The sequence below is a fragment of the Hemitrygon akajei genome, unplaced genomic scaffold, assembly GCF_048418815.1.
Source record: "Hemitrygon akajei unplaced genomic scaffold, sHemAka1.3 Scf000048, whole genome shotgun sequence".
Taxonomy (NCBI): domain Eukaryota; kingdom Metazoa; phylum Chordata; class Chondrichthyes; order Myliobatiformes; family Dasyatidae; genus Hemitrygon; species Hemitrygon akajei.
The window spans coordinates 5,756,389-5,828,477 of NW_027331934.1; the positions used below are offsets into that span (position 1 = coordinate 5,756,389).

The window sequence follows — 72,089 nt, forward strand, 5'->3', positions numbered from 1 at the left end:
GTGATGATGGAGAGGTAGTAATGGGCTGGGGGTGCAAGCTGATGGCAGATGAACTGAATATCTCTCGAAGACCCCGGCAGGAATATGGAAGTACCAGATGTCAGTGGACTGAATGTGTGAAGTTACGTTACTCGGGAGAAGGTTCTTGGGAAACAGAGATGGTCTGAAGGTAAATAGGTTCCCTGGATCAGATGGTATACACCACAGAGATCTGAAAGAGGTGGCTGAAGAGATGTGGAGGCGTTAGCAATGATTTTTCGAGTATCGTTAAGGAAATAAAATCCTAATTTAGTTTTCCCTTCACTACTCCCCCTCTCGCAGTTTCACCTATCACCGACCACTTCTTCTACCCTTTTCACCCCCACACTTCTTCCTCTGACGTCTCATCTTTTCTTCCCCCCAGTCCTGATGAAGGGTCTGGGCCTGAAACGTCGACTGTTTACTATTTCCCATATAAGCTGCCTGGCCTCCTAGGTTCCTCCAGCATTTTGTGTTTGTGTTGCTTGGATTCCCAGCATGCACAGAACGTTGCAGTTGATACAGATAAGAGACAGATAGTTTGGAGTAAAGCTGCAGTCTGCAAAATGACTTCGATAGGTTTGGTGAACGGACAACGAAGTCGTGGATGAAATGTATGGAAATGTACAGTGTATGCAAATGTACGGTCATGTACAATTGTGGAAGGAATAGGGGGTAGAGAAAAAATAAATAAATGGGAGAAAATACAAAAAATCAGAGGTGCATTAGTACTTGGGAATCCTTAAGCAGGAGTCCCTAAAGGTTTGCTTGCAGATTGTGTTGATGAAGGATGACAACTGTAATGTTAGCATATAAGAACAAGGATGTGACACTGTGGCTTTAAAACGCATTGGTCAGATCGCTCTTCGTGTATTGTGAACAGTTTACAACCTGTAAAAACAGATGTGCTCATACTGGAGCGGGTCCGGAGAACATTTACGGGAATGATTCCAGCAACGAAAGGGCTAACGAATGAGGAGTGTTAGATAGCTTTGACCCTGCACTCGCTGGTATAGAAGAAAGAGAGGGGATCTCATTGAAACCTATTAAATATTGAAAGGCCTCGACAGCGTGGCTCTGAAGAAGATGCACACTATACTGTGTGAGTCTGGGACCACAGGTCACAACCTCAATGTATCGGACATCCACTGAGAGCAGAGATGAGGAGGATTTTCTTTAATCAGGGAGTGGTAAATCTTTAGAATTTATTGCCACGGACGGAGTGGAGGCCAAGTCATTGAGTGTATTTTAAATGGATGTTGAAAGATTATGGGGAGAAGGCAGGAGAATGGGGTTGAGAGATAATCAATTGGACAGGAACGAATGGCGGAGGAGACTCGATTGACTGACCAGCCCCTGTCTGATATCTCATGGCTCATGGTCTGAAGAAGAGGCCGGTGAGGTTGCATTAGGGTTAGGATTTTGTTAGGGTATCCACGTCTGGATTATTGTATTCAGTTATAGGAAAGAGGACGCTAAGCTGGAATAAGTGCAGAAAAGATTTACGAGAATGCTGCCGATACTCGAGGCACTGAGTTCTGGAGAGAGGTTGGGCAGGTTGGGACTTCACACCTTGAAGTGCTGGAGATTGAGGTGACATTATGCAGGTGTTCCACACTATGAGTGTACATAAATGGGGAATGTGCGCAGTTGAGTGATCTCGGCCTTTTCTCCTTGGAGCGACTGAGGATGAGAGGTGACCTGATAGACGTGTATAAGATGATGAGAGACATTGATCGTGTGGATAGTCAGAGGCTTTTTCCCAGGGCTGAAATGGTTGCCACAAGAGGACACAGGTTTAAGGTGCTGGGGAGTAGGTACAGAGGAGATGTCAGGGGTAAGTTTTTTACACAGAGAGTGGTGAGTGCGTGGAATGGGCTGCCGGCAACGATGGTGGAGGCGGCTACAATAGGGTCTTTTAAGAAACTACTGGATAGGTACATGGAGCTTAGAAAAATAGAGGGCTATGGGTAAGCCCAGTAATTTCTAATGTCGGGACATGTTCCTCACAATTTTGTGGGCTGAAGGACCTGTATTGTGCTGTACGTTTTATATGTTTACTTTTCTTTTACCCCATTTTTGTGGAATCAACAACCAGAGGGCACCGGTTTAAGGTGAGAGAGGATTGATTTAATAGTGATCCCGGGGGACAATTATTAATCCACTCTCACTTCCGGTTCATTGTTTAACTAACATGATGAGGGCACTGTCAGGTTGGAGGAGCAACAACTCATATTACATCCGGGTAGTTTACAACCTGATGACATGAACATCGACATCTTTAACTTCTACCTCTACCTTTTTTTTCATCAACCCACAGGCCCGTCTCCTCCATTCTGTCTCCACACTTCTCTCTTCCCCACTGCGGATCGTCTCCCTCTGGTTCCTCTTTTACTTCCTTTTGTCCCATGGCCCGCTCTCTTATCGTATCAGATTCCTTCTTTTCAGTCCTTTGCATTTTCCACCTACCACCTCACAGCCTCTCACTTCATCTCCCACCTCGCCCACCCACTCACCTTCACTCTTATCTAGCTTCACCTATCACCTACCAGCTTGGACTCTTTCCACACCCCGCACCATCTTATTCCGGCTTTTCCCACTTCCAGTCCTGATGAAGGGTCTTGGCAGGAAATCTCTGTTTTGCTTTATCCCCTCTATAGAAGCTACCTGACCTCCTGACTTCCTCCAACATTTTGTGTATGTTACTCTGCATCTCCAACATCTGCAGAATCTCACCGGGACAGAGAGCAGAATGCAGAGAGAACATCGGGTCTCACTAATGTCGAGGAGGCCACACCTGGAAAACTGAAAACAGTAGATGACCCCAACAAGCACGATGTTGAAAAGTTGCCTCATATGGAAGGACTGTTTAGGACCCTGACTAGTGGTGAGGAGAGTGGTTTGGGGCATCTCTGGCACTTCATCCACTTGCAGTTGGCTTCCAGCCCCTACACCCCTTCTTATCGCTGTAAACCTCTCCCTTTTGTGGACAACACTGCCACTTGATGGTGATTTACCACAATAACAGGACCCCCTGATTTGTGGACTCCATTGTCACCAGGTGGCGCTCTGTCGCAATAACGCTGAGAGACAGAAATGTGATGCTGCAGCCTGCTGAAATGTTTCTTCAAGATTCAGGGTTGTTTAATTCCATTTCCAGCAGACACGTGTAAATGAGGTCGACATAATTATTACTCCGGCTCCAATACAGCACAAAAACACAATAGTAACAACATATATCCACAGCTTATATACTGTGCATGGATTGATTGTATGTTCATAAAGTGACGCTCGGCATAGGATGCCTGCATATAAGATGACAGACAGGAAATGATAAAGTAGAGGTGTTTGGTGTTGTGGAAGTATGGGTAAGTGGGCAGAGATATTTATCAGCTTTACTGCTTGGGAAAAGGAGCTGTCCCAGAGGCTGGTAGTCCTGGTGAGGACGCTGCGTATCTACCCCCGATGGGAGTGAGACAAATAGTCCATGAGTGTGATGGGTGAAGGTAGATTGTGAAAATTAGGTTGGTGCTTGATCTCAAGAGAGGGAATTTGGAAAATACCAATGAGATGCCTTTTAGATCATCTTGGAATTGTGTAGCCGGCTGGTGGCGTAGTGGCATCAGTGGCGGGAGGTACTGAGTTTGAATCCAGCCGGCACCCATCTGTGCTGGGTTAAGAGCTGGTGATCTCTTTTAAAAAAATCTCACCCGGCAGAAGGCAAATACAACAATGGCAAGCCTTTGCTGTAACTAGCCTAGCACACGATTTCCCAATACGTCAGAGGAAATCGCCTGCTAAGTTGAAAATTCCGGATGTGACCTACCTTCCCTTTGCAATTGTGCCCACTAGGGAAAAGTTAATTCTGGAATGAACCAAATTTGATTGGGGAGCTTTTGGTAAAGGGAGCATGTGGATACAGTGATAATAACATGACTGAATTCACCCTTCACTTTGAGAGGGGAAAGGTAAAACAAGATGCATCATTATTAGTGGAGTGAGGGGAACTACGGAGGCACTGGAGAAGAGCTTAGCAAAGTTGATTGGAAGGGGACACTAGCAGGGATGATGGCAGAATAGCAATGGCTGGAGTTGCTCCACTTGACAGCCTCAGGGTTGAAGAGAAACAAATCATGTTCCACCTACGTAGCTCCAACCTGAAGGCATGAATATCGATTTCTCCTTCCAGTAAAAAAAATCACAGCCCATTGCCTTTCCTTCTACTTACTCCCGAATAACGTAACTTTACACATTCTGACCACTGACATTTGAGACTTTCATATTCCTGCCAGTGCCTTCCACAGATAAGAGTGAGTACAATACTTATTCAGTTCATCAGCCATCACCTTTCACCCTCACCCCATTATTCCCTCTCCAGCATCATTCTCCAGTGGTTTGATATCCATTTCTGTCTCTCTTTTACACAATATGTACCTGAAATTAAAAATGGTATCCTCTTTAATATTACTGGCTAGCTAATCTATTCCTTCTTAATGGTTTTGGTTGCATTCTGTTCATTTTTAGAACTTTCCAATTCTCTAACTGCCTAGTAATTTTTGTTCTGTGCCCTATTTGGTCTTTATGTTGTCTTTGGTTTCTCTTAGCAGCTACGGTTTTGTCACCTTACCTTTAGAATACTACTTCCTCTTTGTGATGTGTATATCCCGTCACTTCCAGATTGCTTCCAGAAATTCCAGCCATTGCTGCTCTGTTTTCATCCCTGCCCGTGTTCTTTCCAAATCAATTTTGACCAATTTTTCTCTCAGGCCTCTCTAATTCTCTTTTTATTCATATCTGACTTTAGTTTCTCCTTCTCTAATGTCGGGGTGAATTTGATCAGATTAAGATCACTTGTCCCGAAGGGTTCCTTGAACTCATGTGACCTAATTAATTCCGGTTCATTACAACACCCAATCCAGAATAGCTGATCCCCAAGTGGGCTCAACCACGAGCTGCTCTAAAAAAAAGCATCTTGTAGGCATTCTAGGAATTCCTCCTCTTGAGACCAACACCATCCTGATTTTCCTAATCACCTGCATGGCAATCCCCCATGACTATTGTAACATTGCCCGTTTGGCACTCATTTTCTATCTCTCATTGTAATTTGTGGACCATATACTTACTACTGTTTTGGGGTCACTATACAATTCCCATCAAGGATTTTTTTTGTACATTTGCTGTTCCTTAATTCTACCCACAGATTCCACACTGCCCAACCCTATGCCACCTTTTATCTAATGATTTTATTTAATATTTTACCAACAGAGCCACACAACCCCACGGCCGGCTTGTTATTTCACTAAACATATAAAGATCTGGGAAACAGGAAGACCTGCAGATGCAAGAAATCGAGAGAAATTCACACAAAGTGCTGGAGAAGCTCAGCAGGTCAGGCAGCATCTATGGATGGGAATCAACATTTCCGGCCATGACCCTTCACCGGGACTCTTGATAACCACGTATCTGGAAAATCAACAAGCAAAAGCAACAGAAAGTAGTGCAATATTGGGAAAACCTTTGACAAAATTTATTTCAAGGCTTTAAAAAACTGCCAAACAGAGCTCAATAGTTAACAATTACAACAAAGGCAATAAACACTTCCATCAATACCGACATTGACTTTTTATAATGAAAATATCTTAGTCCCATTTCAATCAGTAAAATTTACAAAGATAAGTAAGAACTGAAAGGACAAGATTAGAAAAGACTATTTACACTCAAACCCACTGAGATTAACACTACCTTGGGCAGAAGGAGGAAGAGCACATGAGAAAAAAATCACATAAGACCATAAGACAAAGGAGCAGATTCGGCCATTTGGCCCATCGAGTCTGCTCCACCATTTCATCATGAGTGGATCCAATCTGCCCTTTAGTCCCATTCCCCCACCTTCTCACCATAACCTTTGATGACTTGACTACTCAGATACCTATCAATCTCTGCCTTAAACACACCCAATGACTTGGCCTCCACTGCTGCCCGTGGCAACAAATTCCACAGATTCACCACCCTCTGACTCAAAAATTCTCTTCGCATCTCTGTTCTGAATGGGCGCCCTGTAAACCTTAAGTCATGCCCTCTTGTATTAGACTCCCTCAGTCACTCTTGAAATTGCATTCATCAACGGGGATGGACAAATATCCAGCCTACAGGTTATTGAGACTTTCCCCCCAGTGTGAACCCAGTCGTGTGTTACAAGGTTAGATGACTGAGTGAATGCCTTCCCATATTCACAGCAGGTGAACGGCCTCTCCCCAGGGGAACACAATGATGCAGCCTTGGTGGAGAGGGTTGAGAGAATCTCTTCCCAAAGTTTGAGCGGACGATCGGCCTCTAAGTGGTGTGAACTCCCTGGTGTTTTAATAGATGACATGATCGTGTGAATGCCTTCCCACATTCACAGGTCTACGGCTTCTCCCGAGTAGAACTCACTTGTGTGCCAGCAGATTAGATGACAGAGTGAATCCCTTCTCACAATCTGAGCGGGTGAAATCCCTCTCTGCAGTGTGAACTGACTGGTGAGTCACTAGTTGAGATGATTTGGTGACTCCCTTTCCACAGTCTGAGTAGGTGAACAGCTTCTCCCCAGTGTGAACCCGCTGGTGACTCTGTAGGTTAGATGACTGAGTGAATCTCTTCCCACAGTCTGAGCAGGTGAACAGCTTCTCCCCAGTGTGAACTTGCTGGTGTCTCTGTAGGTTAGATGACTGAGTGAATCTCTTCCCACAGACTGAACAGGTGAAGTCCCTCACTGCAGTGTGAACTGACTGGTGAGTCAGTAGGTGAGATGATGTGGAGAATCTCTTCCCACAGTCTGAGCCACACAACCCCATCAGTTCCAATATCCAGATCACTGACAAACCATGTGAGAAGTAGCGGACCGTATACTGACCCCTGAAGACCACAAGTCACTGCTGGCCAACCAGAAAAGGCCCCTTTTATTCCCACTTGCTGCCTCTTGGCTGTCAGCCTTCCTCTATCCATGCCAGTATTACTTCGGATTTTTATCCTGTTAAGCAGTTTCATGTGTGACACCTTATCAGATGCCTTCTGAAAATCCAAGTAAATGATATCCACCGCCTCTCGTTTGTCCATCCTGCTTATGACTTCCTCGAAGATCTGTAACAGACTTGTCAGGCAAGATTTCCCTGTACAGAACCTATGCTGGCTTTGACTTATTATATCATTAGTCTCCTAGTACCCCAAAACCTCATCTGTTATCAAGTGATTCTTGACGTGTCATGACCAATGCATCTGTTATCTCTCCAGCAACCTCTCTCAGGACTCTGGGATGTAGTCCATCTGGTCCAGGTGACTTATCCACTTTAAGAACCTGAGTTGGCCTAGCACGTTTTCCTTTGTAATAGCAATGGCACTCACTCCTGCTCCCTGACACTCACGGATCTCTGGCACACTGGTAGTGTCTTCCACAGACAAGACGGATGCAAAGTACCTATCAAATTCATCTACCATCTCTTCCCCATTTGTACCCCATGAGCATCATTTTCCAGTGGTCCAATATCAACTCTCGCCTCCCTTTCGTATATTTTATAACTGGTTTATATTATTGTATAGTTTGCTGTCATATTTCACCTTTCCGCTTACAGCTTTTATTTTAAATTTGCCTGTTGTTGGATGTTAAAAGGTACCCAATTATCCAACCTACTACTCACTTTTGCTACCTTATATGCTTTTATACAGTCCTTAACTTCCTTTGTCAGCCACGACAGCCTAGCCCCGCTGTTTGAGAACTACGTCTGTGGGACATATCTATCCTGCACATTATGAACTATTCCCAGAAACGTCAGCCATTTATGCTCTGGCGTCTTCTCCACCTGCATCCTCCAATCCACCTGGTGAATCACCTTTCTCACGCCTCTGTAATTCCCTTTCATTCCTTTGTGATACTACACATGTGACCTGTGCTTCTCCCTCACAAATTGCAGTAGGAATTCAATCATATTATGATCACTGCCTTCTAATGGTTCATTTACATTAACCTCCATAATAAGATCTGGGTTATTACACAACACCCAATGTAAGATAGCAGTTCCCCGAGTAGGCTCAACCATCAGCTGCTCTAAAAAGCCATTTCGTTTGCATTCAATACATCCCCTCTTTTGCGATCTCACGCCAATCTGACTTTCCCAATCCTCCTGCAGATTGAAGTCACCCACTACAGCTGTGTCATTAAATTTATTACATAAATGCCAAACATTCAGCTGTACCTGGGGCAGAAGTGAGGATACATGCTTTTACCAAGGAGAGAAGGTTTTTTTGAAGCTGAAAGGCCTGAAGGTAGATAAGACACCGCAGAGTTCAGAAAGAGGTAGCTGAAGAGATTGTGAAGGCATTAGAGTCATAAAACACTACAACACAGGAAAATGCCATTCGGCCAGTCTAGTCCGTGCTAAAGCATTAATCTTCCGAGTTCCAACAACTTCCACCTGGACCATAGCCCTCCATATGCTTCTCATCCAGTGACCTAAGCAAACTTCTCTTAAAGATGACAATCGTCCCTGCCACTTGCTCTGGCAGCTCGGTGCACACTCTCCCCGCCTCTGAATGAAGAAGTTCCCCCCTTAGTTTTCTCTTCAAGTGATGAGTAATGATCTATCAGAAATCACTAGATTTTGGAACGGTTCTGGTGGACCAGAAATTTGCAAATGTCACTCCACTCTTTAAGAAGAGAGGGGGCACAAGAAAGAAAATTATTGGACAGTTAGTCTGACCTTAGTGGTCAGGAAGATGTTAGAGTGTACTAAGAGTGTGTTTTTTGGGTACTGTAATTGGGGAAACATGATGAAGTAGGCCAAAGTCAGCCGGATTCTTTCGAGGAAATCTTGACTGACAAAGCTCTTGGAATACTTTGCGGAAATAACAGGCAAGATAGATAAAGCAGAGGCAGTGTATGTCGTTTGCTTGGATTTTCAGATGATCTTCAACAAGGTACCCCATGCAAGGCTTATTGAGAAAGTAAGGAGGCCTGGGATCCAAGGGCACATTGCTTTGTGCATCCAGAACTGGCTCGCTCACAGAAGACAAAGAGTGGTTGTAGACTGGTCATATTCTGCATGGAGGTCGGTGACCAGTGGTCTGCCTCAGGGATCGGTTCTGGGACCCCTACCCTTCGTGACTTTTATAAATGACCTGGATGAGGAAGTGGAGGTACGGGTTAGTAAATTTGCTGATGACACAAAGGTTGGGTTAGGTTGCGGGGAGATATTGATAGTCTGCAAACCTGGGCTGAGAAATGGCAAATGAAGTTCAACCCAAAGAAGTGTGATGTGGTTCATTTTCTTCGGTCAAATATGATAGAATATAGTATTAATGGTAAGCCTCTTGGCAGTGGAGGAACAGAGGGATCTTGGGGACGGAGTCCATAGGACGCTCAAAGCTGCTATGTAGGTTGGCTCTGTGGTTAAGAAGCCATACTGTGCATTGGCCTTAATCAACTGCAGGCTTGAGTTTAAAAGCCGAGGTGTAATGTTGCAGCTATATAGGACTTTGGTCAGACCCCACTTGGAGTACTCTGCTCAGTTCTGGTCGCCAAACTACAGGAAGGATGTGGAAGCCATAGAAAGGGTGCTGAGGAGATTTACGAGGATGTTGTTTGGATAGGGGAGCATGCCTTTTGAGAATAGGTTGAGTGAACTTAGTCTTTTCTCCTTGGAGTGATGGAGGATGAGAGGGGACCTGATAGAGGTGTACAAGAAAATGAGACATTGATCGTGTGGATAGTCAGAGGCTTTCCCACCTATCGTGGTGGAGGCGGACACGATAGGGTCTTTTAAGAGACTCCTGGATAGGTACACGGAGCTGAGAAAAATAGAGAACTGTAGGTAACCCTTGGCATTTCTAGAGCAAGGACATGTTCGGCATCGCTTTGTGAGCCAAAGGGCCTGTAACGTGCTGCAGGGTTTCTATGTTTCTAAGGTGCTGCACGTGAGGCTGCTGAACAGGATCACAGCTCATGGAATTACAGGAAAGAAACCTGTACTGACAAGGGAGAAAGAGTCATAATAATGTGGGCAATTCTGTTTTGCTGTCGGTAACTAATGCTGTTCTGCAGGGGTCAGTATTGAGACCGCATCGTTTCACGTTAAATCTGAATGATATGTATGACGGAATTGATACCTTGGTGACGAACATTGCAGTTGATACAAAGATAGGTAGGGGACAGGTAGTTTAGAGCAAAGCGGGAGTCTGCAGAAGGACTTCGATAGGTCTGGAGAATGCCAGCAAAGTAGCAGTTGAAATGCAGTGTATGCAAGTCATGTACATTTGGTAGAAGTAATTGGGCGTAGAAAAAAAATAAATGGGAGAAACTTGAAAAAATTAGAGGTGCATAAGTGCTTGTGAGTCCTTGAGCAAGAGGCCCTAAAGGTTTGCTTGCAGATTGAGTTGATTAAGGATGACAACTGTAATGTTAGCAATATAAGAGCAAGGATGTGATACTATAGCTTTATAACGCATTGGGCAGATCACTGTTGGTGTATGGTGAGCAGATTCCGACCTGTACTTCCGACTTATTATCTGAGCAAAAGATGTGCTCGTATTGGAGTGGGTCCAGAGAAGTTTCAAAGAATGATTCCAGGAAGACCAAGAGTGGATGACCTGGATGAGGAAGTACGCGGGAAGGGATTCACTCAGTCATCCAACCTACAGAAATTTATCAATATCTACTGCTGCTGATTTCCACACACAAATAAATCAAAAGGGATATGCCCAATGAAATAGATAATTAATCGATCAATAGCCCCCAAACAACACGGCCCAGCCCGGCACATAACAGGGGACTTTACATCTCACAACACTGGATTCAGTAATGACACCCGTGATAAATGTTGTTGTCCCTCTGAAATCATAAGAAACGCACATTAAGGTACATTTAAATGCGAGCGCATCCCACAGGTGACATCACACAGACCACCCTCGTGCCTGACGTCACGCATGGGCTTCCCACCCCGGGATCTGCCCTTACCTGCACAGCGTCTTACGTCATCCATGCGCTGCTGAGCTTGGGCTTTATCAGTTTAATAGCTGGGCTAATAATCGCGTGACCAGCCCTCCCCCACCGCTGTCAACAGAGGATTCAGAAGCTGCGCTATTCCCATTGGTGCAAAGCGATGTCAATCACTTGTTACCACCAGTCGCAGAGGTGGACAAGTCCAGAGGGCGTTATCCCCGCTGAGTTCGCCTCCGGCTCCGGCCTCAAACTCCACATCACAGCGGAGTAAATGTCCGTTTTTTGATTTATTTCCATTTCCCTCCAAGGGAAGTTGGGGCTTTTGTGAAGCGTCTTCTGCGGCCGGAGTCTGATGTGTCGCCGAGAGGTTGGAGGAGACCGCTCGGCCCGTCGGTATGATGCTAGTTCCCTGGGGAGGGAGCGGAGGGATTTTATTGAAAGGAAAACGATGGTGTGAGAGGGGGCGGTCAGGATGTTTGTCCCGGTGGAAATCTGTGGAAATGTCTGAGCCCACGATGGTGGTGAGCAGAGGGATTCACATTGGGGGGGGGGGGGGGGAAACACCGGCAGACAGTTGACCTGCAAGTGGGGCCAATGACAGGGGTAGGAGGTGAGTGGTTGGGGCAACACGGGGCTGCGGAAGATGGACATTTTTTGCACAGAGGTTTAACAAAGTGGTTAGAGAGTATTTGTTATAGAGAGTGCAATGAAGTTTCAATAGACTGATCCCTGAAATGGTTGGGTCATCATATAAAGAAAAATCAAATGTGATAACCCTTTCATTTAGAGAATCGAGGACGGAGAGGTGAACACATTGAAATGCACATCATTACCGGTTGAAACAGGGATCCCAGTCTCTGAAAAAGGGGGTGGATGCCTGTATTTTATAATAAAACCCCTATTGGTTTAACTTTACCTCCTCTCCCAGTTTTATGCTTGCCCTGGTCCTTCACACCCCCTTACCTGCTTAAGATTCAGCCCAGTAGCAACAGTCAGCAATTCATTCTATTTGGCTTTTTCTGATGCCTCAGAGGTTGGCGCTTCCAGAAATTTATAAATGTCCATTGCTGCTGATTTCCACACACAAATAAATCAAAAGGGATTTCCCCAATCAAATCGATAATTCATCGATCAATAGCCCCCAAATTTGTTCATATCCCAGACGCACGCCCCAAATTTTTTATGAACCATCATGCTTTAGAAACAAACCAGCAGCAATAGACTACACCTGGAGTCTGGTTTTGATGTTAAATCTATCTTTATTAGAATCTACTTGTAATCTTGCAACTTAAACAAGATAAACAGAAGTTAACAGTGTTAAGTTTATAAATGTGTGTAAATGTAACTCCCAAACTATTGAGCTTGGGGGAAACAAGGCTTGGAGTCTTGAGATGGTAAAGTATGAAAGTTCAGTTCAACCACAGAATAGGTGATGAGAGAGAGATTTGTAATCCAGGGTAAATGGCGAGAGCATGCAAATATGTAGAATTCCACAGGTTCTACGGTGGTAAAACGAGAGAACAGTCGCTGTAGATTTTATCCATCATTGTTCCAAATCCACATACAAATTCTCACCGAAAGTGACTTGTCATAAGGTGTATCGTCTTCAAGTGAACTACCACACCACAACCAGGCAAGGGTTAACACATAAGGGGTCTCCACAGGATACACCAAATCAGATCCACTCCTATGGATCAAACAAGGTGACAACCACACATTCGATGTACGGTGAATCGATAATTAACCCACCCTTGTGGGCAAAGGAAAGTTCCAAACAGTGACCCTTGGCCACTAGTTCCCTGGTTTCAATCCTTCCATTTTTCCTCCTTCATCTCTATCTGTCTCTGAGTGTCTGTGTCCTCGGTTAAATCTAAACAAGCTGCGAGCGATGTAAACAAGCTGCAAGTCAGACTGATTCACCTTCTTAATCTCTCTCTCTTAAAATGACAGTCCACAGCAAACGAAACCCAAGGATTCATAACAACGGCCAGTCCCCACTGTGAACTGACTCATATGCCAGTAGTTGTGATGACTGAGTGAATCCTATCCCACAGTCTAAGCAGGTGAATGGCTTCTCCCCAGTGTGAACTCGCTGATGATTCTGTAGGTTGGATGACTGAGTGAATCCCTTCCCACAGACTGAGCAGGTGAATGGCCTCTCCCCAGTGTGAACTCGCTGATGATTCTGTAGGTTGGATGACTGAGTGAATCCCTTCCCACAGACTGAGCAGGTGAATGGCCTCTCCCCAGTGTGAACTCGCTGGTGTCTCTGTAGGTGGGATGACAGTATGAATCCCTTCCCACAGACTGAGCAGGTGAATGGCTTCTCCCCAGTGTGAACTAGCTGATGTACCAGTAGGTTGGCTGACTGAGTGAAGCCCTTCCCACAATCTGAGCAGGTGAATGGCCTCTCCCCAGTGTGAACTCGCTGATGTACCAGTAGGCTGGATGACTGAGTGAATCCCTTCCCACATTCTGAGCAGGTGAATGGCTTCTCCCCAGTGTGAACTCGCTGATGACTCTGTAGGTGGGATGACAGTATGAATCCCTTCCCACATTCTGAGCATGTGAATGGCTTCTCCCCAGTGTGAACTCGCAGATGTACCAGTAGGTTGGATGACTGAGTGAAGCCCTTCCCACAGTCTGGGCAGGTGAATGGCCTCTCCCCAGTGTGAACTCGCTGATGTACCAGTAGGTTGGATGACCGGGTGAATCCCTTCCCACAGACTGAGCAGGTGAATGGCTTCTCCCCAGTGTGAACTCGCTGATGAATCTGTAGGTTGGATGACTGAGTGAATCCCTTCCCACAGACTGAGCAGGTGAATGGCCTCTCCCCAGTGTGAACTCGCTGATGTTCCAGTAGGGTGGATGACTGAGTGAATCCCTTCCCGTAGACTGTGCAGGTGAATGGCTGCCCCCTGGTGTGAACACGTTGTTGTGCCATTAGGTCAGATGACCGAGAGAATCGCTTCCCCGAAATTCAGCAGATGACCAGCCTCTGCCCAGTGTAGTGTGATCTGACTGGTGTGTCCACAGGTGGGAAGACAGACTGAATCCTTTCTCACACACAGAACAGATGAATGGCCTTGCCCAGTGTGATCTTGCTGATGTACCTTCAGTTGAAATGACCGAGTGAATCCATTCCCACTGTCTGAGCAGGTGAACGGCCTTTCTCCTGTGTAAAATGCCGGGCTTGCTAGTTATTCAAATGAACAAGTGAATCCCTCCCCACAGTCTGAGCAGGAAGGATGGCAATTGAATCCCTCGCTCCACTTCTTAAATATCCAGACAGAGACATCAAAACTGGCGTGCCGTGTTTGAGATTCCTGGAGACGAATTCCTTCTCATTTTTAACCTGTAAAAGATTTACAAAATCCATCAATGGATGTAGGACAACATTTCAGATGAGATTACTTGAGTTGCCAAGGTTTGATTTGGTATCGCACTGTTACAGTGAAGTTAAACCCAAGTTGGAAGAGAAATCATCTCCTGACTGGGCAGAGTGCTGGTATCTGGAATGACCATCAATCCCCATATGTGTTTCAAGTTCCAACTCCTTAAAGTGCAGGGTTACAAGCTGCAGCTGGATGCATTTCTTGTAAGTGAGGGCATCAGGGACACTACAGGTCTCCCCATCTTCCCTCCAATACCCCCTCTAATTTGTAATAACCAGTGTGTACATAAGTCTTGCACTGTGCATTTTTTTTACCAAGTGACAAGATGTGCACAGTGATTTTTTTATAGAGAGGTATTCATTTTCACAGTGAGCAAATCACTGTCAACAGGAACTTTGATCTCCTCTGGGTTCGATCCAGTTCATCTGCACACTCACACAACCTATGTAGCTGGCCTGTAATGAGTAATGAAGGATTTTCTCACCAAGGTTTTTGCATATTGTCCATATGTGGTTTACTTGCTAAGTTACGCTTTAAAAAGTCAGATTTCCAAACATCACTTCACTTCTTCCCACTTGCAAATTCTCCAGCAACTTTTGCAACACCAGAATACACACAAGTATCACCAGTTTCTATATTCCCCTGAAGCCTCCCCCAATGACTGACAGTGGTGAACTCAGTGATGGCAATTCCAATGAATATGAAGGGAAGGGCAGTAGTCTGTCTCACTGGAGTCTGGCACATGTGTAATGTGAAAGCTATTTGCTGCCCAGGGCAAAGGTGTTTGATATCATTATGTACTCAGAGAGAATGGGTCAAAACATGCTCTCACGGGTAGAAAAGTCCAGAACAAGAGGAGGTAGAACAAGCAACAGACACAAAATGCTGGAGAAACTCAGCAGGCCAGGCAGCATCTATGGAAAAGAGTACTAATGCTGAATTTCGCCGGCATTTTGTGAGTGTGTTGCTTGGATTTCCAGCATCTTCAGATTTTCTCTTATTAGTGATTGGAGGTAGAACAAAGGTGATTTTCTCAACTGGTGATGTAAAAGATTTTGTTCCCTTTCTCTCAGTTCCTAATCCTTGCCTTTATTATAGCTGGAGCTCAGCTCTGTCTGAAAGATCCATCGGTTCCCATTCACTCTGCAGCCGGAAGCTCCCCAGGGCCCGTGTACGGATCGTGGTGCTGAGAGACAGGGACGAGAGCAGGACTGTCCCGGGATTGTTGGCCACGGTGTCCGGATTTCACAGGAATTGTTGTGAATTCAGTGTTTAAGATAAAAACACGGAGAATCGTTCTTACCAGCACCCGACATTTTCAAGGCCTTCTGTGTACTGCGCGCATGCGTGATACTTGGGGACGTCCTCAGCCTGACGCCGGCGCATTTCATCGGCACTTCAGCACCAGCAAAATTCTTAACGCATGGCCCTATGGGTAATCACGGTGCCATTAACCATTTCCGCAAGCACCGGTTCAATGTCCATACCTCATTCTTTTCGTGTGTATAGAAAAAAATTTGCAGCCGTTTTAACGCAGAAAGCGGCTCCCATAAGCAATATACTCAATATCAACGTGTATCTAATGCCAAAGTAAAATGCAGATATAAAACACAGGAGATTCTGCAGTTGCTGGAAATACAGACACACACACACAAAACGCTGGAGGAACTCTGCAATTCAGAGAGCAACTAAGAAGCAGTGTATACAGGCTAGGCAGAAGGGGCTCGGCCTAAACATTGTCTTTTTATTCCTCTCCACATTTGCTGCGTGAAATTAACCACCTTTTTTTGGGTCAACCAGTTTACAAATGTTTCTGACCTTTCTTTTGTAGCCACATCCTGCTGGTCTGATTCCTCCTCCTCCTGGTAAACTCTGGACCCCATCTCTCTCTGGAGCCCCAAAGCCCTGACTCAGGCTGGCAACACTTTGGTTTCTGATTCTGCACCATCGAAGTTTCACTCGCTGGTCTGCTGTCAGACTTTAGAGGTGCATTGTGTTACGAGACCGCAGGTTCGCTTACTGTGAGTGTCGCTTTAAGTGCCTGAGTGAGGCGGGGCTGTCACGTCAAAAACAAGGGGGGGGGGGAGAGGAGGGGGGGAGAGAGAGAGAGAGAGAGAGAGAGAGAGAGAGAGAGGAGAGAGAGAGAGAGAGAGAGAGAGAGAGAGAGAGAGAGAGAGAGAGAGAGAACGTCAAAACCACAGTGAGCTCATCGTCTTATTCACCCTGCAGAACATCATGCAGGTGTATAAGATGATGAGAGGCATTGGTCGTGTGGATTGCCAGAGGCTTTTTCTTTTTCCCAGGGCTGAAACGGCTAACACGAGGGGGAATAGGTTTAAGCTGCTTGGAAGTAGGTACAGAGGAGATGTCAGAGCTAACTTTTTTAAGCAAAGAGTGGTGTGTGTGTGGAATGAATTGCCAGCGACGTTGGTAGAGGCGGATACAGTAGGGTCTTTTGAGAGACTCTCAGATAGGTACATGGAGCTTAGGAAAATAGGTGGCTATGTGGTAGAGTAATTCTAAGCAGCTTCTAGAGTAAGATACATGGGCCGCACAGCAAAGTGGGACAAAGCATCTGTAATGTGTTGTGCATTTATATGTTTCCATGAAATTCACAGGAAATCTCCTATCCCACGGAGTGGTGACTAGTTGCAACCTGTCATCTCCGGGAGAGTGAGAGGGGAATGGCAGGGATAGATTTTGATATACGGATATGGAACAGAAACATGGGCAGGAACCAGATGGGCTGAGTGGCCTTTCTAGTGTACATTGTGAGTGTGGTAGAGACAGTAAGTACCTGAGACACGGGATTTGATACAGAACTGATTTATCGTTCACAGATCCACAATATTAAATGCCAGTCTAGTTTAAGACTAACATCAGCAGAACAGACTCCTCCAAGGCTCAGTGACCAGGGTTCAGTCCTGGGTGCGATGAGCAGCCGCAAGAACTGCAGAATCTGACAGTAACAGTCCCTCATGAATCTGCAGCTGCCTTCAGTCACCGTGATGGTTAAACATTTAACACGAAGCTGATTGGAACTTCCTCCCTGATATAGGAGCGCTCAGACTGAAGGTGTAGGGGAGAAGGGAAAAAAAGAGATAATAAAGTTGTTTGCACCATTAGGGATAAACAGAGAGGAAGAGGTGGAAAGTTTCTTGAATGCATCTGTTTTATTGCTAGGAGCATTGTAAGAAAGGTGGATGAGCTTAGAGTATGGATTGATAACTGGAAATATGATGTTGTATCTATTAGTGAAACATGGTTGCAGGAGGGGTGTGATTGGCAACTAAATATTCCTGGATTTCGTTGCTTCTGGTGTGATAGAATCAGAAGGGCAAGAGGGGGAGGTGTTGCAATGCTTGTCTGAGAAAATATTACAGCGGTGCTTTGACAGGATAGATTACAGGGCTAATTTAGAGAGCCCATTTGGGTGGAATTGAGGAATGGGGAAGGTATAGTAACACTTATAGGGGTGTATTATAAACCACCTGATTGGGAGCGAGAAATGGAGAAGGAGATTTGTAAGGAGATAGCAGATATTTGTAGTAAGCACAATGTTGTGATTGTGGGAGATTTTAATTCTCAACACATAGAAACATAGAAAATAGGTGCAGGAGTAGGCCATTCGGCCCTTCAAGCCTGCACCGCCATTCAGTATGATCATGCCTGATCATCCAACTCAGAATCCTGTACCTGCTTTCTCTCCATACCCCCGATCCCTTTAGCCACAAGGGCCATATCTAACTCCCTCTTAAATATAGCCAATGAACCGGCCTCAACTGTTTCCTGTGGCAGAGAATTCCACAGATTCACCACTCTGTGTGTGAAGAAGTTTTTCCTCATCTTGGTCCTAAAAGGCTTCGCCTTTATCCTTAAACTGTGACCCCTCGTTCTGGACTCCCCCAACATCGGAAACAATCTTCCTGCATCTAGCCTGTCCAATCCCTTTAGAATTTTATACGTTTCAATAAGATCCCCCCTCAATCTTCTAAATTCCAGCGAGTATAAGCCTAGTCGATCCAGTCTTTCTTCATATGAAAGTCCTGCCATCCCAGGAATTAATCTGTTGAACCTTCTTTGTACTCCCTCTATGGCAAGAATGTCTTTCCTCAGATTAGGGAACCAAAACTGCAAACAGTACGCCAGCTGTGGCCTCACCACGGCCTTGTACAACAGCAGTAGAACCACCCTGCTCCTGTACTCAAATCCTCTTGCTACGAATGCCAACATACCATTTGCTTTTTTCACTGCCTGCTGTACCTGCATGCCCACTTTCAATGACTGGTATACAATGACAGCCAGGTCTCGTTGCACCTCCCCTTTTCCTAATCGGCCATTCAGATAATAATCTGTTTTCCTGTTCTTGCAACCAAAGTGAATAACCTTACATTTATCCACATTAAATTGCATCTGCCATGAATTTGCCTACTCACCTAACATATCCAAGTCACCCTGCATCCTCTTAGCTTCCTCACAGCTAACACTGCCGCCCAGCTTCGTGTCATCCGCAAACTTGGAGACGCTGCATTTAATTCCCTCGTCTAAATCATTAATATATATTGTAAACAACTGGGTTCCCAGCACTGAGCCTTGCGGTACCCCACTGGTGACTGCCTGCCAATCTGAAAAGGTCCTGTTTACTCCCACTCTTTGCTTCCTGTTTGCGAACCAATTCTCTATCCATATCAATACCATACCCCCAATACCGTGTGCTTTAAGTTTACACACTAATCTCCTGTGTGGGACCTTGTCAAAAGCCTTTTGAAAATCCAAATATACCACATCCACTTGTTCTCCCCTATCCATTCTACTAGTTACATCCTCAAAAAATTCTGTAAGATTCGCCAGACATAATTTTCCTTTCACAAATCCATGCTGATGTTGTCCGATTATTTCACCTCTTTCCAAATGTGCTGTTATCACATCTTTCACAACCAACTCTAGCATTTTCCCCACCACCGATGTCAGGCTAACCAGTCTATAATTCCCCGGTTTCACACTCCCTCCTTTTTTAAAAAAGTGAGGTTACATTAGCCACCCTCCAATCCTCAGGAACTAATCCAGAATCTAAGGAGTTTTGAAAAATTATCACTAATGCATCCACTATTTCTTGGGCTACTCTGGGATGCAGACCATCTGGCCCTGGGGATTTATCTGCCTTTCATCCCTTCAATTTACCTAACACCACTTCCCTACTAACATGTATTACCCTCAGTTCCTCCATCTCACTAGACCCTCGGTCCTCTACTATTTCCAGAAGATTATTTATGTCCTCCTTAGTGAAGACAGAACTAAAGTCGTTATTCAATTGGTCTGCCATGTCCTTGTTCCCTATGATCAATTCACCTGTTTCTAACTGTAAGTGACCTATATTTGTCAACCAATTTTTTTCTTTTCACTTATCTATAAAAGCTTTTACAGTCAGTTTTTATGTTCCCTGCCAGCTTTCTCTCATAATCTTTTTTCCCTTTCCTAATTAATCCCATTGTCCTCCTCTGCTAGACACTGAATTTCCTCCAGTCCTCAGGTGTGCCACTTTTTCTGGCTAATTAATATGTTTCTTCTTTGGACTTGATACTATCCCTAATTTCCCTTGTCAGACACGGGTGCACTACCTTCCCTGGTTTATTCTTTTGCCAAACTGGGGTGAACACTTGTTGTAGTTCATCCATGCAATCTTTAAATGCTTGCCATTGCATAGGAATGCTGAGGGACCAACCAGAGAGCAGGCCATTCTACATTGGGTATTGAGCAATGAGGAAGGGTTAGTTAGCAATCTTGTCGTGCGAGGCCCCTTGGGTAAGAGTGACCATAATAAGGTGGAATTCTTCATTAAGATGGAGAGTGTCATAGTTAATTCAGAAACAAAGGTTCTGAACTTAAAGAAGGGTAACTTTGAAGGTATAAGATGTGAATTAGCTAAGATAGACTGGCAAATGATACTTAAAGGGTTGACGGTGGATATGCAATGGCAAGCACTTAAAGATCACATGGATGAACTACAACAATTGTTCATCCCAGTTTGGAAAAGAATAAACCAGGGAAGGTAGTGCACCCGTGGCTGACAAGGGAAATTAGGGATAGTATCAAGTCCAAAGAAGAAACATATAAATTAGCAAAAAAAAAAAAGCGGCACACCTGAGGACTGGGAGAAATTCAGAGACCAGCAGAGGAGGACAATGGGCTTAATTAGGAAAGGGAAAAAAGATTATGAGAGAAAGCTGGCAGGGAACATTAAAAACTGACTGTAAAAGCTTTTACAGATATGTGAATAGAAAAAGATTTGTCAAGACAAATGTAAGGACCTTTACAGTCAGAAACAGGTGAATTGATCATAGGGAACAAAGACATGGCAGACCAATTGAATAACTGCTTTGGTTCTGTCTTCACTAAGGAGGACATAAATAATCCTCCGGAAATAGTAAGGGACCGAGGGTCTCGTGAGATGGAGGAACTGAGGTATAGGTAAATTGAAGGGATTAAAGGCAGATAAATCCACAGGGCCAGATAGTCTGCATCCCAGAGTAGCCCAAGAAATAGTGGATGCATTAGTGATATTTTTTCAAAACTCCTTAGATTCTGAATTGGTTCCTGAGGATTGGAGGGTGGCTAATGTAACCCCACTTTTTAAAAAAGGAGGGAGAGAGAAACTGGGGAATTATAGTCCGGTTAGTCTGATGTCAGTGGTGGGGAAAATGCTGGAGTCGGTTATCAAAGATGTGATAACAGCACATTTGGAAAGAGGTGAAATCATCGGACAAAGTCAGCATGGATTTGTGAAAGGAAAGTCTTGTCTGACGAATCTGTTACGTACCCTTGTCACGTGACTGGGGTTGAAGTTATACTGGACTTGAGGTAATGGTCTTGTGATGGTGGAGTGATGTCATATTCCCGCCAGTAGAGGTCATTGACAGGTTTTTTTTACAGGGTATAAAAGGAAGACCCACCCTGTCAGGTGGGGCAGTTCGTGGCTAGATTTGCCAAGATGACTTCATGTCACTGCGTGATTTAATGTGATGACGCAGTTTAGTTGAAAAATGAAGTTTTATCTAATGCCTAAAGTTTAAAAGTTCATTGCCAGCGGTTTCTTTGCTGGTGGAGAGTGAAGATAAGAATGTGGAAGATAAAGATCGAGGAGAATCGATTTTTGACGGTGGAAAGATCCACCTTGTGTGATCCTCATTCGGAAGGATTTCGTTGACTGTCCTCGTGTTAATCTCCGCTGGGATAGCGGGAGATTGAGAATAGTGTGGAAGGAAGGTCAGTGCCTTTAAGCCGTTATATTTCATAAAATTCTTCGTGGGAAAGTTCGACGCCGGGGATAGAAGGACAACGACGTGGAAGAGAATTTAAATCGCCTTAAAAAGTCTCTCCTTTTAAATGGACTGTGAGCTTTTGAACTTTCGGCATACCGCTTTAAAGAACTGTTATTTTTCAATACCGCTTTAAGAACTGTTTGAACTGCAACGCTATTAAGAACTGTGAATCTGCCGCACAGCAGCTGAATTCCGGTTAAGCTAATATTTGTTTACTTTTGGGGGGTTTGTTTCAGTGTTTAATAAACGTGTTATTTGTTATAAAAACCCTTGCCTAACTCATATATATTTACTGTTGCTTGAATACGTAACATAAATATGGGGGCTGCGTCCGGGATTGGATCGTTTGAGTTTAAATGCTTGTTAACTTTTGAATCGGTGTTTTGGTAACGGTGAATGCTCGATTCTTTTGTTTGATTGGCTTGTGAGTGGTATTCGGCAAGGATGAATATTGATGAGTTTCTGGATTCGCCAGCCGCGGATTTGTTAGAGAAGGCGAAAAAAACTGAAGTATCTGAGATTGCTAGTAGATTGCAACTTAAAGGTATTTTGAAGACTACATCAAAGGCTGTAATACAGAGAAAAATCGCATCACACTTTGTGGCTTCGGGTGATTTTGATGAATCGATTTTAGAATTGTTTCCAATAAGTAATCTGGAGATACAGTTGCAAATTGAACAAATGAAGGTGGATCAAAGTAAAGCAGAATTGGAGCTTTATAAATTGGAAACTGAACAGAAAGAGAGAGAGTTTGAATATGCAATGGCAAATTTAAGGTCTGGGAATCAGTCTTCTGATTCTAAAAAACCGTTTGTTGCTAGCCAAGAAATTAAATTGGTCCCTCCATTTAGTGAAACAGAAGTGGAAAGATATTTTCAACATTTTGAAACTATTGCTCGGATATCAGACTGGCCGAAAGATAAATGGCCAGTGTTGTTACAGAGTGTAATTAAAGGCAAAGCACAGCAAGTTTACACAGCTTTAACTGCTGCGCAAGCATGAGATTATGATATTGTGAAAACACATATTCTCAAAGCGTACGAATTAGTCCCAGAAGCTTATAGGGAAAGATTCAGGAGTTTGAAAAAGTCTGTGGAAAAGACTTATGTGGAATTTGCCTATGATAAAGCTATGTGTTTTGAGAGATCGGTTTCTTCTAAAAATTTAAATGGGGACTATGATACATTGAGAGAGCTGATTTTAATGGAGGAATTTAAAAGAAGCATTCCTGTTGAAGTAAGGACCTACTTACTTACTTACAGTATCAGAGGGATACTGATAAATTGCAGGACTGTGCGAGTTTAGCTGATGAGTATGTTTTAATCCATAAGAATAAATTTCCTCAGGGTAGAATTTTTAAGAGGAAAAATAATATGGAGTCTCATAGTAAATCAGAAATTAAATCAGAGGTTAATGAGAGAGGTAAGGATGAAGGAAAACCTGTGAAGGAAAGACAGTTTGGTCTTATTTGTAACTATTGTAAGAAGCTTGGCCATGTAATAGCTAACTGTTTCAAATTGAAAAAGAAAGAGAAGTAAGCAGTTCCAGATGCTTGTGTGCAACATACTGAAACACCTGTAAAGTTACATGGTTTGGTAAACACAAATGAGGATTTGTTAGAGTCTGACCAAGTTAGAAAGGGATATGATCATTTTATAACTGAAGGGTTATAAAGAAGGATCTACTCTACTCTGGTGCCAATAAAAATCCTTAGGGATACTGGAGCTTCTCAATCACTGATGTTAGACAATGTGTTGAAGTTTAATGAAGAGAGTGATACTGGTGAGGTGAATTACATCAGAGATGTTGGAAGTGATTTTATGCCTGTACATTTACATAAAGTAAATTTAAAGTCAGGGTTAGTTACAGGATTTGTTAAAGTAGGATTACAGCATAGCTTACCTGTGAAGGGTATTTCTTTCTTGTTAGGTAATGACTTGGCAGGTGGACAAGTTTTTCCTGAAGTACATTTGACAATGGAGTCAGAGGAACCAGAGATGAATTCTAACACAGATTCTTCTTGTGTTGTGACTAGAGCTATGGCTAAAAAAATTGATGTGCAGAATGAGGTTGTTACTCATGACTGTTCAACTCAGGATTCGAGTTTTGAGGATGTGTCAGAGACTTTCTTACCTTCGTTGTTTGAACAAGATTCTGGGAGTAAGTCTGACTATGAAGATTTATCTCTGTCTCGGAAGGAGATGATAGCAGAGCAGAATAGAGATCCTGAGATTTAAAAATTAAGGGAACAAGCTTTACTAGGTAGTGAAATTGAGAAGGTGTCAGTAGGATATTACTTGGAAAAAGGAGGGTTGATGAGGAAGTGGAGGTCGCCTACAATTCCTGCAAGTGAGGAATGGAATGTTGTTTATCAGGTGGTTGTTCCTAAAGTTTATCGGAATGAGATTTTGACTTTAGCTCATAGTGTGCCTTTAGGTGGACATCAAGGGGTAAGGAAAACTGTGGACAAGATTTTAAAACATTTTTACTGGCCTGGTCTAAGAAAAGATGTGGCCATGTTTTGTAAGACGTGCCCTACTTGTCAAATTGTGGGTAAACCAAATCAGGTTACACCAGTAGTTCCATTGCAACCTATTCCAGCATTCGGTGAACCGTTTTCTAAAGTTATTGTAGATTGTGTTGGTCCATTACCAAAGACAAAAACTGGTTATCAGTATTTGTTGACTATCATGTGTACTTCGTCTAGGTTTCCAGAGGCAGTACCACTTAGGAATATAAAAGCTAAAACTGTGACGAAGGCTCTTATAAAATTCTTTACTTATTTTGGATTGCCTAAGGAAATACAAACTGATCAAGGCAGTAATTTTATGTCTGGATTGTTTCAACAGATAGTTTATAAATTGGGAGCTAAGCAAATCACTTCGTCTGCATACCATCCAGAATCGCAAGGTGCCTTGGAGAGTTTTCATTCTACCCTCAAGAATATGATTAGGACATATTGTGTGGAAAATGAAAGTGACTGGGATGAGAGTATAAACTTACTTTTATTTGCAGTAAGGGAATCGGTACAGGAATCTTTAGGTTTTAGTCCATTTGAACTTGTGTTTGGGCATAGAGTTAGAGGACCTTTAGCTTTATTGAAAGAACAGTGGATTAGTAAGGAGGTACACACTAATTTGTTGGACTATGTTTTGAAATTTAAGGACAGGTTACATAAAGCTTGTAGCTTAGCCAAGGAAAATTTAAAGTTGGCTCAGGGGAAAATGAAAACTTGGTATGATAAAGAAGCTAGGATGAGGATGTTTAAGCCTGGAGATAAGGTGTTGGTTCTTTTCCCAGTGCAGACAAATCCTTTACAAGCTAGATTTCATGGTCCTTATGAAATTGTGTCTAGAATCAATGATGTGGATTACGTAATAAAAACTCCAGATCGTAGAAGGTCAACACAACTTTGCCACATAAATATGATTAAACCATATTTTGGGAAACAATCTGATACTGTGACTGTTGTGGTTAGTGAGAATGAGTTTGATTTAACTGGGAACATGATAGATGATTCATCTGACTTTCATTCTAAATCTAACATTGTTTCTGTTAGGTTACCTAATTCGACCATTCTGGAAAATATGGATGAGAAATTAGCACATTTACAGCTAGAGCAGAAACATCAGATGAAGGAATTGATTTTTACGTATAAGGATTTGTTTCCAGATGTTCCGAGAAGGACTACTATAGCTTCACATGATGTAGATGTTGGAGATGCCAAACCTATTAAACAACATCCATATAGGATGAACATGGAAAAATGTGAACTTGCTGAGAAAGAAATTGAATACATGTTAGAGAATGATATTATTAGACTTTCTAACTCAAATTGGAGTTCGCCATGTGTTATGGTGCCAAAACCTGATGGTAGTATTAGGTTTTGTATGGACTATAGGAAGGTGAATGCTGTAACGAAAACAGATACATATCCAATTCCTAGAGTAGATGATTGTGTAGATAAGGTTGGAAAAGCAAAGTTCCTTACAAAGATTGATTTATTGAAAGGGTATTGGTGTGTTCCATTAACGGACAGAGGTAGAGATTTCTGCATTTGTAACTCCATCTGGGTTATATGAGTATAATGTTCTTCCATTTGAGATGAAGAATGCCCCAGGTACTTTCCAGAGGATGATTAATTCTGTGATTCAGGGATTGAAAGATACTGATGCTTATATTGATGATTTAGTGACAGGAAATGATACTTGGGAAACACACATAATTGTGGTGGAGAAATTGTTTGAAAAGCTTTCAAAAGCTAACTTGACTATTAATTTAGCCAAGAGTGAATTTGGACATGCCACTGTGACTTACCTTGGTTATGTTGTAGGTCAAGGTAAGGTAGCTCCTGTTCAGGCAAATGTTCAGGCAATTTTAGAGATTCCCACTCCAACGGGAAAAAAAAACTCTCAGAAGATTTTTGGGAATGGTAGGATATTATCGAAAATTTTGTAAGAATTTTGCTAATGTTGCCCTTCCATTAACTAACCTTCTGCAGAAGAATGTGAAGTTTGTGTGGACAGTGCCTTGTCAGGAAGCATTTGAAAAATTGAAAACAATGATATGTCAACAACCTGTGCTTAAGGCACCTGACTTTGGAAAAACCTTTTCATTAGCTGTAGATGCTAATGATGAGGCTGCGGGAGCAGTATTGATGCAAAGGAATGAGGGTGATGAGGTTGATCATCCAGTAGCATACTTTTCTAAGAAATTTAATAAGCATCAAAGAAACTATTCAACAATAGAGAAAGAATTGTTATCTCTTGTTTTAGCTTTGGAATATTTTGAGGTATATGTTGGTACAACTCAAAAACCACTTATTGTTTACACTGATCATAATCCGTTAGTTTCTCTGAGTAAGATGAAAAACAAAAACAGAAGATTATTAAATTGGGGTTTGATGTTACAAGAGTACAATATTGTGATAACTCACGTTAAAGGTAAAGATAATGTGGTTGCTGATTGTCTATCTCTATGTTGAATGTACAATGTAATTTTTTTTTGAGTGTTTTTTTTAATTGTAACACTCCTACTGTATTGTATATTGTGTATGTTATATAATTTATACATTTGTTTTTCTTGTAAGTAATTGTTAAAATTTTTGTTCTTGTAAGACCAAAAATGTTTTTTTTGGAGGGAGGTGTTACGTACCCATGTCACGTGACTGGGGTTGAAGTTATACTGGACTTGAGGTAATGGTTTTGTGATGGTGGAGTGACGTCATTTTCCCGCCAGTAGAGGTCATGTGACAGGTTTTTTTAACAGGGTATAAAAGGAAGACCCACCCTGTCAGGTGGGGCAGTTCGTGGCTAGATTTGCCAAGATGACTTCATGTCACTGCGTGATTTAATATGATGACGCAGTTTAGTTGAAAAATGAAGTTTTATCTAATGCCTAAAGTTTAAAGGGTCATTGCCAGCGGTTTCTTTGCTGGTGGAGAGTGAAGATAAGAATCTGGAAGATAAAGATCGAGGAGAATCGATTTTCGACGGTGGAAAGTTCGACCTTGTGTGATCCTCATTTGGAAGGATTTCGTTGACTGTTCTCGTGTTAATCTCTGCTGGGATAGCGGGAGATTGAGAATAGTGTGGAAGGAAGGTCAGTGCCTTTAAGCCGTTATATTTCATAAAATTCTTCGTGGGAAAGTTCGATGCTGGGGATAGAAGGACAACGACGTGGAAGAGAATTTAAATCGCCTTAAAAAGTCTCTCCTTTTAAATGGACTGTGAGCTTTTGAACTTTCGGCATACCGCTTTAAAGAACTGTTTTTTTTTCAATACCGCTTTAAGAACTGTTTGAACTGCAATGCTATTAAGAACTGTGAATCTGCCGCACAGCAGCTGAATTCCGGTTAAGCTAATGTTTGTTTACTTTTGGGGGGTTTGTTTTCAGTGTTTAATAAACGTGTTATTTGTTATAAAAACCCTTGCCTAACTCATATATATTTATTGTTGCCTGAATACGTAACAAATCGTATAGAATTTTTTGAAGATGTAACTAGTAGAGTGGATACGGGAGAGCCAGTAGATGTGGTATATTTAGATTTTCAAAAGGCTATTGACAAGGTCCCACACAGGAGATTAGTGTGTAAACATAAAGCACATGGTATTGGGGGTATGGTATTGATGTGGATAGAGAATTGGTTGGCAGACAGGAAGCAAAGAGTGGGAGTAAACGGGACCTTTTCTGAATGGCAGGCAGTGACTAGTAGGGTACCGTAAGGCTCAGTGCTGGCACATCAGTTGTTTACAATATATATTAATGATTAGATGAGGAGATATCTGACAGAAGAAAAATGAAGACAACTTGTTAATAAAAAACTACAATATAATACACTCCAGACATATAGTACAGAAAAAGTAATTATGAGAACTAAACAGAAATATTACAAATTAGGTGAAAGATCACATAAAATTCTTGCTTGGCAGTTGAAAACAGAACAGGCTTCTAAAACAATAAATGCAATTAGAACAAGTGTAAATAAGATTACTTATAAACCTTTAGAAATTAATGAAACTTTAAAAAAAATTTATACTGAACTGTATCAATCAGAATCACAAAATAAGATTGCTGAGATAGATAAATTTTTATCACAAATAACCCTTCCAAAATTAAATTTGGAAGAACAGAAATGATTAGATAGGCCCTTTATATTAAAAGAGGTTGAAGAAGCTTTAGGATCACTTCAGAGTAATAAATCTCCAGGAGAAGATGGTTTTCCTCCTGAATTTTATAAAAAAAAAGATTTATTAATTCCTCCTTTTATGGAATTAATATACCAAGTGGAAAGAATGCATAAACTCCCACAATCTTTTTTAACAGTGATCATAACTGTATTGCCAAAAAAAACAGGGATCCTTTAAAACCAACATCATATAGGCCTATTTCTTTGTTGAATACAGATTATAAAATAATCGCAAAAATTTTATCTAATAGAATATCTAAATATTTACCAAAATTAATACATATGGATCAAACAGGTTTTATTAAAAACAGACAATCAATGGATAATATAACCCGGTTACTTAGTATAATTCATTTGGCACAAAAAAGAGAGGAAATGAGTGTGGCAGTTGCTTTGGGTGCAGAAAAAGCATTTGATAGATTGGAATGGGATTTTTTATTTAAGGTATTGGAAAAATATGAGTTAGAAAAATCTTTTATACAATGGATTAAAACCTTAAATACTAATCCTCAAGCTAAAGTAGCTACAAATGGTCAGATTTCAACACCATTTTGCTTAACGAGGTCAACTAGACGAGGCTGCCCATTATCACCTGCTTTATTTGTATTGGCAATAGAACCATTAGCTGAATTAATTAGAACAGATTCAGACATTGGGGGCTTTAGAGTTAATCAAGAATAATATAAGATTAATTTATTTGCTGATAATGTTTTGATTTATTTAACAAACCCATTGCAATCTTTGCAAAGATTATCTTTTAAATTGGAAGAATATGGGAAAGTATCAGGGTATAAAGTACATAAGAACATAAGAGATAGGAGCAGGAGTAGGCCAATCGGCCCCTCAAGCCTGCTCCGCCATTCAACAAGATCATGGCTGATCCAATCTTAACTCTAGTTTTCACCGAATCCCACAAGGCAACAGTGCCAATCAACAGGGCACCATGCCGCCCATTTTATTTTATTATTCATCCCGCCCAAACCCATGTGATCACCCGGGGAAAAAAAAAACAAGTTGCCAATTGAGGAGAAAAAATCTGGAAAATTCCTCTCCGACCCATCCAGGCTATCGAAAACTGGTCCAAGAGATCACATGGCTGATCTAAACCTAGCCTCATGTCCACTTACCTGCTCGCTCACCATATCCCCTAATGCCATTTTTATCCAGGAAAATGTCTATCTCCGTTTTGAATTTATTGAGTGTAGTAGCTTCCACAGCTCTCTGGGGCAGTAAATTCCACAGCCCCACTACCCTCTGAGTGAAGAAATTTCTCCGCATCTCAGTCCTGGAATGGCATCCCCTTATTTTAAGATTATGCCCCCTAGTCCTAGTTTCACCCATCATTGGGAACATTCTCCCCGCATCCACCCGATCAAGCCCCTTCACAATCTTATATGTTTCAATAAGATCGCCTCTCATTCTTCGGAACTCCAATGAGTAGAGTCCCAATCTACTTAACCTCTAATCATACATCAACCCACCCATCCCCTGAATTAACCTAGTGAACCTTCTCTGCACTGCCTCGAGAGCCAGTATGTCCTTTCTTAAATATGGACACCAGAACTGCACGCAGTACTCCAGGTGTCGTCTCACCAATACCCGGTACAACTGCAGTAAGACCTCCCTGTTCTTATACTCCATCCCCCTAGCAATAAAAGCCAGCATTCCATTGGCCTTCTTGACCACCTGCTGCACTTGCATACTAACTTTTTGTGTTTCCTGCACCAGGACCCCCAGATCCCTTTGCACAGAAGCACTTTCCAGTTTCTCTCCATTTAGATAATAACTTGCTCTATTATTTTTCCTGCCAAAGTGCAAGACCTCACACTTGTCAGTATTATATTTCATCTGCCAAATGTCTGCCCAATCACTCAGCCTATCTATGTCCCCCTGCAGGGTTTCAATGTCCTCCGCACTCATTACACTCCCTCCCATCTTTGTGTCATCAGCAAACTTCGATACGTTGCACTTAGTCCCTTTCTCCAAATCATTAATATAGATTGTAAAGAGTTGGGGTCCCAACACCGACCCCTGCGGAACACCACTAGTCACCAACTGCCAGTCTGAGAATAAACCATTTATCCCAACTCTCTGTTTTCTGTTAGAAAGCCAATCCTCCACCCATGCCAGAGTATTATCCCCAATCCCATGATTTTTTACTTTAAGTAATAATCTTTGGTGTGGCACCTTGTCAAATGCCTTTTGGAAGTCCAAATACACCACATCCACTGGTTCCCCTTTATCTACCATATATGTTATGTCCTCAAAGAACTCCAACAAATTTGTCAAACATGACTTCCCTTTTGTAAAGCCATGCTGACTTTGTCCTATTAAGCTATGTTTATCCAAATGCCTTGTTACTGTTTCCTTAATTATCGATTCCAACATTTTGCCAACCACAGATGTTAGGCTAACTGGCCTATAATTCCCCGCCTTCTGACTATTGCCCTTTTTAAATAAAGGAGTTACATTAGCATTTTTCCAATCTGCCGGGCCACTGCCGAGTCCAGCGAGTTTTGAAAAATTATCACTAATGCATCCACAATCCCGAACGCCACTTCCCTTAAGACCCTAGGATGCAAGCCATCTGGTCCAGGGGATTTATCCACCTTCAGTCCCATTAATTTATCAAGTACCATTTCCTTGGTGATTTGAATCATAGTTAGCTTCTCTCCCCCTCGAGCCCCCTGTTTATCGAGTGTTGGGATAATTTGAGTGTCCTCTACTGTAAAAACTGATACAAAATATTTGTTCAGCGTTTCCGCCATCTCCATGTCCCCTACCATTAATTTCCTGGTCTCATCTTCTAGGGGACCAACATTTACTTTAGCCAGCATTTTTCTTTTTATGTAACTATAAAAACTCTTACTATCTGCTTTTATGTTTATCGCCAATTTACTTTCATAATCTATCTTCCCCTTCTTAATCAATCTTTTTGTTATTTGCTGCTGATCTTTAAAAGCTTCTCGATCTTCAATCTTCCCACTAGATTTAGCTACCTTATATAACTTTCTTTTTAGTCGTATACTTTGCTTTATTTCTTTACTTAGCCATGGATAACTATTTTTTCTTTTACACACTTTTTTCTTCAGTGGAATATATTTTTCTTGATAGTTGTAAAATAACTCCTTAAATATACACCACTGATCAAGTACCGATCTACCCTTTAATCTATTTTCCCAATCCATCTTAAGCAATTCCGCTCTCATACCATCATTGTCTCCTTTATTTAAGCTCAGTACGCTTGTTTGAGATCCAACCCTCTCATCCTCTAATTGAATATGGAATTCGACCTTGCTATGGTCACTCATTCCAAGAGGATCCTTTACTAGGACATTTTTTTATTAGTCCTGTCTCATTACACAGGACCAGATCTAAGACTGCTTGCCCCCTTGTTGGCTCAGTAACGTATTGTTCAAGGAACCCATCCCGAATACACTCAATAAACTCTTCTTCAAGGCTGCTGTGTCCCACTTGATTAGTCCAGTCAATATGAAAGATAAAATCCCCCATAATTATAGCTGTTCCCTTATTACAAGCCCCAACTATTTCCTGATTTATGCTCCGACCAACTGAGTTACAGCTGTTTGGAGGCCTATAGACTACTCCCACCACTGCTCTTTTCCCTTTACTATTTCTTATTTCTACCCAAATTGTTTCGTTATCCTGATCCTTTGAGCCAATATCATTTTGCTTTATTGCAGTGATTTCTTGCTTTATTAACATAGCCACCCCACCTCCTTTTCCTTCTTGCCTGTCTCTCCTAATTGTCGAATACCGTTGTATGTTTAATTCCCAGTCCTGGTCACCCTGCAGCCATGTTTCCGTAATTGCCACAATATCATAACCATACGTAATTATTTGTACCATCAACTCATCAATTTTATTCCTAATACTACGTGCATTCAAATAAAGGACTTTCAAATATGTTTGACACTTATTTCCTACCTTTTCCTTTTGTACAACTTTACGCTTATCTCCGTACATTCTTTCCCCTCCTGACACACTCTGTCTTTTTATTCCTCCACTTTTACCTACATCTATTACCTTCTCCATTGTCTTTTTAATTATTTGCTCTCTAGAATCCTCCCCCCCACTAGTTAGTTTAAAGACCTCTCTGCAGCCCTAGTTATATGATTCACCAGGACACTAATCCCAGCCCGGTTCAGGTGAAGCCCGTCCCTCCGGAACAGTTCTCTCCTGTCCCAGTACTGGTGCCAGTGTCCCAAGAAGCAAACCCCACTTCTCCCACACCAGTCTTTGAGCCACGCGTTTAACTCCCTAATTTTATTTAACCTAGCCAAATTTGCTCGTGGCTCAGGTAATAATCCAGAGATTATTACCCCTGAGGTTCTGTTTTTTAATTTGACCCCTAGCTGCTCATATTCCTGTAACAGAACCTTCTTCCTTGTCCTATCTATGTCATTGGTACCGATGTGTATTAAGACAACTGGATCCTCCCCCTCCCACTGCAAGTTTCTCTCCAGCCCAGAAGAGATGTCCTTAACCCTGGCACCAGGCAGGCAACATAGCCTTCGGGACTCTCGCTCTCGGTTGCAGAGAACCCTATCTATCCCCCTGACGATGCTGTCCCCTATTACTACAACATTTCTATTGACTCCCCCCTCTGGAATGGCCCCCCACTCCATGGTGCTATGGGCAGGTTGCTCATCCTCCCCACAGTCCCCGCTCCTGCCCTCACAGGGAGTTAAAGCCTCGAATCTGTTGGACAAGAGCAAGGCCTGCATCTCTTCCAGCCCTACCTCCTGGATTCCCCTACTTGCCTCACTCATAGCCACACCATCCTGTGCTTGACTGCAATCTACATTAGTTAATCTATTAGGTGTGGCTATCTCCTGGTACACAGAGTCCAGGTAACTCTCCCCCTCCCTGATGTGTCGCAGTGTCTGAAGCTCGGACTGCAGCTCATCAATATGAAGCTGGATTTCCTCGAGCAACAAACACTTGCTGCAAATGTAGTCGCCGTGTCCCTCAATGGGGTCCACCGGTTCCCACATCTCGCAGCAGTAACACATCACCTGCTCCATGCTATATAGTTAATTTAATGTACTAGTATTAGTTATGCAAGAACCCTTTGCCCCAATACAGCTAACTATCACACTATTTAACAATACTTTTAAAGTCATATGTGTAAAAGGAAGCAGGACTACTTACCAATACTTACCAAGCAACTAGCTGTGAGAGCTCTGCAGCTCCGGTCTTCCTCGCCTCGCCCGGTTCCACCAAAGCCCGTTGAGCCAAAGCCCTTAGGCCTCCACTCTACTCCCGGCTCACTCCACTGCCCGCAACGACGCTGCCCGCTGTATCTGGCTGTGTTCCTTTTAAATCTCCCGCACTTCACTGCCCGACGTCACACGCCTGCACAGTCCCGCCTCTCTCAACTCAGATGAAAACCGGTAAAATTCAAAATGGCTTCCGCCTCACTCTTGCTCCGATTCTCAGAAGTCCTTCTCCGAAAATCTGAAAGGAGTGAAATTTTACCCCTTACCAAAGGAAATTATAATCAATGTTGATTAGTAACTCAATTTCGATGGTCAATAAACGGGATAAAATATTTAGGTATTAGAGTTGATAATGATGTAAAAAATTTATATAAACAAAATTATTTGCCATTATTAAAAAAAAGAGGATCTTGATAAATGGATGATGTTACCAATAACATTAATAGGTACAGTTAATGCTGTAAAAATGAATATATTCCCTAGATTGCAATATTTATTTCAAACTTTACCAATACAATTACCTCAGAAGTTTTTTCAAGAACTGAATAAATATGTAAGGAAATTTCTTTGGAAAGGAAAGATGTCAAGAATATCATTGGAAAAATTGACATGTAAATTTGATTTAGGAGGGTTACAACTTCCAAATTTTAAGAATTATTATAAAGCAAATCAACTTAGATTTATTGCGTCTTTTTTTGATGAAGAAAAACCGGCATGGATTAGAATAGAATTAGATAAGATAGGAGAAAATATACCAGAAGATTATATATGTAAATGGATACAGGAAAAAAAGAATCTCCTATATTAAGACACTTGATTGATTTATGGAATAAGGTAACTATGGACGATGAGATAAAGAAATCTTTATTAGCAAAAAGAACTTTAATTCAAAATAGGCTTATTCCTTTTAGAATAGATAATAAACTTTTACATAATTGGTTCCAAAAGGGGATTAAATATATAGGTGATTGTTTTGAAGGAGGTATATTGATGTTGTTTGATCAATTAAAAAATAGATATAAAATATCAAATAACACTCTGTTCTGTTATTTTCAATTAAAGGCTTATTTACGAGAAAAGCTGGGTCAAACAACGTTGATGCCAAAATCTAGTGAACCAGAAATATTAATTCGAAAAGGTAAAATTAAAAAATTTACATCTTGCATGTATAATTTGATTCAAAAACAGACAATTAAATCAGGAATTCATAAATCAAGACAAAATGGGAATTTGATTTGAATGTTAAAATTGATGGAAAAAACTGGTCAAGATTATGTTCTGATAGTATAAGAAATACAATAAATGTTCGACTTAGATTAATACAATATAATTTTTTACATCAATTATATATAACACCACAGAAAATAAATAGGTTAAATTCAAATATGTCTGACCAATGTTTTCGATGTAATCAAGAAATTGGTATTTTTTTACATTCTACTTGGTCTTGTTTTAAAATTCAACCATTTTGGATAAATCTAAAACTTTTATTGGAACAAATTACTGGAGTACAACTCCCACATAGTCCAGTATTATTTTTATTAGGAGACATTGAAGGGACAATACCGAAACTTAAATTGAATAAGTATCAGAAAAAAATTATAAAAATTGCATTGGCAGTAGCCAAAAAAGTTATCGCAGTTACTAGGAAATCTGATTTATATTTAACTATGGATTGTTGAATTAATGAAATACAGAGTTGTATTCCACTTGAAAAAATTACATACAATCTAAGAAATGAATATGATAACATATTTTTGAAAATTTGGCTCCCATACCTACAAAATATAGGATTAAATACATAGGTCCTTTGAAGATAAAATTATAAAGTAATTGGGGAAAGTAAAAATAAATATTAAAATTATTTTGAACTCCATGGAGCATGTGGGGATCCTCCGATATCCAGGCAAACTTTCTCTTTTTTTTCTCTCTTTAGATAAGTTTTAAGGGGGGAGGGGGGAGGGTTAATATTATTTTTCTCACTATTTATCATCACATTTATTCTTTGTAATTTTCTAAAATTTAATAAATAAATAAATATTTTTAAAAAAGAAGCATTTGAAAAATTGAAAACTATGATATGTCGACAACCTGTGCTTAAGGCACCTGACTTTGAAAAACCTTTTTCATTAGCTGTAGATGCTAGTGATGAGGCTGCAGGAGCAGTATTAATGCAAAGTAATGAGGGTGATGAGGTTGATCATCCAGTAGCTTACTTTTCTAAGAAATTTAATAAGCATCAAAGAAACTATTTGACAATAGGGAAGGAATTGTTATCTCGTTTTTTGGTTGAAAGTTTGGTTGAAAGGTGGAGTTTTAATTAATGCCTAAAGTTTAAAAGGTCGTCGACAGCAGTTTCTTTATAATACTGCCATTTAAAAATCAGTGGAGAGTGAAGATAGGAGTTCGGGAGCTAAAAGATCAAGAAAAGTCGACTTCGACGGTGAAACAGGTTCGACCTTGTTTGATCCTCATTCAGAAAGAATTCGTTGGCTGTCCCCATGTTAATCCCTGCGAAATATAGCAGAGAGGATTGGGCACAGTTTTGTAAAGGAAAGGTCAGTGCCTTTAAACCGTTTCATTTTCATCTTCGTAAATTCTCCGGGAAAAGTATAGTTCGACTGGGTACCACAACAACACGACGTGAAAGAGAATTTAAATTGTCTAAAAAGTCTCTCCTTTAATGGACTGTAAGCATTTTGAACTTTTGCAGTACTACTTTGAAGAACTGTTTTTGCAACATCGTTTTAAGAACTGTTTAAGCTTTATTGCTTTAAGAACTGTTTATGCTGCCGCACAGCAGCTGATTTCCGGTTACGTTAGCGGTTTGTCTACTTTTGGGAGTTTGTTTTTCAGTGTTTAATAAATGCTTTATTTGTTATATAAAAAAATGATTTAGACCAGGGAATTAAATGCAGCATCTCCAAGTTTGCGGATGACACGAAGCTGGGCGACGGTGTTAGCTATGAGGAGGATGCTAAGAGGATGCAGGGTGACTTGGATAGGTTAGGTGAGTGGGCAAATTCATGGCAGATGCAATTTAATGTGGATAAATATGAGGTTATCCATTTTGATTGCAAGAACAGGAAAACAGATTATTACCTGAACGGTGGCCGATTAGGAAAAGGGGAGGTGCAACGAGACCTGGGTGTCATTGTACACCAGTCATTGAAGGGAGGCATGCAGGTACAGCAGGTGGTGAAAAAGGCGAAAGATATGCTGGCATTCATAGCAAAAGGGTTTGAGTACAGGAGCAGGGAGGTTCTACTGCAGTTGTACAAGGCCTTGGTGAGACCGCACCTAGAGTATTATGTGCAGTTTTGGTCCCCTAATCTGAGGAAAGTCATTCCTGCCAGAGAGGGAGTACAAAGAAGGTTCACCAGATTGATTCCTGGGATGACAGGACTTTCATATGAAGAAAGACTGGATCGACTAGGCTTATACTCACTGGAATTTTGAAGATTGATGGGGGATCTTATTGAAACGTATACAATTCTAAAGGGATTGGACAGACTAGATGCAGGAAGATTGTTTCTGATGTTGGAGAAGTCCAGAACGAGGGGTCACAGTTTAAGGTTAAAGGGGAAGACTTTTCGGACCGAGATGAGGAAAAACTTCTTCACAAAGAGAGTGGAGAATCTGTGGAATTCTCTGCTACAGGAAACAGTTGAGGCCAGTTCATTGGCTATATTTGGATATGGCCCTTGTGGCTAAAGGGATTTGGGGTATGGAGAGAAAGCAGGTACAGGGTTCTGAGTTGGATGATCAGCCATGATCATACTAAATGGCGGTGCAGGCTCGAAGGGCCGAACGGCCTACTCCTGCACCTATTTTCTATGTTTCTATCCACTGTCAACCCTTTGAATATCATTTGCCAGTCTGTCTTAGCTAATTCACATCTCATATCTTCAAAGTTGCCCTTCTTTAAGTTCAGAACATTTGGTTCTGAATTAACTATGTCACTCTCCATCTTAATGAAGTATTCCACCATATTATGGTCTCTCTTACACAAGGGGCCTCACATGACAAGATTGCTAATTAACCCTTCCTCATTGCTCAATACCCAGTCTAGAATGGCCTGTTCTCTAGTTGGTTCCTCGACATGTTGGTTCAGAAAACCATCCCGCACACATTCTCAGAAATCCTCTTCCTCTGCACCCTTACCAATTTGGTTCACCCAATCTATATGTAGATTGAAGTCACCCATTATAACTGCTGTTCCTTTTTTGCACGCATTTCTAATTTCCTGTTTAATGCCATCCCCAACTTCACTACTACTGTTAGGTGGCCTGTACACAACTCCCACCAGCGTTTTATGCCCCTTAGTGTTACGCAGCTCTACCCATATCGATTCCACATCCTCCAGGCTAATGTCCTTCCTTTCTATTGTGTTAATCTCTTCTCTAACCAGCAACGCTACCCCACCTCCTTTTCTTTCCTGTCTATCCCTCCTGAATATTGAATATCCCTGGATGTTGAGCTCCCATCCTTGGTCACCCTGGAGCCATGTCTCTGTGATCCCAACTATATCATATTCATTAATAACTATCTGCACATTCAATTCATCCACCTTATTACAAATGTTCCTTGCATTGACACACAAAGCCTTCAGGCTTGTTTTTACAACACTCTTAGCCCTTATACAATTACGTTGAAAAGTGGCCCTTTTTGATTTTTGCCCTGGATTTGACTGCCTGCCACTTTTACCTTTCACCTTACTACTTTTTGCTTCTACTCTCATTTTGCACCCCTCTGTCTCTCTGCACTTGTTCCTATCCCCCTGCCACATTAGTTTCAATCCTCCTGAACAACAGTAGCAAACGCTCCCCCTAGGATTAGGAGGAGGGACAGCCCTCAGTGATTCCTGTGTATGCACCCTGGAAGCCTCAAGAAATGATAATGATCATGAATCAGGCCCCAGATAGAAAAGAAAAACCAGCACAGTTTGCTCATTTTGTCCACAGTACTACACAAAAGTTTAATGTGACTCTGCAAGATTTATTTGGTCTCTGCTGCATGATTCTCTCAGCTGATGAGGGGTGGAAATTGAAGGCAGAATTGAGATACCAAACCTATCAGCAGTGACAGGCGGGAAAACATAATGAGAATGAACAGATGGACCAAATCATTCAAGCTTTGGAAAGGGCTCTCCAGCAACCTGTAAACATCACTAAAGTACCTGAATGCAAACATAAGGCTGGGTAATCAGGACCAGACTATTGAGAGCGATTTGTGCCTGCTACGGCACCTTCGCAGGAGACCAAGCGAATCTGTCCCCCCCAGTTTAATGCCCTACTGCTCCAATGCTTACCAACTAAGTTAGCCAACATGATTAAAACAAATAATATGGATTAGACTGACAATGACCGAAATCAAATGTGACGAGCTTTGACATATCATTAGGACCCAACTTTCGAATCTCGATCAACCCCGAAGGGAACTAATATTAAAGCTGAATATGCTCAGCGGGAAGAAGGACGCGAGCGGGCTATATCTGAGGAACAGAAATGGGAGAAAAAACCTAGCACGGGACAGGTAGGGACAACAACCCGTTTAGAAACTGACAAGACGATGCTTCCAACCATGAGTGCCAACCCTCAGGAAGAGCCCAATGTAATATTGCAAGTTGCCTGAAATCCAGTTCCGTTTATGATTGATATGAGGCAACCACAACCACTCTCGATCAGGAAATAGTATTGGAAAAGGGATTCCAGCTATCAGACATTATAATCACTCTGTCAGGGTTCGAAGGCACGGAACGTATGTATTCACGTACCCAGCCACTGCAGGTGGAATTCCAGGGGAGCCAGTGTGAGGTTTCATTTACAGTCACCACCAGACGGGGAGTGTAATCTAGCAGGGAGAGACTTGCTCTGTCTGTTGGAAGTCGAGATTCTTTGCACAGACAATGCTGTCACCCTTGACAGGTGAACAACCGGCAGCTTCCCCAGTTTCCGACCCCCAAGTGGAGGGCACTTAATTTAGATTCCACTCCTTCTGCCAGCAGCCGACCCTCATGTGACTCTGTGCTTTGACCCTACGGGGTGCGCCACTGAGGAAAGCCAATATTATGCACCCCTTGACGGACAGAAGTTCCCAGTCACAGTGATTAGACAGGTTAAAGGAAGAGACGGTATTGCATTACTGGCGGAATTTCCAGATTTCCTTTGGCGACAGACAGAACTGGTAGTTCCCCATACCACCATTAGGGTTTGCACTGGGTTCAAGCCAAAGAGCCCAGGGTTCCTGGCCTACACCCTAACGAAACAAGCCTCCAGCACCGAGGGAGACTGGCAAGACTTGGCCGCGGGTCTAGTCTAATACGGGAAGGAGTCTGAGGTGAAGACGGGATATCTGGTAAGACAACCTTTTAATAGTGTCCAATCCCAAGATGCTGTATCCCATCTCTGTGTAATTTCAGGCCAGGAAATCTGTCGCACCAACTGTCCCCCTGTCTGGATCACCATGAAAGAAGGACAGACTCTCCCATCCATTCTGCAATATCCCCTCAATCCCGAGGCAACGTTTTATGAGGAAGGAAGCTCCTTTGTGGATCCAGCAGGAAAACGATATCCTGACTATGCGATAGTGACGGACAGTGAAGTAATTGAGCAAGCCTCTTTTGAAGCAGCTGTCTCTGTCCAGAAGGCTGAGCTGTTTGCTCTGACTCGTGCCTGTATCCCAGCAACAGACTAAAGTGGGAACGTTTACACAGACTCCCGTTATGCATTTGGAATTGTACATGACTACAGGGCTCGCTGGGAACATGGGGATTCCTGACTTCCTCTGGCCACCCCATTAGTAATGTCACCTTTGGAAAGAACTTACACACCACTCTACACCTACCTCGAGTTTTGTTCTTCTCAGGGGGACGCCTCTGAGGAGGAGTGAAAACTGTGGTCCCAGATGGGGTGCCAGAAAGACCCCAACCTAGGTTTTTGGATCACCCCAGCGGGACAGGTTTGTGTTCCTACAGAGTTTTTACCAATATTGGTCGATTATATACATAATTGTACACACCTGGGAAAGGAGGGAATGGTTGGTAACCTGTACCCTGCACACCGGGTATGACTCCCTTGCCAGGTGGACCTTTTTGTGTCTACAGGATGATTTTATTGAATTGCCTAGAGTACATTGCTATAGATGCTGCTTAGATATTATAGATGTGTTTAGTAGATGGGTTGAAGCTGTTCCAACTACCAATAATACTGCTATGACTGTTGTGAAGGTATTATTACGGGAAATACTTCCCGGGTACGGCCTGGCAGAGATGCTGAGCTCTGACAATGACCCACACTTCGTGATGAAAGTAAACAAAGGCGTACGTAATGAACTAGCTATCCAGCAACAATTCCACTGTGTACACCACCCACGGGCCACTGGCACAGTGGAGAGAGCCAATGGCACTCTGAAGAGTAAACTGGCCAAACTAACAGTGGAGACTGGACTCGGTTGAAGGTCCTTCCGTTACTCAGTTCCATATGAGGGTTACCCCACAGGGGAAAACAGGGTTGTCACCAGCTGAAATCATTTATGGATGGCCCATGATGACACCCTGGGGACTAAGACCTTGTGTACCATTGCTCCCAGAAAGTCTACCAGCAAAATTGGATATTCATACCCAAGGGGAAGACATGGGGACATATATATGCCAACTAACCAAAATTTTTCAAGCATACATTCACAGGTACGACAGGCTTACAAGGAAGAGAACTACTCTGCAGAGAGGGGTGACTATCCCACCATGGAACCTGGGATTTTTTTTCCTGACAAACAACTGGGATTGAGGGAATCTTGGACCTCGGTGGAGAGGACCATATTAGGTGTGCTGACCACTCACATGGGTGTGAAATTGAAGGGGCAATCTCGGTGGATACATCATTAGGTGCCAAACATGTTACTGAAGGAACTGTGTAGAAGGTCTCTCTCGGACTAACGGGAATGTATTGGTTGTTAGTGGTGTTCATGTTTATGTCTTTGAGAGGGCTCACCCCAGCATCCGGGGGCCCCCATGTTAACACATTTCTGTCTTTCTGTCATACTTATGCCAAACAGGCAGAACTCAGGGCCTGCTGGGTTTGTGCTGAAATTCCACAGCATGGTAAAACTATGCTTCCAATGTCAGTAATCCTGCTCAACCAGAGTGAGGAACTCTCAGCCTGGGCTTTCTCAAATAACATCCGGGGAAGTGAGATGAGGACCTGTGGTCCAGTCATAGATGACTGTGGCTGTCAGTGTTTTGAGGAATGGTGTCTCAGGCCCCCACCAAACGGAACTTCCAATACTGGGAAACATGCATCCTGGCCATACTTGCAGGTGCCCAGCAGCCGAGAGGAACAACTGAGACTGATTGATTTTGGATGATTACTTTTCTCTCCTATGGAGTAGCCGGGAATTTATGAGAGATAATCAATTTGGATACAGCACTTGAGGAGCTGGCCACAATACTGCAGGGGCCCTGACAGAAACACAGGCCCAAGTAACAAAAATATCCACTGAAATTATTGCAATATGACAAACAGTCCTACAGAATTGTATGGCTTTAGATTTTATCCTAGCTGAGAAAGGGGGAACCTGTGCTATTATTGACACAGAATGTTGAACCTATATCCCTGATGAATCTGCTAACATTACATCCCTCTCCGAGCACACTGCAAAGGAGATTGACAGCATCAAGAAACTAGGGCAGGATTTACACAAGTTCACCGAAGGATCGAAACGGTGATCTTGAAGGCCTGTTTGGTAATATGTGGGGCATGATACTGCATTATGGCCTAATAGTTGTACATATCTTTGTTATAATTACTGTGGTACACTGTCATTACCCACTGAGAAGTCAAAGCTGTACTCGGTTGCTTTCTCTGTAAAAAGTTACTGCTTTGTTGATCATGTAATGATCTAAAAGATGGAATGATAAAGTATGTAAAAGGGTTAACACTTCATTAAACAATAGCAGCCTGTTTTTCTGAAAGAAACTGCTGATGATCAACAGATGTGCTAAGCCATGCTGAGCCATATTTCTTCTTGAGGGTAGCTAGCTAGGGTTTCAGGATGCTTATCTCCATGTGCACTCATGCGAAGAGATAGGACAGCTTCAGTCTGTTCTGTGTCTGGAAGCCATTATGACTGTTCTGTAACTTGTCTATAGGGGCGGGTCATGCAGTAAATATCTTTGGCTCCAGCCTGTGTTGTGTGGGGAGTATCTGGATGGATATATCTGTGGTGTAAGGGGAATTGTTAGTCAGTTAGTGGATTGGGTGGGGACAGTCATCGACTGTGTCTGTCTGAGTGACTAACATAGTAAGCCTCAGGTGCTTGGAACAAAGCATTTGTACTTATACGGTCTCTGAGTGACTCTCTCCAGATTCGACTTCCACAGAATAGGAGTGGTTTTAAAGGGCTGGAAGCTGGAAGCTCATTACCAGACCTGGAGTGATTGCAACTGGGTCTGACAGAGGCATAAATGGTTCTTCTGGGCACATTCAGTCTCGCTCCAACTATATCCCACCTTCCCTTATACAGGTATGTAATGTCTAAAGGATCAGAGTTTGAGTAAATGAGACTCACCAAACTTTCTCCTGACTGAATAAATGGAATCTCCGAGTCTCTTGAGGCAGAGCTGTTCTCTCCAGTTAATGCTTTCAGTCCTCAGGCTGGTTCACTTGTTGCTGTTCCCTTGTCTTCAGCCGTGGTTTGCTTCTAGTTGGGCTTTTTCTTCCAATAAACCTCTCACCGCAGGTCTAACTTTAACCAGAGAGATAATGAAGCACAATAACAATAAAAAGGAGAACCAAACATTTCTGGTTAATGTTACTAAGAACAAAACGTTGAAGGCTGATATAATGATTTCAGTAAACATTTTTTTATTGTCATTCACACATCACAAAATGATACGGGATAAGGAGGAGCCATCATTCAGTCAGGAACAGAATTAGATGATTCGATCCATCTGGTCTGCCCCACCATTTAACCACAGCTGATTTTCATTCCAACACCATATTCCTGCCTTCCTCCTGTAACCCTGAGCTACTCAGCAATCAGGAATATGTTAATCGCTGTCATAAATATACCCAAATGGCAGCTTCAACCAGCCTCTGTGGCAACAAATTCCACAGATCAGACATCTTCTGGCCAAAAAATTCTTCTCCTCTCAGTTTTAAAGAGAAGCTTCTTTATTCCGAGACTGTGCTGTCAGATCACAGTCTAATGGAAACATCCTCTCCATGTCCACTGTATCCAGGCTTTTCAGCAGTTGGTAGGTTTACTTAACCATACATCCCTCCACCACCCCCACCGTCCCTCTGAACTCCATTGAGCACAGGTCCAGAGCCATCAAATGCTCCTCATACATAACGCCGAAAATTCCTGAGATTATTTTTGTAAACCTTGTTCGCAGCAACTGTACTGAACACATTTCTAGGAATAACAAACTAATTGGTAGCAGGGTAATTTGCAGGGGAAAGTTGTGGTTACTCTACTGTTCTACTGTCACAGAGTGAGCCATTTCCATGTCCATATTAAAACCGGTACATTTCAGGAAACATAAACCAATCCAGAGTGAATGTAATAAAAAGAAATTGGAATTACCAAACTGCTCAGCATGTAAGGAACACCTGTGGGGAGAGGAACAATCTTTACAATTCAGGTTAAAAACATTTTGTCACGATGACTTCATTTTCAGTTTTTAATGCAGATCTCCAGCAACTTGAGATTCTGCCCGATTTCCACCATTTTATCCAGATCTGACTTCCACAAAATGCGAGTGAGTTTAAAGGGCTGGGCTGCTGGAAGCACATTACCAGAACTGTGTCTGACAGAGGCATAAATGGTTCTTCTGGGCACATTCAGTCTCACCAACTATTTCCCACCTTCTATTGTACAGGTATGTAATGTATAAAGGACCAGTGTTTGAGTAAATGAGACTCACCAAACTTCCTCCTCACTGACTCACTGGGAACTCCAAGTCAGCTGATTCAGAGGTGTTCTCTCCAGTTGATGCTCTCAGTCCTCGGGCTAGTTCACTTGTTGCTATTCCCACATCTTCAGCCATGGTTTGCTTGCAGTTGGGGTTTTTCTTCCAATAAACCTCTCACCGCAGGTCTAACATTAACCAGAGAGATAATGAAGCACATTAACAATGAAAAGGAGAACCAAACATTTCTGCTTAATGTTACTAAGAACAAAACTCACTGAAATTTAAACGTTGAAGCCAAATATAATAATCTCAGTGAACAATCTTTTATTGTCCCTCACACATCACAAAACAATATGGGATAAGAAGGAGCCACCATTCTGTCATGGTAATACATAAGACACAGGAACAGGATTTGGTGATTTGATCCATCTGGGCTATAAACGTGCAGGAGCAATATGTGGTTAAGTGCCATGCTCAAGGATACAACACACTGCCTGGCCTGAGGCTCAAACTCATGACCTTCAGATTGCTTAACCACTTGGCCACGTGCACATCACAGAAACCACTCTCCCCCCTAGACTTCCCAGTCCCTCGGTAAAGCAGGCAGTGAAATCAAAGATCCCCACAACCTCGAACGTTCTCCTTTCTCACCCACCCCAGTCTGGGAGAAGACACAACAGCCAGAAAGCTCAAGGACAAATGTGAGCAGCCTCAGGAAACGAGGCGAGTTCAGGGAAGTTAATGAACACAGTGGCGAAAATCACACTATGTGATCTTGCGTCACAAAGCGGAGGGCGGGGCAGATCTGCGGCACACAGCCTCACATGACCTATTGGCGGGACTTCCATTTCAACTCTGCAGAAATAGACAGCCTGGGCTCCTGGTTTGAATCGTTCAATGCAGGTTAAGTGAAGTCCACACATTTTTGACAAGCCCAGATAATCGGAAAATAAATGAGTAATTCGTGATCAGTTCAGGGCTCACGGCCAACAATGGATCTCCCTGCTCGGGACTGGTCTCAATACTCACTGATGGGAACGCGATATCTTCGGCCCGCAGACAGTGATCCAGATCCCTGGCTCCCCCACCCAGAAGATGAGGACCCTTTCCCAATCCCACAGATGAAGTACTTCAGCACTGAGCGGAAATGAAAACACCGCCCAGCCGGAGACAGAGAGCATGCGCGAAGTGAGTGCCTCAGAAACAGATGGGCAGATGCTGCCCATCTGTTGTTAAATGGGAGGGGCAAATGTGATCATGTGACCAGTGGGGTCTCCCACCACTCTGTGGAAAGAAGCAAACCTGCCGCTCAGATCTCCTCTCACCTGAAATGTATCAGACATTTCAAGCCTCAGGAAAAATGTATCATCAGTCCACTCAGAATCACAATCAGGTTTATTATGAATGGCGTGTGTCAGAAAATTTGTTAACTGTGCAGCAGCAGTTCAATGCAATACATAATATAGAACAAAAAAACCCTAATTAAAATAATAAAAATAACTAAATCAATTACAGTATACAAATATCTGGGGCCCTTACTCTTCGTAATTTTTATGAATGACCTGGATGAGGAAGTGGAGGGATGGGTTAGTAAATTTGCTGATGACACAAAGGTTGGGGGAGTTGTGGATAGGGTGGAGAGCTGTCAGAGGTTTCAGCGGGACATCGATAGGATGCAAAAATGTGCTAAGAAGTGGCAAATAGAGTTCAACCAGCATAAGTGTGAAGTGGTTCATTTTGTTAGGTCAAACATGATGGCAGAATATAGTATTAATGGTAAGACTCTTGGCAGTGTGGAGGATCAGAGGGATCTTGGGTTCCCAGTCCATAGGACATTCAAAGCTGCTACGCAGGTTGACTCCGTGGTTAAGAAGGTATATGGTGCATTGACCTCCCTCAATCGCGGGATTAAATTTAGGAGCCGAGAGGTAATGTTGCAGCTATATCTGATGCTGGTCACACCCCAATGTGCTCAATCTGGTTGCCTCACTACATGAAGCATGTGGAAACCATAGAAAGGTTGCAGAGATTTACACAGATGTTACCTGGTTTGGGGAGCATGCCTTTTTAAAATTGTTTGAGTGAACTCGGACTTTTCTACTTGGAGCAACAGAGGATGAGAGGTGACCTGATAGAGGTGTATAAGATGGTGAGAGGCATTGATCGTGTGGATAGTCAGAGACTTTTTCCCAGGTCTGAAATGGTTATGACAAGACAGCACAGGTTTAAGGTGTTCGTGTGTAGTTGCAGAGGAAATGATAGGGATAAGTTTTTTACTCAGAGAGTTGTGAGTGTGTGGAATTGGCTACCAGCAACGGTGGTGGAGGTGGGTATGATAGTGTCTTTTGGATAGGTACCTGGAGACACTGGAGAAAAATAAAGAAAAACTAGCTTAGAAAAATAGAGGGCTATGGGTAACCATAGTAATTCCGAAGGTAGGGACATGTTGGCACAACTTTGTGGGCCGAAGGGCTTGTATTGTGCTGTAGGTTTTCTATGTTTCTGTTGTTAAGAGTGATGAACAGACCTGATGGACAATGGCTGCAGAGTTAACCATTCCCAAACCCCCTCCTGAGAACTACGAACTATTGCTGTTGTTATGCTGCTCATGAAAGAGAGAGATAAAGCCCAGGCAAGAACATCTGCTACAGATAAGAGGGGGAGAGAGACTGTTGATTTACTGTATTATGACTCTTCCTGGATTATTTACCTTCCACTACAAGGACTTCACTTTGCTCCTTAACATTCCTCAGGAGATAGCAGTAGTGGCCTGATTTGATGGACACGGTCATTCAGAGTTGATGGATAGCTGAGACCCCGTGAGTGGGGATAAAAGGCAGGTCTGGAGAGACACCCTTCAGACACCACCTTCGGAGACCGAACCAGGAGATCGGTCAGTAAAGCTCACAGTGTTACAGCAGGGCCGGTGGGGACTTGTGTGTGTGTCCACTCATGCCAGAGTGATGAGTCCACCACAGAAGAATGGTCTAGCTGAAGGAGGGAGGGGTCATAACTGAATGGCCATAACGATATGATGGATTAAGAAAGCCACAAAAGGTTTGCCTGCCGCAGCTGTTGCTGTTACATCTCGCTCGCTCTCACTCCAACGATTTCAATACAACAGCCATAACCACCTCAGCATTTATGAACTGAACTCTATACTTTCCTATGACAATTCATTTACCCCTAGACATCGATAGAGCTTGCTTATTATTTATTATTCCTACACTTTTAGGTTTATTACTGCTAACTTGTTTTATATGTATATTTGCATTTTTGATAGTGTATTGTGTAGTTTACTAATAAACACCTTTAGTTTGGTACCACCAGACTCCAATGTATTCTTCTTTCTCTGCTGGTCAGACACCCAGTTACGGGGTACGTAACACTGTGAATAAATTAAAAATCGTGCAACAAACAGAAATACTATATATTTTAAATGTGAGGTAGTGTTCAAGGGTTCAATATCCATTTAGCAATCGGATGGCAGAGGGGAAGAAACTGTTCCTGAATCACTGAGTGTGAGCCTTCAGACTTCTGTACCTCCTTACCTGCTGGTAACATTGAGAAAACCACATGCCCTGGGTGCTGGAGGTCCTTGATAATGGACGCTGCCTTTCTGAGACATGGCTTCTAATCCTCTGGTAATCTTATAAACGTCTATCCAGTCTCGCCCCAGCCGGCACAGCTCCGGAAAAACAACACAAGTTTGTCCAACCTCCTGTTATAGCTCAGGCCCTCTAATCCAGGCAATATCCTGGTAAACCTTTTCTGCGCCCACTCCAAAGCCCCGATATCCTTCCGAGAATGGGGGCGAACAGAACTGTATGAAACACTCCAGATGTGGTCTAACTAGTTTTATAAAGCTGCAGCACAACTTCCCGACTTTTGAACTCAATGCTTCAACTAATAAAGACAACCTTGCCATTTGCCTTCTTAACCACCCGATCAATCTGTGCAGTCTCTTTCAGGGAGCGATGAACTTGGAGTCTAAGATCCCTCTGATCATTAACACTGTTCAGGGTTTTGCATTTAACAGTGTACTGTCGCATACATTCGACCTACCGAGCTGCCAAGATGATCATCACTAATCAAATCTCACTGAGATTTCTCAGGTCCTGTTGAATTTATTGCCAAGTGCACAAGAACGGGAAGGTACAGGGACAAAGAAACACTGACTTGTGGCAGCATCACAGGCAAGTACATTCAGATAACACACGGAACACAAATTGTACAATTCTTTGTCAGTAACAAGATAGAAACATGTTTTACTTCATCCTGCTAATAGGACCAGAACAACAGGGGCTGAGCGGCGGCTCATCTCAGACGGTTCGGTGTGAAGGTCTCACAACCCGGACCGATCCCGGCAGATTCTGTGAAGGAAGCGAGGCGAGGCCGCCAGTTCGGGAAAGTTCATCCCCTCCCCCTTCAGGTTTCACCGATCACCCTGTGTTTCTCTCTTCCCTCCCCACCCCCATCTTTTATTCTCCAGTCCTGCCGAAGGGTTTCGGCCGGTAATGTCGACTGTATTCTTCCCCTAGATTCTGCCCGGACTGCTGAGTTCCTCCAACATTTTGTGCGCGTTGCTCGAATTTCCAGCAACTGCAGATTTTCTTTTGTTTGAGTTCGGGAAAGTTAAGTCACTGCTCACCGTCAGACCTCCCCGCTCGGGACCGGTTTCAATACTCACCGAAGGGAAATTGTTGGTGTTGCCTCGCAGAGAATAATCCGTCTCCGGCTCGCCGTCCAAGGGGGCGAGGACCCCCTCCGGATCCTGATCCCGAACCCGGACCCAGCGCTGACCCACTTGCACAAAGAACGAAAAAAACATCACTGCCTTGCTCGGGCATGTGAGCATGCGCACTGTGCTTCATGCGGCACAGGCGGTGGGCGGGGCCACGGAAACAACCCCGCAAATGCTGCCTATCTGCAGTAAAACATGATCACGTGACGCTGGAGGGTCTCCCATGTGACCGGTGACTGTTCCTCGCCCTTCACATACTGCCCTACCCACTGCCGCATTTCCCAAATTATTTCATTATTTCCCTATATCATTTCCATACGTATTTAGATTTTCCTTCCATATCTTCCTCGATCACTTTCCCTCCAGCCCCAGGTCACAGAGTTCTCAGAGTTATAGTTTCGATTCACTTCCCATCCCGACACACAATTCAGACCCACACAGAAAATGAGCAGGTTTCGTTTAAATCAGTCAACACACACAACATGCTGGTGGCACGCAGCAGGTCAGGCATCATCTATAGGGAGAAGCACTGTCGACGCTTCGGGCCGAGACCCTTCGACAGTCCTGAAACGTTCCGAAACGTGGACAGCGCTTCTCCCTATAGATGCTGCCTAACCTGCTGCGTTCCACCGGCATTTTGTGTGTGTTGCTTGAATTTCCAGCATCTGCAAATTTCCTCGTGTTTGTCATTTAAATCAGTCTATGTTTATAAACACTCGTTTCTATTCACATACCTCTGGCCTCACTGGACAGGAACACTGAAACATTAAGTGAGAAACAACAGGAGGCCATTCGGCCCCTTTACCCATCAGCAAGATGGAGGCTACTCTCCCATCTCAGCCACATGCTTTTGCCGATCCTCATTTTCTCGATCCCTTGGGTCGCCACAAATCTGCCAGCCTCTGTTTTATGTGAAGACGATCACCGAGTCATCACCGCCCTCGGTGGTGGGGATTTACAGACATTCACCACCCTCGGCGTGGAGACATTTCCCCTCATCTCAGTCCCGACATTTTCACTGCCATCATATTTGACCTACCAAAATAAACCACCACACTTATCTGGGCTGAACTCCATCTGCCACTTCTCAGCCCTATTCTGCATGCTATCAATGTCCCGCTGTAAACTCTGACAGCCATCCACACTATCCACAAAACATCCAACCTTTGTGTCATCAGCAAACTTACCAACCCATCCCTCCACTTCCTCATCCAGGTCATTTATAAAGAACACAAAGAATAAGGGTCCCAGAACAGATCCCTGAGGCACTCCACTGGTCACCGGCCTCCATGCAGAATATGACCCATCTACAACCACTCTTTGCCTTCAGAGGGCAAGCCAGTTCTGGATCCACAAAGCAATGTCCCCTTGGATCCTATGCCTCCTTACTTTCTCAATAAGCCTTACATGGTTTACCTTATCAAATGCCTTGCTGAAATCCATATACACTACATCTACTGCTCTTTCTTCATCAATGTGTTTAGTCACATCATCAAAAAATTCAATCGGGCTCGTAAGGCACGAACTGTCCTTCACAAAGTCATGCTGACTATTACTAATCACATTATACCTCTCCAAATGTTCATATCCATAGTGACTTATCCAAATTGATGCTTTCCAAAAGCTGCAGCACATCCTCTTTCTTAATATCTCCATGCTCAAGCTTTTCAGTCTGCTGCAAGTCATCAGTACAATCACTAAGATCCTTTTCCATAGTGAATACTGAATTAAAGTATTGATTAAGTACCTCTGCTTTTTCCTCCGGTTCAATACACACATTCCCACTGTCACACTTGATATTTCAGGGTGAAAGGTGAAATATTTTTGGGGAATCTGAAGGGGGATTCTTCACTCAGAGGTTGGTGCTAGTGTGGAATGAGCTGCCAGTGGAAGTGGTGGATGTGGGTTCGAGTTAGACACTAAAGAGAAATTTGGGTGAGGACATGGATGGGAAGTGTATGCAGGTTGTTGGCAGTAAAAACAAAAACGGGTCCGTATTGACTAGAAGGGCTGAAAAGCCTGTTCCAGTGCGGCTGGGCTCTGTGACTCTAATAATATTCTGATTTGTAATTTCCACAGTCATGTGCTTTGCTGCTAATTACCGAAACCAGTAATTTACAGAATGGGTGTACAGGCTGCCCAGTGACTGTTCCTGTGATCAAAGTCACTGGAACGTCTCATCATTGAGCAGATAATGTCTTCTCCATTCTCCTTCACTCAGTCCGTCATTCAACACCTTCCATGTTTACAGGAAATCACAGAACTCACAGAGAAGGAAACCGTGACAGAGGATTCCCCGCTTTTCCTCAGACCTGGTGATGGGGAAAGGCTCCCAGTCCCAGAGGGTGATGTGGGAATCAGGAATGAGTTGGCAAAGTTGGACAAAATGCTGAAAGGATTTCTGCAGCTCGATACAGTAAAACAACGCACCGAACTGAAAATAACATTGAAATATTGCTGACGTAACAAAGTACGTCAACAAAGTTCGGCCCATCATGTTGAGCTCAACCAAATAAATTAGCGACCAAATGGCCACTAAACTGATTCCTTGTGCCTGCACAATGTCCATCTCCCTCCATGTTCTTCACATTTATGTGCCTGTCTCAGCGTCTCTTAAAAGTCTCTAATATATCTGCCTCTACCATCAGCCCAGGCATTCCAGACACCCACCAATCTCTGTGTGAATAAACTTGCCTCTCGCATCTTCTTTGAACTTACCCCCTCTCAGATTAACTGAGAAAAAATTACAGTAAACATGCGATTGTACTGGAGTGAGTGTCATGGTCCGGTCCGTGAAATCCGCATTCCGGTTCACGGTCCGGTTCATCGATCCTCATTCCGGGATTTCCTGTTTTCCCTGGGTCCAGTTGCTGCCTTAATTGAGGCACCTGATTCTCGTTTTGGGCTGGCTCCATAAATTGTTTCGGGATTCAGCTTCAATCTGCTGGACCGTTCTCTCCTTTCTTCCTGTTCCCGCACTTCTGAATCATTGGCAGTTAGTTCGGCAGCTTATCTCAACAGTTATTTTAATCCATTTTATAAAAGATACCCCTAATCCATATTTTTCCAATACCTTAAATAAAAAATCCCATTCAATCTATCAAATGCTTTTTCTGCATCTAAAGCAACTGCCGCACTCATTTCCTCCCTCTTTTGAGCCAAATGAATTATACTAAATAACCGAGTTACATTATCTGCCGATTGTCTATTTTTAATAAATCCTGTTTGATCCATATGTATTAATTTTGGTAAGTATTTAGATAGTCTGTTGGATAAGATTTTTGCTATTATTTTATAATCAGTGTTTAACAAAGAAATAGGTCTATATGATGTTGGCTTTAAAATATCTCTATCTTTCTTTGGCAATACTATTAAAATAGCTGTCAAAAAAGATTCTGGAAGTTTATGAGTTCTTTACGCTTGATGTATTAACTCCACAAAAGGAGGAATTAATAAATCTTTAAACTTTTTATAAAATTCAGGTGGAAAACCATCTTCTCCTGGAGATTTATTGCTTTGAAATGATCCCAGAGCTTCTTCAACCTCTTTTAATGTAAAAAGCATATCTAATCCCTTCTGTTCTTCCGTATTTAATTTTGGAAGTGTTATTTGTGATAAAAACCTTTCTATCTTGACATTATCATTTTGTGATTCTGATTGATACAATTCAGAATAAAAATTCTTGAAAGTTTCATTAATTTCTAAAGGGTTATAAGTAATTTTATTTACTCTTGTTCGAATTGCATTTATCGTTTTAGAAGTCTGGTCTGTTTTTAACTGCCATGCAAGGACCTTATGTCATCTTTCACCTAGTTCATAATATCTCTAAAGTAGTGACAAATGGTCAAATTTCAACACCATTTCAGTTAACAAGGGCAAGGTTGTCCATTATCACCGGCTTTATTTGTGTTGGCGATAGAACCATTAGCTGAATTAATTAGAATGGACCCAGATATTAAGGGTTTCAGAGTTAATCAGGAAGAATACAAGATTATCTTATTTGCTGATGATGTTCTGCTTTATTTAACAAACCCATTGCACTCGTTGCGTAAATTATCCTATAGATTTGAAGAATATGGGAAAATATCAGGTTACAAAATAAATTGGGATAAAAGTGAAATTTTACCTCTTACTAAAGGAGATTATAGTCAATGTCGATTAATAACTCAATTTAGATGGCCGGCAAATGGTATAAAATATTTAGGTATAAGAGTTGATAATGATATAAAGAACTTATACAAATTAAATTACTTACCATTATTGAAAAAAATTCAAGAAGATCTTGATAAATGGATGATATTACCAATAACATTAGTAGGTAGAGTAAATACCGTAAAAATGAATATATTCCCTAGACTACAATACTTATTTCAATCACTACCAATACAATTACCCCAGAAATTTTTTCAAGAGTTAAATAAATATGTGAGGAAGTTTCTTTGGAAAGGTAAGATGTCAAGAATATCGTTGGAAAAATTGACATGACAACTTGATCTAGGAGGGTTACAACTTCCAAATTTTAAGAATTATTATAATGCAAATCAACTTAGATTTATTGCATCTTTTTTTGAGAAAGATAGACCGGCATGGATTAGAATAGAACTAGATAAAATAGGAGAAAATACACCAGAAGATTTTATATATAAATGGGAATCTAAATGGATACGGGAAAAGAAATAATCTCCTATTGTGCTGCCTTTATGGCAGTTATTTAGTTTATAATATTTTCGCATAGTAATTTGTTAGCATTTTTTTAGTTAAAGTTAGGATTGTTTAAGTCAATTGATTTGTCTGTAATACATCGCGGCTGCGATGACGTCACATCCGGGTTCGCCGCGTCTTGTGGGGAATTACCGGTTTGAGATTCACGCAAGGGCGGGGGTCACTCACATGTGCGACCATAACGCTGACTAGGGTCTCTCTATGCACCAAAGACACAGTGAAAGCAACGCTGTAAGTCATTAGATAATCGGTATTTTGAGTTAAAATGTTAACGCCGATTCTGTTAAAAGTAACGACGGTCGGTAAGGTTTACCTTTTCGTCAGTTAAAGAGTCGGGATAGTTTGTATTGAAGTGTATCTAAAGCAGCCAAGGGAGCAGCTAGATTCTGACTGTATGCTGCACTTTAATGTAATGTAGTTATTGTAGTTTTACCTTTGCAAGTATTCACAATGTAAATGTGATATTTAGAAGGGAACAAACACTGTACCAATCTTGTATTGTTTTTCAACAGTTTTCACCATGCGTTAATGTGAAGAGTGAACAGTAAATGGTTAATCTTACTGCGGTCTCGTTTGCATTGATTCTGGTTTATCTCGACGTTTACCTCGGCGTTACTTCACACCCGAGCGAGAACGTTACACCTATATTAAAACATTTGATTGACTAATGGAATAAGATAAATGTTGATGATGAGACAAAGAAATCTTTATTAGCAAAGAGATCTTTAATTCAAGATAGACTTATTCCTTTTACAATCGATGATCAACTTTTATATAATTGCTTTCAAAAAGGGATTAGATATATAGGAGATTGTTTTGAAGGAGGTATATTAATGTCATTTGATCAATTAAGGAATAAATATAAAGTATCAAACAACACTCTTTTTTGTTACTTCAAATTAAGGGCTTATTTAAGAGAAAAATTAGGTCAAACAATGTTATTGCCGAAATCTAAATAAAATAGAAACTTTAATTCAAAAAGGAAAAACTAAAAAATTTATTTCTTGTATGTATAGCTTGATTCAAAAACAGGCATTTAAACAAGGAGTCCATAAGTCAAGACAAAAATGGGAAAGTGACTTGAATATTAAAATTGAAGAAACAACTTGGTCAAGACTATGTTTTGATAGTATGACAAATACAATAAATGTCCGGTTAAGATTAGTGCAATATAATTTGTTACATCAATTATATATTACACCACAAAAAATAAATAAATTAAACCCGAATTTATCTGATCAGTGTTTCCAATGTAACCAAGAAATTGGTACTTTTTTACATTCTACTTGGTCTTGTTCTAAAATTCAACCTTTTTGAACAAATTTAAGAGTTTTATTGGACCAAATTATTGGAACACAACTTCCACATAATCCAATATTATTTTTATTAGGCGATATTGAAGGGATAAAATCGAAACCCAAATTGAATAAATATCAGAAAGAATTTATGAAAATGGAATGGCAGTAGCCAAAAAGGCTATTGCATTTACTTGGAAATCGGATGCATACATAAGTATAGATCGTTGGAAGAATGAAATTTCCAGCTGTATTCCACTTGAAAAAATTACTTATAATCTAAGAGATAAATATGAAACATTTTTGAACATTTGGTGCCCTTATTTACAAAAGACCGGATTAAATATATAGGTGCTCTGAAGATAAAATAATTGGCTATTTGGGGAAAGAAAGAAATATATATATACTAAAGTTATTACGAACTCCGTGAAGCATGTGGGGATCTTCCGATATCCAGGCACTCTTTCTTTCTTTCTCTTTCTTCCTTCCTTTCTTTCTTTCTTTCTTACTTTCTTTCTTTTTCTATTGGGATGATAGGGGGGAGGAGCTAAGGGGAGGGGGAAGAGTATTTTTTTTCTTCTTTCTGTAATTATCTGAAAACTCAATAAAAAAAAAGTTTTTAAAGAAACAGTTATTTTGGCACTAACCTTCGTCAGTTTCCTTCGCCTGCTACCTTGCCTGTAACCTCGCCTGTGTCCTTGCCTGTATCGCCGTCAAGTTCAACCGCCGGAGTGAGACTGGAGCCTCGCCATGCCAAGATATGGATGTATCTATTACTGAGTTTGGATCTGTCTCTTTGTGCCCCTGTGTTTAGTGTCCGTCAAGGAAAGAGACCCGGCCTTAGGAGGGGTCCTGACTCTGCATAGATCCCCGGCCCTAAGTCCTGTTCCCAAGGAGGGGTCCTGCTTCTGTGTTCTGTGTAGAACCCCGGCTCTCAGACCTGTTCCCATGGAGGGATAGCGGCTTTGTGACCCTGTATTCCAACACCAAGGCTCTGTGTTCCAAGATCAAGTCAGGGCGCCGTGTTCCAGCCCCGTCCAAGTCTGAGCTTCGTGTCCTCATCCAGTTCTGGTGCCTCACTGAGCCCAGGAGTACCTCGCCCAGCCTGGTGCTTGAGATTCCTCGTCCAGCCCTAGCCACGTCCAAGATCCTGGTCTAGTCCAAGCCACGTCCCTGTGATCCCAGTGTTATCTTGTGTCTAGTCTGTTCCTAGTCCCGAGTCCTCGACTGGATCCGGGTTCCGAGCCCGAGTCAAGACCCATGTTCCGGGTCCCTGTCCAGTCTCTGGTTCGGAGTCCTAGTCCAGACATCTAGTTCCAAGTTACTCATCCAGGTCCTGCTTTCACAGTCTGAGTCCTAGCCCAGGCTCGGTGTGCTTGTCTCGTCCAGGGCCTGTATCCATGTCCAGCATCCTTTCCTCCTGACTTCCCTTGCATTCTGGATAATCTTAGCCCTGCTCCCAGTACTTCAGTGTCTGTGTCTTGCATTTGGATCCACTACTAGCACCCCCCCTCCCTTGCAACATACATAAACCAGCCCGTGGCGATCCCAACAGTGATTTCCTCAATATAACGAACATTACCGAGAATCTGGAATCTGCAGCGTTCGCGATTACAGAGCTACTGACTTGTTAAGTGATCTTTATGAAGGTGGAGGTAGAGGTAGAACGCTACCTCCCTCCATTGCTGAGGAATGGGAGGAGAGTGAGGTGTTGAGGAAGTTGTGTGTGGAAAGTGGAGAAAGGGTAGCTGCAGATGAAAGTGAGTGTGTGGAGAGATGGTGGGGAAAAGAGAGGAGGTGAAAGAGAGACCATAAGACATGGGAGTAGAATGAGGACATCTGGCCTATCGAGTCTGCTCCGCCATTGAAACATGACTAAACCTTTTCCCCTCCTCCTCAATCCCAGTTCCCGCTCTTCTCCCCGTAATGTTCATTGTCATGTCTAATCAAGAACTTGTCAATCTCTGCCTTAAACATACCCAATGATCTGGCCACCACCGCTGCATGTGGCAACGAATTCCACACATTCAACATACTTTGGGTAGGGAAATTTTTCCGGATCTGTTTTGAAAGGGCGCCCCTCTATCCTGAGGCTGTGCTCTCTTGTCCTAGACTGTCCCACGATGGAAAGCATCCTTTCCACACCCACTCTGTCCAAGCCTTTCAACATTCGAACATTCCCCCTCATCCTTCTGAATTCCAGCGAGTACAGACCCAGAGCCATGTAACGCTCCTCGTGTGATAACCCTTTCATTCCTGGAATCATCCTTGTGAACTCCCTCTGGACCCTCTCCAATGGCAGCACATCTTTTCTAAGATGACGGTCTCAAAACTGTTCAAAATACTCAAGGTGAGGCCGCACCAGTGCCTTATAAGGCCTCAGCATCACATCCTTGCTCTTGTATGCTAGACCTCTTGAAATGAATGCTAACACGGCATTTGTCTTCCTCACCACCGACTGAGCCTGTAAGATAACCTTCAAGGTGTTCTGCACAAGGACTCCCATCTCCCCCTGCATCTTAGTTTCCTGGAATTTCTCCCAGTTTAAAAAATAGTCCGCACATTTGTTTCTGCTACCAAGTTGCATGACCCTGCATTTTCCCACATTGTACTTCATTTGCCACTTTCTTCCCCATTCTCCTAATCTAAGTCCTTCTTCATCCTACCTGCTTCCTCAACACTGTTGCCCCTCCACCAACCTTCGCATCATCTGAAAACTTGGCAACAAAACAATCTATTTCATTATCTAATTCATTAATATAAAGCATAAAAAGAAGCGGTCCCATTACTGACCCCTGCGGAACTAGTGACTGGCAAACAACCAGAAAAGGGTCCTTTTATTTTAACTCCGTACGTCCTACCAATCAGCCAATGTTCTAACCATTTTAGTGAATTTCCTGTAATACTATGGGCTCTTCACTTGGTAAGCAGTTCATGTGTGTGCACCTGGTCAAAGGGCTTCTGGAGTTCCAAATGTACAGCATCCAATTCATCACCTTTATCTAATCTACTTGTAATCTCCTTCGAGAATTCCGAAAGAGTCGTCAGGCAGGATTTTCCCTGAAGGAAACCATGCTGACTTTGTATTATCTTGTCCTGTGTCACCAGGTACTGCATCATCTCACTCTTAACAATTGATTCTAACATCTTCCCAACAACTGAGGTCAGGCTAACTGGTCTATAGTTGCCCTTCTGCTGCCTTCCTCCTTTCTTAAAGAGTGGAGTGGCATCTGTAATTTTCCAGTCCTCCGACACCATGCTGGAGTCTAACGATTATCGCAAGATAATTTCTAATGCCAGCAGAATCAATAACGCTACCGCTTTCAGCACCCCATTGTGCAGTTCTTCTGGTCACGGTGACTTGTGTACCTTTAGGTCTTTCAGTATTTTGAGCACCTTCTCTCTTGTAATAGTAACTGCACCCACTTCTCTTCCTTCCCACACCACAATATCAGGCGTGTTGTTAGTGTCTTCCACAGTGAAGACTGATGCAAAATACTCAATTAGTTTCATCAGCCATCTCATTGTACCCGGTTATTATTTCTCCTGCCTCGTTTTCTAGCGGTCCTTGATCCACTCCAATTTCTCTTTTATTTTTTAATATACACTTGGGGAAAAACTTTTATATTCCACTTTGATATTATTTGTTAGCTTGCTTTCATATTTCATCTTTTCCCTTCTAATGATTTTAGTTGCTCGCACTCGTGTTGTGATCACCTTTTCCAAAGGTTCTTCTACTTTAAGCTCCTTAATCGCCTCCCGTTCATTGTATAGCACCCAATCCAGTACAGCTGATTCCGCAGTAGGCTCAACGACAAACTGCTCTGAAAGGCTATCCCTCGGGCATTCAACAAACTCATTCCCTTGAGATCCATTACTGACTTGATTTTCCCAGTTGACCTTCATGTTAACATGTCCCATGACTGCCATAACATTGCCCTTTTGACTCGCCTTTTCTATTACCTGTTGTTACCTGTGGTCCACCTCCCAGCCACTGTTAGAGGCCTCTATATAACTGTCATCAGCGTCTTTTTACACTTGCTGTTTCTTAACTCAATCCACAAGGATTCAACATCTTCCGGTCCTCTGTAACATCACCCTAACTTTACCAGTAGAGCCGCACTACCCACTCTGCCTGCCTTCCTATCCCTCTTGTATAACCTGTAACCTTGGGCATTCAGCTCCCAACTGCAATCATCCTTCAGCGACGATTCAGTGACGGCCGCATCATCACACCTGGCAATGTATGATGTTGAGAGTGGACAGTCACGGGGGATATAGAGAGGGGGATTTAGAGATGGTTGGACCAAGGGGAGAGAGCTGGAGAGTGAGGAGAGCGAGGTAGAGAGAATGGGATAGAGGGCTAAAAGAAAGGGAGTGGGAGGGTTTTTTTTTACGGAGACTGGGATGGAAAGGTGGAATTGGTGGGGGGGGGGAGAGGCGGCGTGGTGGGCTACAGAAAGGGGTGAGGAAGGATGGGTGTGCAGGATACCGAGGTGGTGCGGGTGAGCCATAGGGGTGGCGAGGAAGGTGAGGTGAGTGAAAATGGCGTCAAGAGAAAGGAGAGGGGGAGACGAGTTTGCAGCGTAAATGAGTGCAGTGTGGAAGGTGTGGTAAACTGACCGGGTTCATAGAAAGGAGGGTTCAGTGTTTTGGGTGGCGAGGAGAGTGAAGCGATTTGGAAGGGAAGAGGGAGTCCACTGTGAACGGGAGCGGCAGTGAGGAGTCATGGATGAGTGAGAGGCGGTGCGTCTGGTCAGAATGATTAAACTAACCAGTTATTTATCCACAGTGGCGAATATGTTAGTCGTGGTTGAGATTGTGGCCCTCGTCTCGGGATCCCACAGCGACAGTTTTACCGTACGTGGCCCCGGTTCTGCAACCCGACGCTGGGGTGGGGTAGGGGGTGTTGTGGGGTGAGGCGGGGGTTGGGGGTATTGCGTTTCCACGCACTGCTCCCGATCACTGTGTCGAACTGTAAATCCGTCAGATCATGCCCTCCCATCCGTGTACTTAACCAAGTTTCTGTATGTACACCAAGTGAGTGTATATTGGACAGCGAAGGAGGCCATCATATCTTGCAGAGGGATTTGGATCAGCTGGATAAATAGCAAATGGACCTTCGGTAGGAACCAGGAGGCTAGGGTTTACAGATTAAAAGTAGGACACTGATGAGTGTGTACAACAATGGGTTCGGGGAATACAAGGTCACAATACGTTGGAAATGGCGTCCTATGTGGATAGGGTCGTAAGGAAATGTTTTGACGCATTGGACTTCATGTACTGGGTGCAGGAGATGGGATGTTATGTTGAAGTTGGTGAGGCCTAATGTAGAGTATTGTCTGCAGTTTTGGTCACTTAACTGCATGAAATATGTAAATAGGTTTGTAAGAATACATTGAAAATTTACAAGGATGATGCCGCGATTGGAGGACCTACGATATAAGGAAAGATTGAATAGGTTAGGACTTTATTCCTTGGAATGTAGATTTCCGGGACATTTGATAGAGATTATACAAATTATGAGGATTACAGGTAGGGTTAATGGAGCGGAGGGATGGGAAGAGAGGGATAGACTGGGGGAAAGGGGAATGAAGGACAAAGGATGTGCAGAGGAGAGTACAGTGGTGGTGAGGGGGGTGCTGACGGAGCGGTGCAGAGCTAGAGGCGAGAGTGTGGGCGGAGAGCGAGGGGGTTGAGAGAGTGCAGAGTGGGTGGAAAGACTGGTGGAGAGAGGGACAGAAATGTCAAGGGTAAGTGGAGATGGAGCACACAGGGGTGATGATGGTTTCACTCATCTTTCCTCCTCTTCTACACTTCGCTTTCCCCACTCTCTTCCCCAATCTCTTCCCATCACCCTCTCCCGCTCTCCATGTCCCCTGTAGAAGATGGTCTTGATTGACGCTAACCAACTCGCACCTTTAAACCTCGCCTCCAGTTGGCACAGAAATCCATTGAAGACACCTTCCCCGGTCTACAGCCTGAAGAGGTCAGTGCATTTCATCACAGGTGGCCATTTTCAATCCGCGGCTCACTCCTTCGCTAATTGTCAATCAGGTCGTTATACCATCCCTTCGGGCATTTTAACACAGGTGAACATTTTCAGTGAATGCATCTCTCCCTCCCAGACAACATTCTGACAAAATTTTTTTACTGAAGTTCGTGCCTCACTCCCTCCATGGTTCCCATTTTGGATCAGCCCATCACTCTTTCCCGTGTTAAATCATTTGGCCCTTTGGAATAAGCGCCATACCAAGAGGACATCACAAGTTTCTTTCGAAACATACAGTCGGAAGCAAAATGTGAGACTCGGTGTCGGACACTGGGAAAAGACGCTGGAGAGATAGTAATGGGGAAAGGAAATGGCGGACGAACTGATTGAGTGTTTTGCATCAGTCTTCACTGTGGACGACACGAGCAATATGGTGGAATTTCCGGGTGTCATGGTTCATGAAGTGTGTGAAGTTACCATCATTAGAGCGAAGGTTGTTGGGGAACTAAAAGGTCTGAAGGAAGATAAGTCACCTGGATTCAGATGGTGTAGATCCCAGGATACTGAAAGAGGTGTCTGAAGAGATTGTGGAAGCATTAGTAATGATCATTCAAGAAGCACTGCGTTCTGGAAAGAACTGGAAATTTGCATGTGTTACTCCACTCTTCCAGAAGGGAAAGAGTCAGAAGAAAGGAAATTGTAGGCCAGTTAGGCTGATCTCGGGTTGGAAAGGTGTTGGAGTCTATTATTAAGTAGCTCTGACGGTACTTGGAATCACATGATAAGATAAGCCGTCGTCAGCATGGTTTCCTCAAAGGACAATCTCGACTGATTAATCTGTTGGAATTACCTGAAGAAATAACAAGCAGGAGAGGCAAAGGAGAATCGATCGAAACTGTGTACTCGGATTTTCAGAAGGCCTTTGACAAGATTCCATACATAAAACATAGAATAGTACAGCACATTACAGGCCTTTCGGCCCAGAATGTTGTGCTGACCCTCAAACCCTGCCTCCCATATAACACCCCACCTTAAATTCCGCCATATACCTGTCTAGTAATCTCTTAAACTTCACTAGTGTATCTGCCTCCACCACTGACTCAGGCAGTGCATTCCACGCACCAACCACTCTCTGAGTGAAAAACCTTCCTCTAATATCCCCCTTGAACTTCCCTCCCCTTACCTTAAAGCCATGTCCTCTTGTACTGAGCAGTGCTGCTCTGGGGGAGAGGCGCTGGCTATCCACTCTATCTATTCCTCTTAATATCTTGTAGATAGATAGATAGATAGATAGATAGATAGATACTTTATTCATCCCCATGGGGAAATTCAACATTTTTTCCAATGTCCCATACACTTATTGTAGCAAAACTAATTATATAGAATACTTAAGTCAGTAAAAATATGATATGCATCTAAAATCACTCTCTCAAAAAGCATTAATAATAGCTTTTTAAAAAGTTCTTAAGTAGTTTACTTAAATACATTGAGTCCTAACCCCGGCACTTTAACATGTCTTACTCCTGGCGGTTGAATTGTAAAGCCGAATGGCATTGGGGAGTATTGATCTCTTCATCTATCATGTCTCCTCTCATCCTCCTTCTTTCCAAAGAGTAAAGCACTAGCTCCCTTAATCTCTGATCATCATCCATACGCTCTAAAACAGGCAGCATCCTGGTAAATCTCCTCTGTACTCTTTTGAATGCTTCCACATCCTTCCTATAGTGAGGCTGCTTAACGAGTTACGAACTCGTGGTATTACAGGAAAGATTCTGGCATAGATAAATCAGTGGCTGATTGGCAGGCGGCAAAGAGCGGGAATAAATCGAGCCTGTTCTGGTTAGCTGGCGAGGGCTAGTGATGTTCCACAGGGACAGGTGTTGGGACTGCTTCTTTTTGCGTTGTACGCCAGAATTTGGATGATGTAACTGATTACCTTGTTGAAAAGTTTCAGGTGAGATGAAGAAGGGTGGAGGGACAGGTAGTTTTGAGGAAGTTGAGGAGGTACAGGGGGACAGACAGCCAGATTAGGAGAATGGACAAAGAAGTGGCTGTTGGAATACAGTGTCCACAAATGTACTGCACTTTGGTTGAAGAAGTGGAAGGATTGAGTTTTTCGAAACGGAGGGAAATTACGAAAAAACACGAGGGCGCCAATGCACTTGGGAGTCCTTGTGTAGGATTCCCTAAAGGTGAGTTTTCCGGGTGAGTCCGTGGTGAGGAAGGCAGGTGCAATATTAGCATTCATTTCAAGAGGAATAGAATATAAAAGCAAAGATGTCCTGTTGGGACTTTGTAAAGCACTGGTGAGGCCGCACTGTCAGCAGTTCAGGCCATTACCTTAGAAAAAGTGCTGTGAACCTGGAAGGAGTTCAGACGTAGGTGACGAAAACGATTCGGCGATTGAACGGCTTGTCGTATGAAAAGTGTTTGACTCTGGACCTGTATTCACTGGATTTCAGAAGGATAAGAGGTGATGTCATTGAAGCCTGACTGAAGAGTTTGACGGAGTGGATGTGGAGAGGATGTTTCCTCTGGTGGGAGAGTCTGAGACGAGAGGACACAACCTCACAATGGAGAGGCGTCCTTCTGGAAGGCATTTATTTTGCCAGGAAGCGGTGAATGTGTGGAATTCTTTATTACAGGCTGCTGCGGAGGCTAAATCTTTATGTATATTTAAGGAAGAGTTTGATCGTCTCTTGATTGGTCAGGGCATGAACGGAGAAGGCAGGAGACTGGCGCTCAGACGGAAACGGAATCAGTCATGATGAAATGGCGGCGCAGACTCGATGGATCTGATGGGCTGACTCTGCACCGATGCCTTATGGTCATTTTGTCTCGTGGACTTTCAGGGAGACAAATTCCACAAATGATTCCGGTTGGGTGGGGTCAACAACCCCTGCTTGTGAAATAAAACACGCTGTTTACCGCGGAGGAGGGGGTTTCTTGCGACAGCAGTTGCCCGGATGGTATGGCAATAATCTCTTAATGTTTGTGTTAAATAATGAACGTGAATAGACTCCTTTAGTTCTAGAGTCACTGAGAAAATAATTGCCAACATTTGTTCCTGTTGAGTGGGAGTAAATTGTCGAACGTGTTTTCTCTAATTTCAGCAGAGATTCTAACTCCCCATCTTCCCGATTTATTAATCTAATACCAAATACACATGGACGGGAGGGATATGAAGGACTCTCCATATTCCAGTTCTAGCTCCAGAGGACCATAAGATCAGAAGACGAAATGTCAGAATTGGGCCATTCAGCCCATCGAGTCTGCTCCGCCAGTTCATGGCTGATCCCGAATTCCACACAACCCCATACACCTGTCTTCACACTATATCCTTTGATGCCCTGACCGATCAGGAAACGATAGACTTGCGCTTGAGATGTAAGCAAGACTTTTCCTCCACCGCAGACTGTAGCAGAGCGTTCCACAGACTCTCATGCTCCATGATAGGTAATTGTAGTATGGCAAGCGGCTGCGGATGGTAACATTAACTTCGTGGTCACACTGGAGCTGCTCAGAATTCTGCATTCTGAGAGACATAACTACCACTCAAAACTTCAGGAGCTTCACCGCACAGTCGGCGGTGACGTCACATGAAGCGGCTGCTGTGCAGAACGACTTTGAGGAACCTGCTTTCAGTCATGGGCACAGTATATCCCTCGGTTACTGACATAGGTAAACAGACGGGGCTCTCCATTACTTTAACCACAGTAACACCTGCTCTCTATGCTCCGGCAAACATGGAACATTATTCGCTGCATTACTAAAATGGATATTTTAAATATCTGGCAAATTGACTTATAAATAAATAATTTCAGACCTCCCGTTATACCTGTTTCTGTCCTCCATATTCACTGTCCCTGACGACACTGAAACATTCCTTAATCTCACCGAAGAGCACATCGCGGGAATTGCAAAACTTCGACGTTTAAGCGGTCGATTGAAGTGGAATATGGACAGAAACTTCACAGAAAGGCCCTGTCCTGTATTCACATAATCTGTCGCATTGCGCTGTCGATAGTCAGCACTTAGAATTGATTGGGCAGAAATGGTTTCTGATTGTAACAATATCTGGCACCAATAGAATCTGCTGCTGAACCTAGGTTTTGTCTGAAATCGAGATGGTATGTTGTTTCTGTAATCGGTACTATTGAATGGAAACTAATGCAATGAGCTACCTGCACAATCACAGTCAATTTGCAGGTAGATCCCTGCGCTGTCGCGGTTGTAGCCATTGCTCACGGTCCATTTATATTCTTCCTGTCATTTTTGTACAGATGTACATCTACAACCTGGCCTCGGTTCCGTCACCCAGCTTACAGCATCGCGTCCTCTCTCCCTCATCCCCTCGGGCCGACTCCCCAAAAGCCCGCCAAAACTAGCTTACAGACCCAGAAGAGAGAATAACATTAATCCCAATTGGTTAACAAATGAATGCAATTCTCGTTATCAGTAAATTTTAACCTAAACAAGCTTCCAGCACTCTTTTATAACAAAGAAGCATTCTTACTTTTAACAAGACAAAGAAGCCATTTTGATTAACAGACGGAGTAACAAAGAAGAAACGCTCTTTACACTCTCCCCCCACCAAATAAAAGTCATGTCCTCATGACTTCTAAATAACTCCCCAACTCTTCCTGCCAATACAAACCCTAACCCAGGCACAAACTGTGATATTGCTCCCCAAACAGTAGACCTCACGCCCTGTTCCTCAGGCGCTACATAGGTCAACTTATCTGGGAGTTCCTTAACCCTCCGAGATCTCCGTACCCCTTCAGCAAAACCCTCCGGGCTCGGACACAACCGGGGATACCTCGGGTCCGCTTGCCAACTCTCTCAATCTCTCACTCATAACCCCTTGCAACTCTGAGCCCCCTGCTGTACACGGCTAAACCTCCCCACTACACCTGACTCAGTGGTAGAAGGGCCAAAAGGTCTCTTCCTCAATCGAGGAGAATTTAGCAAAAGGCAGCATGTACCACACATTCAGCGCATCATCCTTCGAATCCGTATTCTTCCTCACTTCTGCGATCGGTAGCTGCTGTTTGATCTTCTCCAAACGGAAGCACGTGGCCTGTACTGCTCCCCCAGCCTCTTCAGCCTCCCGCAATCGAGACATCAGCTTCCCCTCTGGCTCCTCCAACTCCCGCCACAGTCTCAACAATTCTGTATTCACTGCATTTATCTCCAGCTTTTCCTTCCTGATGACTTTCTTCTCGGTCAACCTTCAGGGTTTCCATTTCATTTGGACTGTCGATGGTCATCATCAGGTTCCCTTCAAACTTCCGCTTCCCTCTTCCAAGATCTGTCCGCAATTGCTTCACCTCCTCAAACTCCCCTCTCCGGTCTCTCGGTTTGCTGTTACTCTTAATCAGATAACTTTCTTGGTCTTCCAACTGATTCCGGATCACTTTCTCCGGTTTCTGCTGAGAATTCGGCCTCTCCATCTCCACATCAAACTTGATTCCGTAGAGACAGTCACTCACGAGCTGCGACCTTCGCCAGACCTGACACGTGTCCAGAGAAAGCTTTAGCTCTTTAGTTCTCAGTCGCTCCTGCAACAGTCTCGCTTCAGATTCTCCCGAGGCAAATCCAAATACCAGGAGAACATCCACATACGCCAAAACTCCAGACACCCCCACATTCCCCATGGTCTTCCACATGCCCCGCGGGAAGGTTGCAAGGGCTCCGGATATGCCCTGTGGCATCTTTTCGTACCGGAAGAATCCTAGGGGACCTATAACGGCCGTCTTTTCCTTGTCGGCCTCACTCATCGGCATCTGGCAAAATCCACTCCACAGATCCAGCACCTTAAACCACTTCGCACCACTCAGACAGGCCATCGCCTCTTCGGCCCTCAGGGCCGTATTCTGGTCACTGACAGTGCGCCTCTTCAGCGCAATATAATCCACACACACGCTGCCTACGTCTTCCTCGCCTGTAGGGGCCCAGTCGCCGCGACCTCTCTCTCTCACCGAGGTGTCTTCAGCGGTCAACTTCCCTCCCTCGTGGTATTTCGGAGCGTCCACTAAGAGGGTCTCACCCTCAGATACTTGCCCCAGGCCGTACCACCACCGGCTCTCGTTTGAATTCGGTACCGGCCCGTGGCTATTACACAAGTCCTCACAAGCAGCTCGAAACTCTGGGTTTAATAATAATAATAGACAGTACACCATATGCGATCAAATGATAACACTTTATAGATATTACTAGAACTATGTGATTAATAATGATACAATATATATATAAAGGAAAATAAAATAAAGAAAAGGCGCCAAGACTTATCAAATTCCAAACCACTTCGTGTACAACCGTTGGGGCTCAATTAACAAAGTCTTCTGGCCACCATTTGATCTCCTCCGAACTCCTCGACTCGTAGCTCAGGACCACCCGAAGTGATCAACCAAGCACATCTATTTTCGTCTTCTCTCCTCGCCGAACATCCTGGCCTCGGACCCCCACTCGGGGTCCGTTCCTCACCCAGTTTACAGCATCGCGTCCTCTCCCTCTCTCTCACCCCCTCGCGGCGATCTCCCCAAAAGCCCGCCAACAGTAGCTTACAGACTCAGAGGAGAGAATAACATTAATTCCAATTGGTTAACAAATGAATACAATTCCCGTTATCAGTAAATTTAACTCAAACAAACTTCCAGCACTCTCTTGCAACAAAGAAGGATTCCTACTTTTAACAAAACTAAGAAGCCATTTGATTAACATACGCAGTAACAAAAAAAAATAAACCCTCACAAAGAAGAAACCCCCTTATACTAATAAGAAACCCCCTCTACACAACGTTCTCATGGATGCTGCCCGACCTGCTGAGTTCCTCCAGTGTGTTGTACGTGTTGCCTTTACCAGCGTTTGAATGCCACCGATCCTTGAATGTGGAGTTAGAGATGCAGGAGAAGACAGCGCCCCACTGACGTTTAATATTGTGGATCTGTGAAAGATAAATCAATTCTGTATCAAATCCCACGTCGCAGGTACTTACTGTCACTGCCAAACTCACAATGTACACTAGAGAGGCCACTCGGTCCATCTGCTCTCTGCCCAGGTTTCTGTTCCATATCAGTATTTTAAAAGTTATCTCTCACTCTCCCTGTTGCAACTTGTCACCACTCCGTGGGAGAAGAGATTTCCCTTGAATTCCCAGAATCAGAGAAACCTGCAGCAAATTACAGGTCCTTCGGCCCACAGTAACCAACTCTAGAAAATGCCTAGAATTATCCTACGACAGAACCCTCTATTTTTCTAAGCTCCGTGTACCTATCTAAGGTTCTCTTGAGAGGCTCAATTGTACCCGTCTGTACCACCGTCGCTGGCAGTGCAGTCCACACACCCACCACTCTCTGTATAAAAAATTATATCTCTGACATCTCCCTTGAACTACTTCCAAGCACCTTAACTATGCCCCCCACATGTTAGCCATCTCAGCCCTGGGGGAAAAAAGCCTCTGACTTTTCACACGATCAATGCCTCTCATCATCTTGTACACCTGCATGAATTTCCTGCATGATTTCCCCCAGGCTAATTAACACGATGAGCTCAGTGAGTATTTGACCTTCCCCGGAGCTCTGGACTAAGGTGGTTAAAGTCCTTTTTCCCTGCTTTTTTCAAATTTTGTGTCATTTTCACCAATTTCAAAGGACTGTGCCTCAGACAGCTGGGTTCCTGCAATGCACCTCTTAAGCTTGACAGCAGACTAGTGAGTGAATCTTCAGTGGAGCAGAGTCAGAAACCAAAGAGTTGCCAGCACCAATCAGGGCTTTGGGGCTCTGGAAAGAGATGGGGTCTGGAGGTTACGAGCAGGAGGAGGAAGAGGAACCAGACCAGCAGGATGTGGCTATGAATGAAAGATGAGAAACATTTGGAAACTGGTTAATTGAAAAACAAAATGGTTAATTTCTACAAAACATTGCAGGTAATCAGCAGATCAGGCAGCAAATGTGGAGAGGAATAAATGGGCAGCATTTAATCCGAGCCCCTTCAGCATATCTAGACTGTGTACTCCTCTGCTTAGTTGCTGCCTGAACTTCAGAGTTCCTCCAGTATTGTGTGTGTGTGTGTGTGTGTGTCTCTGTATTTCCAGCAACTGCAGAATCTCTTTTGTTTCACATCTGCATTTGTAAGAGGATTGTACTTTGGCATTAGATACACGAAATGCATGTTGATAATGAGTGTATCGTTTATGGGAGCCGCTTTGTGCGTTAAGAAAGCTGCTGAGTTTTCTACACACACAAAAAAACTGAGATATGGACATGGAACCGATGCTTGCAAGAAATTGTTAATGGCACCATGATTACCCATAAAGCCCCGCGGTTAAAATTTCGCTGTCGTTTGAAGCACAGATCAAATGCGCAGGCGTCAGGATTGCTGCCGGCTCTGATAATTACGCATGCGCGCAGTATACAAAATGTCGGGAGGAGCGGAAAGGTAAGGGCTTTTTCGACTCTAATTGAGTGACAATTGCTGTGAGAACCGGAGACTGTGGCCCGCAAACTCGGCACAGGCCAGGTCTTTATCCTATCTCTCAGCCCCAAGATCCGTATACGGGCCCCGGGGAGCTTCCGGCTAATCGGAATGGGAGCAGATAGATCTCACAGACAGAGCTGAGCTCTAGCAATCTGAATGCAAGGATTATGAACTCGGAAAAAGAGAACACAATCTTTCTATCAGCTGTTGAGGAAATCACCTTTGTTCTGCCTCCAACCGCAGCAAGAGAAAATCTGCAGCGGCTGGAAATCCAAGCAACACACAAAATGCCGGAGGAACTCAGCATTAGTACTCTTTTCCATAGATGCTGCCTGGCCTGCTGAGTTCCTCCAGCATTTTGTGTGTGTTGCTTGTTCTACCTCCTCTTGCTCTGGACTTTTCTACCAGTGAGAACATGTTTTGTCCTATTCTCTCTCGGTCCGTAATAATATCAAGCACCTTTGCCCTGGGCAACAAGCAGCTTTAACATCACAAATGTGCCAGACTCAAATGAGACAGACACTGCCCTTGTCTTCATATTCATTGGCATTACCATCACTGAGTTCACCACCATCAGTCATTGGGGGAGGGTTCAGGGGGAATATTTATGTAGAGTACAGAAACTGGGGATGCCTGTTTGCATTTTGGTGATGCAAAAGTTACTGGAGAATTTGCAAGTGGGAAGAAGTGGCGTGATATTTGGAAATCTGACTTTTTAAAGCATAGTTTAGCAAGCAAACCACATATGGACAATGTGCAAAAGCTTTGGTGAGAAAATCCTCTGTTACCCGTTCCAGGCCTGCTACATAGGTTGTGTGAGAGTGCAGATGAACTGGATCAAACCCAGAGGAGATCAAAGTTCCTATTGACAGTGATTTGCCAGCTGTTAGAATGAATGCCTCTCTATATAAAATTCACTGTGCACATCTTGTCACTGGGTAAAAAATGCACAGTACAAGATTTATCTGCACAGTAGTTATTACAAATTAGAGGGGAGCTTTTTACAAATTAGAGAAGTATTGGAGGGAAGGAGGGGAGACCTCCCGTGTCCCTGATGCCCTCACCTACAAGATGTGCATCCAGCTGCAGCTTGTAACCCTGCACTTCAATGAGCTGCAACTTGAAATGGGTGAATTCCAGATCATCCAGCAGTTGGAGGGCGTGATAGATATGACATGAAGAGAGGTGAGTTACACCCAAGGGGCAGGACAAAGGAAACTGGGTGAGAGTCAGGAAGGAAAATGAGGTTAAATAGGCATCACAGAGTACTCTAGTGGCCATCCCCCATAACAACAGGTGGACCACTTTAGAAGCTGTTGGGGGTAATTACCTGGCAGAGGAGTCAAATGATGAGGGGTATTGAGCGTGTGGGTGGCCAGCAGTTTTTTCCCAGGGTTGAAATGGTTAACACGAGGGGGCATAGTTTTAAGGTGCTTGGAAATAGATACCGAGGGGATGTCAGGGGTAAGTTTTTTACACAGAGAGTGGTGGGTGCGTGGAATGTGCTGCCAGCTGTGTTTGTTGAGGCAGATACAACAGGGTCTTTCAACAGCCTCTTAGATAGGTACATGTAGCTTAGAAAAATAGAGGGTGTGTGCTGGGGAAATTCGGGGCAGTTACTAGAGTAGGTCACATGATTGGCACAACATTTTAGTCGGAATGGCCTGGAATATGCTGTAGATTTCTACGTTCCATTTTGAACAGTGAAGTAACTTCTCTTCTTTAAACTGTACCGGGTCCACGATTTTAATGCCGCTTTTCCACACTCCCATAGAATCTTTGTCCATATCCTGAGTAAATAGAGAATGGAAAAATATTTAAGATCTCCCCCATCTGCTTTGGTTCGACACGTGGATTGCCATTCCGGTCTTCCAGAGGACAAACTTTGTGCCTTGCAATCCTTTTGCTCTTAATCTATCACTAGAATCCCTGAGGATTATCCTTCACCTTTTCTGTGACAGCAACCTCATGCCTTCTTTTAGCCATCCTGATTTATTTCTTATGTGTTCTCTTGCATTTATTATAAGAAACTGACTGCCTATCCCTGTTATGCAATTCCATTTTGTGCTTTACCAGGGTCTCAATATCTCTTGAAATCCAAGGTTCCCTACAGTTTCTATCTTTAACTTTTATTCTGACAAGCACATACCCACTTTGTACTTTCAAAATTTTGGTTTGAAGGCCTCCCATTTACCAAGCACACCTTTGTCATAAAGCAGACTGTCCCAATCCACAGTTGCCAGATCCGAGTATCTTAATTCCAGGTGTTGATCCATGCCCTGAACACATCCGCCTTTCCTACTATGCTCCT

At 43.1% G+C, this 72,089-nt stretch overlaps 1 protein-coding gene across 1 annotated transcript; it reads right to left on the reverse strand.

The window, feature by feature from the left end:
- Positions 1 to 12,226: 12,226 nt before the first annotated feature.
- LOC140720938 (uncharacterized) lies at positions 12,227 to 49,379 on the reverse strand. Its single transcript, XM_073035789.1, has 7 exons — positions 49,238 to 49,379; positions 44,560 to 44,732; positions 43,200 to 43,376; positions 33,575 to 33,870; positions 18,819 to 18,926; positions 15,686 to 15,811; positions 12,227 to 14,342 (listed from the first exon to the last, which is right to left on the reverse strand). The coding sequence occupies exon 7, from the start codon at positions 13,929 to 13,931 to the stop codon at positions 12,963 to 12,965; it is 969 nt and encodes a 322-aa protein (XP_072891890.1). The 5' UTR covers positions 13,932 to 14,342; positions 15,686 to 15,811; positions 18,819 to 18,926; positions 33,575 to 33,870; positions 43,200 to 43,376; positions 44,560 to 44,732; positions 49,238 to 49,379; the 3' UTR covers positions 12,227 to 12,962.
- Positions 49,380 to 72,089: the final 22,710 nt, after the last annotated feature.

What these genes read in the sequence shown, in the direction of transcription:
- LOC140720938 (XM_073035789.1), bottom strand. Translation starts at nt 13,931, where the DNA reads ATGGCACAACAACGTGTTCACACCAGGGGGCAGCCATTCACCTGCACA.